This window comes from Sinohyriopsis cumingii, chromosome 19, assembly GCF_028554795.1.
Source record: "Sinohyriopsis cumingii isolate HCF-2022 chromosome 19, ASM2855479v2, whole genome shotgun sequence".
Classification (NCBI taxonomy): domain Eukaryota; kingdom Metazoa; phylum Mollusca; class Bivalvia; order Unionida; family Unionidae; genus Sinohyriopsis; species Sinohyriopsis cumingii.
In genome coordinates this window covers 58,354,743-58,420,903 of record NC_142979.1, presented here as the reverse complement: position 1 = coordinate 58,420,903, position 66,161 = coordinate 58,354,743, and the positions used below count along the sequence as shown (strand labels likewise).

The 66,161-nt window shown below is 35.4% G+C and overlaps 1 protein-coding gene across 1 annotated transcript; it reads right to left on the bottom strand.

Annotated features, from left to right (window-relative positions):
• Window positions 1–10,963: 10,963 nt before the first annotated feature.
• On the bottom strand, window positions 10,964–65,903 carry LOC149775769 (uncharacterized). Its single transcript, XM_089943417.1, has 13 exons — window positions 65,766–65,903; window positions 59,301–59,431; window positions 57,877–57,988; window positions 51,475–51,623; window positions 45,920–45,980; window positions 42,530–42,597; window positions 36,458–36,744; window positions 35,492–35,565; window positions 27,228–27,351; window positions 22,591–22,697; window positions 17,991–18,203; window positions 15,649–15,839; window positions 10,964–13,968 (listed from the first exon to the last, which is right to left on the bottom strand). The coding sequence occupies exons 1-13, from the start codon at window positions 65,838–65,840 to the stop codon at window positions 13,518–13,520; spliced, it is 2,043 nt and encodes a 680-aa protein (XP_089799543.1). The 5' UTR covers window positions 65,841–65,903; the 3' UTR covers window positions 10,964–13,517.
• Between the last annotated feature and the right edge of the window lie 258 nt (window positions 65,904–66,161).

The following is a 66,161-nucleotide window of genomic DNA, read 5'->3' as shown; positions in this document are numbered from 1 at the left end:
GCTAACAAAATATATATATATATATATATATATATATATATATATATATATATATATATATATATATATATATATATATATATATATATATATATACACAAATGGATTGATAACAATATAGGAAGATTTTAGATGCTTAGATATAGTTCCAAAAAGTTTAAATAACAAATTTTCTTTTTATATTTATGCTCAAACAAGTTGGCTAACTAAAGTGTATTTAGAGCTTGAAAGTGGCAGATTTTTTAGGTGTTGTCAGTATTTACTATTTAGGTTGTACATTCACACAGTACATCTAAGTAACATAATTCTTTCTTAATGCAAGATAACAAATGCAAGATAATAAACCATGCAGTAAAAAAATGAGATTCAATCCTGGATCGTTTGCTTGACAGGTTTACATATTTCCACTTGACTACGCTGATTGATACATTGGAAGTTGATTCTTTGCTTATGCTATAGTTGTCTATTGAAAACAAGATTATGGACTGTTAAAGTAAAAATATAAATTTCTTCCCATAGATTAATCACTAATTCACAGACTAGCTTTTAACTGTTTGCAAACCATATCATAATTATTATAAACAGAACTGTGAGACAGAAACCGGTTGTTAGCAAATGGCAACAATGCGAACAGTCACTATAAATCCTAGTACACTGCCGCAATAGGAAATAAAACAATATTAATTAATTTTGTTTATATGGTGTTTTGTCGTTTGATAAATTAGCTGCCAAACATATAATGGTATTGATGTTTATATAATATAATGTTGTTTAGATGAGTTTACGATATTCGAAATTTCCCTTAAATACAAATCAAAAGAAGTAAAAATAACTTACAGTATGGTATGAATTCCTATTTCCTAAAATAATCTATCATTTCCAATAGATCCGATGTAATCCAAAAATTCTTTTCAAAGACATTCCAAATAATAGCTATAATGTCAACAGTACAGAAGAAGTCATTGGTTTAAATCCAAATGTTTTTAAGTAAATCCAACATGCCCTTCAATGTTTCACAGTAAATCCAACAACAAAAATATATCTAAGTCTTTGAATAAATCTGTAATAATCCATTATATGGTATTGTCTACTAAAATAAATTCTCCAAGCACTGTAATTCCAATGAACGTTTGTAAATTTAAATAAACTAAATCATTATTCTCAATGTATCTCTTACAAGCCTGATATAATGTCAAGAAGAAGCAATTTTGCATTCTGCATGACATATAGAGAAATTTATATTAAGCTAACAAAACAATATCTAATACACCATTCTAGAATGTAATTCCAGGCTTTCAGTGAATCATCTAAATATTTCGAAACAATTCATTTACAGTCAACCAGAAACTAGGACAGTCTGCTGTACAAATGTTATCCTTTCAACACATGATGTTTACGTCATTGTTTCAGAATATTGACCTTAGAATTGTTATGAATTAAATAACACGCATTAGACATGTACTCATTCTAAGAGCACAACAAACATTCATGGGATCTTAAAATTAAAAATGCTATGAACTAAATGACTCTTACAAACAATTATTATAAAAACAATATACATGATATAGATATAAATAAGTGGGCACACATCAACCGTGCAAATTGTCTTTCCAAACACTGTACATGGCGACTGTGTGAATAGACACTTCCATCTTTTAAACTGTTTTGCACACAGATCACCCCTGCCCACATCCATTTCTCAGTCAAGCCTCTACTATGTTGCACGAGTGTTCACTTTAAAATCGTGTCTGACCTGAGAAGGCCAAGTGGCAGATAAAATGAATTTTTGAAAGAAATTATTCTTATTATTTGTAATCTCGCATTTTGTTGGAAAACTGCTGTTTTGCATGCTTTGGTCGAGCACACCCACCTATTCAGAGAATCTCTCTCTCTCTTACACACACACACACACACACACACATATATATGGCCAGTTGCTGTAGGGTAGGCAGTATTCAGAGCATCTTTTCTAGCCCCCCTCCGTCGTGTGAGGGTGGACAATGCTGTCCTCGCATGCAGAATTGAGCCTGTGACTGCCAGTGGTCATCTCCACCTATCGATTTGTTATGCCCCCATCACCACATGGCTTGAAGAACAAAGAAAGATTGCACAGAAAATCTGTGCGTGAAAGATTTATAAGTGAAAAAGTCACTACATGGGATCAGTCCCACTCTCTTGGCCTCAGAAGCCTAGGTCCAGTGGTACGGTTAAATATCACGGCTGGAAACATCCTTGGCTGCAATCGATGGCCATGATATTTTCTGTGCTTTATCATATCCTTCGCTCTCCACAAAACAATGCAGAGGCATCTTTCCGGACGTTGCATCTTCCTGGTAATCTCATCCGCCCAGTCCGCCAAAACTGTCTTTGCATGCTAGGGTAGACAGGTCCCTTACATGTCGAGGGTTTGAGACCCATCGGCTACTCTCACCCGGTTTAGCCTGCCTCTTGATGCCGGTGGGGTGGGTGGGTGGATGGCTGTCATTGTATGCATAGAGCTGCTTGGAGCCACAGGTGAGAACTGAACAGGTGGGGACCAAAACAGGTGAACTACTCTGAGGAACAACACCACATGTTCCCCTGTCAGTGGTGCGACCCCTCCATATATATATATATATATATATATATAAAATGTGGCCCCTACTGTACATAATAAAAGATGATGATGCAGTACAATAAGTACTAGGAATAAACAAAGTTGATAAACAAATTATGAATAAGAATCTACTGAAAAGAAAGGGGTACCTGGTGCAAGTAAGGTTTATTCTTAGAAGAGACAATTTGGTTTTATTTAGCAATTATATACTTAAAATGGGGACATGGTGCAGATATTTCTGTGCTTCAGGTCTGTGAATTTCATTTGATGCGGCGGCAAGCCACCACTTTCAATCAAAATTAAGTTGTTCAAATTTGAACACTGTTTCTACATGATCGAGACAAGAGGAGCACAGAACTTGAGTGGACTGATCAATAAGCAATAAGCAATTTGGCAGTGCCCTCCGTCCTTGCACAAATACCTTCACTCAAATATACCTGTAATGGCTTCCCTCTCATATATAGTCATACTTTCGATGTTAAACTTCCAAAGTATCCATTTTAGGTCCAGTGTCAGATTAAGCATTTGCTAACATGGTTTTGTAAATCGAAACATACATGTATTCTGCATAATAATAGAAAGAAACCTACCTTTTTAGTCTCCCTTATGATTTTTACTTAATATTATTTACAGGGATTTGGACCAAAAAATCTTACATCCACAAATATGAAGAAAAAAAAAAAAAAAAAAAAAACGGTCTGTGTCCATAACCTATTGAGGTCATGTGACTTACTCAAGGAATCTAAATACCCAGTTTGGTCAGGATGAGCCACTCTAGTGTTTGAGACCTACTGCTTACCAAGTATGTATATCACAAAATCAGTATATCCCCCACCCGTATGACGAGGCGACAATGCAGACGTAAACAGATAGGCTACTAGTCTGTGGTGACCAAAGCAAAAGCTAACATCAAGAGAGAGAGCTTGATGAGTGGAGGAATATGCACCGATAATTTCGCTTCCTGAAGATTTGCCATGGAAGATAATCTAATAGAGACCCAGAGACCCTGACTGAAGATTTGCCATGCAAAGATACTCTGATAGAGACCCTGACTAAAGATATGTCATGGAAAGATAATCTGATAGAGACCCTGACTGAAGATTTACCATGGAAAGATAATCTGATATAGACCCTGACTGAAGATTTGCTATGGAAAGACAATCTGATATCACACAAAATGTTGCAATTGCTAAACTTCAAATATAAATTCAATAGGGTTCAATCGGGGGTATGAAGGTAATGTAACTGTCATTCGTGTTAACCACTAAACTCACACACTCACTAGAGACTGGATGGTACTGGTGTTCAGACTTCTCTGCTAGAGACTGTGACTTGAGAGTTACCATGGAAAGATAATCTAATAGAGACCCTGACTGAAGATTTGCATGGAAGATAATCTGATAGAGACTCTGACTGAAGATTTGCCATGGAAAGATAATCTGATAGAGACCCTGACTGAAGATTTGCCATGGAAAGATAATCTAATAGTGACCCTGACTGAAGATTTGCCATGGAAAGATAATCCAATAGTGACCCTGACTGAAGATTTGCCATGTAAAGATAATCTGATAGAGACCCTGACTGAAGATTTGCCATGGAAAGATAATCTGATAGAGACCCTGACTGAAGATTTGCCATGGAAAGATAATCTGATAGAGACCCTGACTAAAGATTTGCCATGGAAAGATAATCTGATAGAGACCCTAACTAAGGTGGCGCTATACAGTTTCGCATTTTGCATAGGGTTAGGAATTTAAAGAAAAAGAATGTCCCCGGCTTTCCTCACTGGTTATACTGCCTATTTAAAAAAGACCTTGTATATCTTAGGTATAATGCAAAGAACCTTTAATTCCCTTTATTTTGGTGTATGATTGATGGGTGTACTATGGGTTATAGAGTATACAGCTTGGCCTTACTTCAAATGTGCACCTTTCAAAAAAGTGCTAGCTCTACTTGGTCATTTTCACTTCCTGAACTTCAGAGGTCAATTGTATAAAAAAGAGCCGATAACTTTTTCTTACATTTTATATATTTGGTAATTCATTCATTGCACTTTCAGAAGCTGGTATTGTCTAGTCTGGCAAAATTCATTTTCCCTATTTTAATAGCTGCTATGTATAGTGTACTTTAGACTAATTCAGACTGATTTTTTAACACAAGGGAGCAGTCATTTTAGTTAGCAGTGTGCTTAAATCATGTAAAATTTCCAAAAGTACAATATCCAAAAGAAATATCATCCACATTACATTAATGTAGCATAGAGGTATGCAAACGTTCTCTCCACTGTGCATGTTTTAAATGCGAACTACTTCACCTTACATACGTCACTCTCTCAAAAGTACATATTATCTGGTGAGCGCCACCTAAAGATTTGCCATGGAAAGATAATCTGATAGGGACCCTGACTGAAGATTTGCTATGGAAAGATAATCTAATAGAGACCCTGACTAAAGATTTGCCATGGAAAGATAATCTGATAGAGACCCTGACTCAAGATTTGCCATGGAAAGATAATGTGATAGAGACCCTGACTGAAGATTTGTCATGGAAAGATAATCTGGTAGAGACCCTGACTGAAGATTTGCCATGGAAAGATAATGTGATAGAGACCCTGACTGAAGATTTGCCATGGAAAGATAATCTGATAGAGACCCTGACTGAAGATTTGCCATGGAAAAATACTCTGATAGATACTCTGACTAAAGATTTGTCATGGAAAGATAATTTGATAGAGACCCTGACTGAAGATTTGCAATGGAAACATAATCTGATAGAGACCCTGAATGAAGATTTGCTATGGAAAGATAATCTAATAGAGACCCTGACTAAAGATTTGCCATGGAAAGATAATCTGATAGAGACCCTGACTCAAGATTTGCCATTGAAATATAATCTGATAGAGACCCTGACTGAAGACTTGTCATAGAAAGATAATCTGATAGATGGCCAAGACTGGATTCTGAAATGTATTCTTAGTAAATGTTTCTAACACTACTACTAATTCAAAACATTATACTGAAACAAAGTCACTGTTATTTGCATTTAATAAACATAATATTTATTTCTCAAGCAAGTATATACTTTAAATCTGAATACTCTCACACACTCAAGTCAAACTCGGTATTTTTATATCTCGTACTGTAAACTGCTTTATGTCATAATGTAAACTACTATATAACATTCAACAGAACTGGACTTCCACTATAGTGCCAACATAGTTTGAATAATATTAGAACCTTGTTTGTCAGATTTAGTTCTAAAGTTAAAACCCTAGCACATTGCATAATACTTCTCAAACAAGGTTCTAATGATTTTATTACACTGAAATAACCATGACAGAAGACTTTCAGTACAAAATCTCCAATAAGGAGAATGGTGATCAGTACTGTTGGTGACCGATACTTAAGCATATGTTACACATTAATTGTTAAAATACCTGATTACATCACAACAAACAAGGATAGCCACTGAAGGATTGGGGTGGGTGGTCTCAAACATTGGAAGAGAGTATTAAACTCTAATAGAGAAATAGACCAGTGGCATAACTGTCACACACTGCTATCATACTATCATCATCTTTGATTGAGAAGATTAACAAGATTTATTCCCAACTGACTTATAAAACTTACAATTTTATTTATTGTCAGTAGCCACTAATAGGCTTTCAACTGTTGTAGATACCAAATTAATACTGCGTATCTAATTTATTTTAAAACCTTATGTTATTTTCATATCATCCTTTAAGTGCTGTTCTTATCATTGCTAAAACAAATATCAGTAGAATTTAAACATAAAAAAATATATAACTGCTATATACTGTTTAACTTCTGATAAAAAAATATTTTTGTTAAGTTTTTGTGCAACAAGTACTAATTATGATAAATTGTACAAGCAATATATTTTTGGTTATAAAGAATAAACATTGCGAATCCACTGGGGTTTGCTCATTCTTACAATTGATTCATGGATAAAGAGGAGTAAGTTTTATCTCAACAAACAACACAAATTAGAGTCACAAAACAATTTCATATTCTGGAGAACAGAATTAGTGGCAATTTGTCAAAATTTGTATCTACTTCATGAACATGTATTATTTATGTTTCAGATGAATAAGTGCAAAAAATGTTGCCAATATTTAATGTACACCAAACTATGTTGAATGCAGTCAAAATCTTGTTCATTAAAACAAAGTTTATTCAATTAAATTGCCTTATTAATTCTACTCTTGCATAAACAAAAGATTTATTACGATCTGCAATATACATTTAAAGACAATCGTTGGTGAAAGCAAATTTTTAAGTAAATTATCATCTTCTGAGAATACTTACCCGATTATATAAACATTAGAGATATAAGCCCTTTAGTTCCTGAAATCCAACTAAGATGAAAATTTTGTCTTTTCTGTTTATTTCATATAAACAAAGGGCAATAACTCCTGCCCATTACTTCCCTTTGCCACAAGGTATCCCTAGTTATCGAGTGATATATCATGCATATATGGTTGGGATGGTTTGTAAGTAATGTGACTGGATAAGTATTCTCTGAAGAAGAAGAAAAATTTACTTAAATTTTCTTTCTCCATCAAATATGTTTCCTGATCAAATTAACATTGCGAGAATAGGTAATAGTAGAAGGAAGTACTGAGTGTCCTATCTATATCTATGGTATCCTTTTAAGAAAGAAAAGATGGATTCCCCATGCAATTGATAACCAGCTCTCATACTTAAAAAAAAACACAGTATATGGTCACACAATTCATGACTGCTCTGTTAAGTTACGATGATTATTGAAATTATCTTATCAAAATTCACAGGCAAATCCAGCAAAGCTAAAAGGCTATTTTGGTTTTATTGGGTATGTTGGTCATGTGGGTTGAAGCCATGGGGCACATCAGATTCAGGTTTATTCTCTGTGAAGCTAAATCCCTGAGATAAAAGGTTGAAACATTGCATTTGAATGTGAAGCGTGCAGAGATTGCTCAAATTTCATGAGCAGAAATTCCTATGAGGCAACTCTATCTTTTGAGATGTCAGAGTATGCCGGGCATATAACCTACTGAAGCATAGGTGATGTCCTGCTTTCTAGACTCACTGGGCTAAAGAGTCATTTGCACTTACCATAAAATGTTTCTGTGTACTCAAGTAGTGCTTGAGGGCACCAACAGGATCTTGCATGACTGCTGCTCTCGACTGGTTCTTAGCTGCTAAACCTGGCTCTGTCAGGAAGATCACTGGACCATCTGATCTGAATGGAAGATAGTTTGGGTAAACTGAAAAGTGGCTCACCCTGCATGCTGAAGCTAATGCTATCAGGGAAAAGGTTAGTATTATAAAAACTTTAGCGCAGTCTGGACTAATGGCTCAAACATTTCTGAATTAAGTCATGATAAGATCCAGGACAGATTCCAGTTTGGAAACAGGTTCAAGATTTTGGCCTATTCAAATCAAAATCGGCTAGTAGGTTGTCATGACCAATACGTCATGCAGCAGTAACCCACTTTTTCTCCTTTTAGGTGAGGATTAGGGCACTGAAGCAGACTATGCTCTTGACTCAACACCAGTCCATGAAAGAAGACCAGCCCTTTCCATCAGATTTCAGAGTGGAGGGCCTTCTTGCTCTCAAGATTCTCTCCACAATCAAAGGTCTAAATACTTTCACTTGCAAGACTGTCATGAAGAGATAGAGTTTAGCTGTAATATTCATGGGTAGTTCTGTAACTAGATACAGTACATAGTGTTGACCCAGTACTTGTCCCACTGGAGAGGAGTCATCAGAATTACCTTGTGATTCTGACCCTACCCACTTTTATCTGTATTATTTTCAGTACTAAGACCATGGGGTGTGTTCTAAGGCAAATGCCCATAACCCCTCTCAACTGATTGATAGGGCATCTACAGCTAAAGCTTTTGTGTCAGGAACCCTGTGAGACAAAGGAGGCTCATCTGTGGTGCCACCTTGTTGCAAATTGTGCCACCAATGCGCACAAATCTGATAAATTGTCCGACATAATCAGGAATGACTTCTCACAGAGTTGGTCTTTCTTGAACTGAAAGGCATTTATGTTAGCTTTCACATGGAGGTTGATCTGAACAGGCAAATTTTCCCCATCTTCATTTACTGTTGACCCTATTTGAAGTCTGGAAACAAGTGGGCTCCTCAACCACCATTTGTATTGGTGACTGTATATTTCTGTTTGGGGATTCTCCAGAAGAACTCCTGGTGTGGTTGCACCACTAACACGGAAATGATTGGACTTCTTTTGTGATACTGACCATTTGATTGAGTAAACTAGAAAAGGGCTCTTATTGAGCCAGCAGTCATTTGTAATGAGCTTATAAAGGCAGCCCAATGGGATCAAATTTGCTTGGTAATGAGTTGATGTTTAGACTGAATAGAAGGAATCTAAATTGGAAAACTTTGTAGCAAAATCAAACTTTCGTGACCCCAACTGAACAGGAACATGAAAGAAGGCTTCTGTGAGATCAAGACTGATGGATAGATCTCACGGTCTCTATACTGAACCTCAGGCGTAAGAGTTTATTCGTTAAGGTGACTATGATTGGCCACAACTTGCAGTTGGATCTTTTGGGTACGGAACAGCCAGCCTTAAATGAACCAAGAAATTGTGGTTTTTGAACAATCTCCACCACCAGTTTTTTGATGACCTACTGTATCTCTGAAGAATTTCATCATTCTGATGATACATTTGATAAAAGGGCCAAGAAGAAGAAGAAGAAGGGGTGGGATAAACAAAATCCAAAGCCCATCAGAAATGACTTGGAACACATTCATTTTACAGCAATAGGTTGATCAAATGTGATCAGAACTGTAGGACTTGGTCATCCCCCAGGTATACTGTGGGATTTTTCAGTCAGCAGTGGGAGACCTCCTGTCTTATCGGTGGAGAAACTTGATTTATTACCTCACCTGTACGGGTGCCTCCTAGATTAATTTGGCTGTCGTCAGCTGGCATATGGTTTTGATCTGAATGGAACAAGAGATGTAAAGATCCCTTTGTTTGGCTTCTGTCCATTGTGGTGGGGATAGCTGGTTTCAAACAAGAGGATAGGGTGGAGCAGGAAGTTGGATGGGTAGTTCTTGAGCTGCCTACACCTGAACTTCTTAAAATGTGCCTCCAAACAGCAATGGTGAGCCAAATGGAGTCATCCTTAAAGCCAGAGTGTGATGTTTCTTTTCTTTTTAAGTAATGTAGACTGCAAACATGCACCACAACATATCAATTTAAAATTGGCCAAGGCAATCATCACATGAGTCATTGAATGGTGAGCTGCTCTCCTACTGACCTGAGCAACTGAGGCTGTAGACTCTCAGACATATTTGTTGGTCGAGATGTTCTACTAGTCAAAAAAGTACCAGGGAGGCCAAATCAAACATCGAAGACATGGAAACAATGTTCTGAACCTGCCTTGATGTGGTGATACTTTTTTTAAATTTAAAGTTCACTTAATAAAAAAGTGGTGGCAGACATGTTAAGTACCACACAAGTTTTATCTACTGCCTGGAAAATGAGTATGATTGAAGAAAGATGAAGCCATAGGCCTGGTAGCACTGAAGGATCTTTCAGTAAATTCCACTGACAGATGGCTGGACAGACAGCTCAACTGGCTGGATAATCATGGATGGCTTCATTCAGCGATACCATAGTAAAGGATAGATCTGTTGGATCCATTAAACCCATGCTTCTGGACTTACAGGCCCAAAGGCCATGCTCAGACAAGCAAAGGGACTTGTGGCACCTGGGATGCCTAAAAATGAGGGTACACTCCCCCACTGTATCATAATTACTTGAAGGAATGTTTAAATTTGTACTGTCATAGCAGCATTAAAACACACGGCCTGCACAAAAATCGTGGTTGCTACTTATTTCATGGGTGATCATTAACTAATGCCAGTGCAGTTATATAGCAAATCGATCCATGTATGTAAATTTTGGTCATTAATGGCAAGTGGTCACTAATTGTTGGGGGTCATTCAAATCAGGTTTTACTGCATTTAACTTTTTGAAACTTATATATTTTCACATATTACAGAGTCCAAATAAACCAACACCATCAACAATTTATAGACTGGTGTTCAAATATATAAACTGGTGTTTAAATGTATAGACTGGTGCTTACTTTTAATTAATACCTATTCCCATTTCATTATGTAGAAAATAAAGGAAACACTAATCTGTCATCTAAAGTCCCCAACACACTTGAAATCTGCACATAGATTAAAAAAAGTATATAATGGTGGGTGAATTTATTTCACTCTACCAGAAATTGAGATCACATTTCACGCTTAATATCACAGAAAGCAATAAAGACCAAGGTCATAAATTGCTAATGATTTTCCAAGGTATCATTCGCTTTTCATTGACTTTATTATTGATTTCATCGATATCTTAAACAATATTTTAAAGAAAATTATCACAAATATTAAAAACATTATGCTTCATTATTCAATAAAATACGGTTGTCATAATTTTGTCATCCTCAATATCTTCCAGAGTTGATAAAGCAACGATATAATAAGATAACAACTGGTCATATTGATGATATAATAATCATTTATAGCCGTACAGGAAAAACTTTGATTTTGCAACAGGTCAAGAGTTTATAATATTCAAGCTGTATACATAATGCTTAACAGAATTACAAAATCTGGAAAATATAATCTAATAATCTGCAAATATTGTTTAAGTTTTGTGTTAGTTATTTTCAATAACATAGTGTATTTATAACCATTAGTCCTGGAAATGTAAAAGTAAGGTATACATTTTTGTCTTTTATCATGCAAATAAAAACAAAGCAGAAGATAGTAAGATTCATCAACTTACAGAGTGTACTAATCTTATGTTAAAGGAAACATTAGCCTATCAACCAGGTACAACATAAAACCTATGATTTGCAGTTCTAAACTTAGTTAAGCCTTTTATATATGTTTTGTTGGTATTAAATTAAATACTGGATGTTTTCTAAATCCAAATTAGTTTTAAACAACCTGTAATTAAAATCTTTAGATGATGTAGAGATGTTAGCTGTCTAAATCTGTCCGTACTGACCTTGTAGTTGTTCTTCAGATTTTGTCAATCATTTAAGTGACACAAAACGTTGATTTCTCCATATGTACCTAAAACCAACATAATCCAGTATAGATTTTACCTCTACTATACATTAATTGTCATAGGAAATATCACAAAAATGTCTTCATAAGAGAGAATACATATGATATGAAATTTGTCTTGATAGCCACTAACTAATCTAGCCCAATTGTTTATCATGCAAGTTTTACTGCTAATAATTAAGGGGAAACGATCAAATACCACATATAAAGAGGTAGATTTCTGACATTCAGTACACTTCTAAGGAAAGAATGAGTCTGTTCAACTATATTTGATCTTACAAATCCCCAATGTTAAAATTGGTACAACTGTCTGACAATAGTTTTTAATAGATGAAACTCTACAGGTAAATCTAAATTGTGTTTATGCTTTCTAATAAATACATACCTTTATTAACAAAAGATATTTGATTTTCAGGCCATTTTATATAACATAAGGTCTAAGTTGTTCATATATTGCTCTAAAACATCAATACAGGCATTTCTTATCTTAAATTTGTATGTGTGATCATTTCTTAAACCAAATACAATTTTGTTTTCCTAATACTAATTGTAAGTTTCAAATTGTTGCAATATCTACTAAATATATCAAATGTATACTGCATGTCATCAGAACATAACAGCAACATATTTAACATATATACAAAATCTTTCAACCTCTACACCCATTTAATAATAAAATTTATTTTAGGAACTGATATAGATTTCTCTCTCAGAATATTAGTTCAGTTTTGCAGACCAGAGGTATGGTGCCTAATATGATAACAAAGTAACAACTTTGGTGGGATAAAGAATGGGATAAGGCAACATATAATAAAAACTACTGACTATGATGCTTTATGTTCTCAAATACTGAAGCTGACATTTAGTATATAGAGAGCACAAATCAGCTTTTAAATCAAAAACCGCACTCAAGAAAAGATACACCAGAGGATCCCAGATGAATAAATAAACTCAAGCAAGGAGAAACCCTTGACAATTCTGGCACATTTTGAAATGGAGAAACATTATTCTCAACAAGAAGTAGAATACATCTGCCCCCCAAACTGGAATGAATACTTTTATATCTTTATTGAAGAAGCCTGTGTTTGAGCTGGATGACTCTGACAATTTTGTTTAGTGAAGAACTACCTCACTTACAGGTTAATGACTTAAAGACTCCTATTGCAAATGATAAAATTATGACACAATTATGAAAAGTTTACATAAAATAAAAAGCAAAACCCCTGGACCTGATATGATATTTACCCATTTTTATCAGAGCATGAATGTAATGATCTTACCATTCCTTAATGCTTTATTCAACAAAATCTTTGAATCTGGTTATTTTCCCAACAGTGGGATAAGAGTATTATCTGTCCTATTTGTAACTGCGGTGACAAGAGCGATCCAAACAATTACAGAGGTATGTCTCTTATTGATGCTCTATGCAAGATCTTTACTGATATATTGAATAGATTAAGTGCAAGCATGTTTTATGAAAAAATAATCCATATGTGACAATATCTTTATTATTCAGGCTTTAAAAAAAACTATACCAAAACAGCTAAGGTAACAGGTCTATGATTGGATACATCAGTTTTGCCTTTGTTTGAGGGGAGGTATAAACTGTCTCAATAACATCTTCAATCCAACCACCTGGTATGAAGACTGAAATATAAGAGTTACCATGAAGGATCTGTCACAGTGGTGTTTGGTAAAGACAGGTTGAGATTCGTCCAGCTAAAAAGAGTGACCTGTCTCAGTGGTGGTTGGTAAAAACATGATACATGTATTTTGTTATACAGTCAAGATGTTAAGATGTCCAGAAACTTGATGGTAACAAACCATCTGGTGGTGAAATATTTCCATGCTGCTTTAAACTTGACTCTAAAAATATTTCCAATCTAGATACTGGTCCACTCCCTCCTGAGGAAGCTATGTTCTTTAACTTTGGCAAAAACTCTTTCACTAACACATGCAGCAGCTTCTGAAATTGCTTTCTGTATTCTCTACACAAAGCATGTCCAGTGACCTGTAGAAGGTCGAAAATCATGGTTGCCGTGACATCTGGAATGGGGTCAGTGTTCAGGATCCTTGACAACCAAGTCCAAGCCTTTTCCAGTCCATGAGGGTGGGGATGTCTGGAGCCCCTGGGTGGTGATGAGACAATTATGGCAGCATACAGCCTCATTATGCCTGACATTCTTTTCAAATATTGGTCCTGTTTCTCTACTTCACCATTTTCATATTTGTAACCACATGCCCTGTTTAAATGAGACAATTAACAATAGTTCAGTATTAATAAATAAGAATGTGAAAAAAGAAAAGTTGGTTACAGCTCTCCCCCCATTATAACAAGCTTCATTATAATGCAATTCCAGATATAACATAGTGATGATATCAACCCCATAGCCAAATTATGAAAAATATTCTTTTTAATAAAGGTTTAGCATTCATCAGGTAAAACCTTACTTCAAAACTATTGTACTTGATTTGGACATCACCAGAACATGAATTTTGAGTCAGTGTTTGACATATCCACCATTGTATTCAGTCAGTGTCAGAGACTGTATTCCTAAATAGCCAACGGCACACCAGAACTTACTCAAGTCTCTATTTACTATTTGTAATCACTGAATGTCTGATCATGTATTCCTAACAGGCTGCAGCACGCCTGATATTACTCGTCTCTAATGAGCAACTATTGTATTCAGTCAATGTCAGATATTGTATTCCCAACAGGTCATAAAGCACTTAAAATTACCAATGTTATTCATTAATCACTTATGTATTCAATGTCGGATATTGTATTCCCAACAGGCCATCGCACAATTGAAAATGACAATGTCTTTTACTAACCACATTTGTTACTTGTCCATGTCATCTATTGTATTTGTAAAATTTCCTATAGCACAAAATTAACTCCAGCAGGTCAGTGACTTAATTTTACAACAAAGAAAGAACCACTTGTTGTAGGTCATTGTAGACTGACACTTGGACAGCAACAGATCACAACAAAGATGTACACAAGATATGATTTTGCTTTCTGTTTTCTGTTGTCATCCAATAAACAATGGCCCATAGTAACCTCAGCTGTGGTACTTGTCATGAAAAACTAGTGACTTATGTAATTCAAATCAACATACAGTACATTATCCAATTAGCAGAGAGTCAGTGACAGTCATTGAAAGATGCTTATTTATAGTAGAAATAAAGTCTAGCAAAACAATGATGTGTCACTTTGTTGTGAAATCCATTAGATTTATAATGAATTTAGTATTGCCTCTATTTACAAGTGAATTAAGACAGAACACTGTCCATTTCAATCATTTTGATAAACAATAAATTGAGACACCTTTCCAGGAAAAGAAAAATCTTTTCTTTGAAAGATAAGCTGGATGTCTTAAAATGATTTAAATCTTGAAATCACTTGATGGTCAGTACTGAATCAACACTGACTGAGACTTTTTTAAAATCAATTTAAATCACTTTAAACTTGATGGCAATGCAGTTTATAAATGAGGATTGACAAGTACTTTTTATTAAAGATGGGTGTTACATCATTGTTTTAATATTACTCAAATGATCTATCAGATGCATGACAACATGGTTTGAAAAAAAACCCACATAAAGATTAGCACTGTATATTTCCATTTGGAAACATTATTATTGGACAAAATAAATGCACAAAAACTTCCCCCATATCTAATTTACATTGACTAAGATTATTACTATTTGTTTGACTGGCATTTTATTTACCCATCCACCCCAAACACACAAGCATTCACATGATATACTATCTCTTTGCCTGTGGCACATCTCACATCTCACTAATATGGGCTTGATGAAAAACTTGTATCTAATGTTTAATTTATGATGCTAGATAAAATATTCTCTCAAACACTGAAGGAAAAAGAAAAAGTGGAAGGAGCTCTAAGACTTACTTGAAGTATTCCTGTGAACTCTGGCCCTCCTGCCTGGGAATATAGCAGGGCAATATGTATGGGCACATGTTGTAAAAATGTCCTAGTAATAGTTCACCGAGATCTGGGTGTTCACTCCACAGACCCACTGTTACCATGGCAATGGCAAAAGCTGTGTCATGCTTAGATGAAACCTGCTCTTCACCTTTTTTCTGAAATGTGATATTTACCCATATATAACACAATGGAATGCAAAAAGCCTAGACCCTGAGCTACTGCTGCATTATATGATGGCAGATCTTAATCTATGCTGTTTATGCTATGTGCAATACACAAGCAAAGGACTATAACTCTATAAAAAAGACATTAGCAAAGTGATTTATCAATATGCATGTTACAGCACTTGCCTTCTCATAGAATACAAAATACAAGTCAAGTATTTGTTATAAGAAATTGGGTTTATTGTGCACAAGGTTGGTAAATGGAAATAAATACATTTCTCCTGCTTTATTATACTCTGCAAATACAATCAAAATACATTTACTACAACTATAAATAATACCGTCATCAGTGCATTACTGTTCTGCATGTATACATTGATTCTGTTTACAGTACATTCAATACGAATGACTTACTACCCCACACATTTATAAATTATCCAGCTAGAGTGATAGTGGACCAAATAAACTTGCACACAAAATAATCAGTGTGTAGAAAAGAAGTAGAGAGCAGACAGACAGACAGACAATACTGAAAATAATGTTATAAATAGATGCAGTATGTCATTTTCCTTTGGCAATGAGAAGACAGTATAACATTCAGCGAGTTGCACTTGCATATTAAGCAGGCACAATCGTGGCCATGTTCAGCAATGGTGTGAAAAATGATCTGACTATTCCTTAAAGATGTGACAGTAAGCCAAACTTTGGACAGACATCTAAAGTCAAATGCCTGAGCTAAACATTGCTACCAAATTTATTAAACTACATGAAATGTAGCTTGAAATATCAGCAAGAATTCTTAAATAGGTTGCACGTGAAGGGAGAGAAGTGTCCTCTGGTTTATTATTATATATAGTACATGTACAACTGATAGTCAAACTGTAAGCAATGATACGAGCTCCTGTGACTAAAATCTGAATTTTACTAAGATGAGATACATAGGGGTTCTTTACCAAGAAATTTAGGAGTATTCATCAATGAATAGAGGGCTGGGAGGGAAGGTCCCACCTGTAACAATGTACCCCCCCCCCCCATTTATTGATGGATACTCTTCATTTTCTTGGTAACTAGCCCCTGTGGTGGCAACTGCTTTATGCAATCCAATATGGTGGCTTAAGATGGCATGGTAGCCTTGATTTCGAATGAATCAATCATATTTTAGAACTCTATATCCCTATATATGTATGATGCATTTACTTTCTGCCTGTTATAAAACAGAAAATTGCAAGGAAATTTGTAATTAAATATTTTAAAATGAGAATAAAACAACAGATTTTTAACAAGAAAGATGTACACCCATATTCAGGTATAAATTACAGGACAAATATGGGAAAAATGGGACACCTGGCAGCTATGTAACATTCAAGAAATTCCATGGCAATCCATACAATCTCTGGAACTAGTTGTACTTACAAGATTGCATCATACAGTGTCTTAAACTACAAGACAAAATGGCAATATCTCTAACAAGAAACTGTAAAAATAAAAGTGATTTGTTTACATGCACTTGATCATATTATGTATGAAGTTTCATGACAATCCATGAGAAATTGTATAGACAGTATATAAAGCTAGAAGGCAAAAATAGCAATAATCCCCCAAAATGGGAGGAGGAAAGTGATTTCTTCATATGTACATCTTCATAATATTTATCAAGTTTCATAGTACTTCATCAAAAACTACAGGGCAAATTGTGCTTGAGAGACTGTGTCATGCACTGCAAGACAAAAAGGGCAATAACTCTAACAAAAATCTCTTGAAGGAACTAATTTTCTACTGACTAAAAAGAATTTCAAGGAATCCAGATTAAGATTGCTTCTTCTTTTTAACTGTTGAGTGTTGAACCCTTATCTGATATTTCTGAGAGAAGAGATTTGTTTTTGAAAGCAACAACATACATCTTCACCCATGAATACCATTATATCATCCTGTGATCTTAATAAGGTTAAGTCTTGGGACCCACTCCATGCCTCTAAATATCCTACTGGGTCTTGTGTGGCTCAATAGTTTCAAGATATCTTGCTTGAAAGGTATGTGTGACTGACAACACGAAACAAATATGTCTCTTTCCTGTCCAAGAGAGAGGAGGGAGAGCAAACTGATATGAAAACATTTTTATTCTGGACTACTATAGATACAGACCACAATCATTTTGGCGATGAGGCTTTGACAGAAAAGCTGTGCATCTGGATGGTCCCTTATTGAAATTCTCTTATTGCCCACGTCCACTAGCTGTCCTGATAATAAGGATGACAGCCGCTGCAACTTGTCACGCAGATGTGCACCGCTGACCGGGGATATCGCATTGATTGGAATATTGACAGCTTTTTGGAAATCAAATTTCAGCTTTTTTGACTGAAATGAACAAAACTTTTTCTTTTGAAAAACTGAACAAAGCAATTACTATCTAGATATAAGTAAAAGCCAAAAAATGTTACTTTTACAGTAACAAAATTTAAACGTTGGATAAATGGCAATAAATGATATTAAAACTACAGACAATTAGGAAATATTAGTGACATCAATATCATAATGATATCATGTCAGCATTCTTCAAAGACAATTTCTGAAGGCATGGTAGTAGATATATGATTTAAAAAGAATAGCACTTTGTATGCCTTCCCTGTGTTTAATAGTACTCTACAAAGACACTACTAGGGCCTGGCTGGAGATTATATACCAATGGATCACAATGACCAGGATCTAAGGTCAACTGCACTAACTAGCTGCCCAGAAACCATTATTTTCTTAACAGATTTACCAAGTCTGACTTCTGACCATTTTACATCAGAAACTGGAAGTTTCTTTATTACCCTAAGAGCATGCCATCCTTAAGTCGTGTATTCACTCATGAACAAAAGTTATCCCGCAAAATTAATTCTTCTTTAAGCCAATGACCTCACCATTTTGCCTTTGACTCCCAAATAAACAGGTCTTTTCACTATATTAAGTTTAAGTCTGCCAAAAAACTCTGATCAAGGTACACGGTCAAGTAAGTTCAAGCCCTTTAAAAACATTTGGTCAAGCTGCCATGTTTAGAAGTAATGTTATTATGCAGGAACCACATTTCTTCTGTGAGAGAAATTGACCTTATTAATGATAATATTAATCATGATGTGGACTTAATACAGCACCAAATCTTCAGAAGCTCCAAGCTCTTTACAGTATTAGATAAAACATAAAAACGTATACAATGACAAACACCAAGAAATTACAAAACATAATGAAGGTGTTGGGTTTGCTTGGATGTCATGCATTTGTTGGGTTCTATTTATCATCTGGAAGTTTTACTTAGTAGCAAACAGAGATGGAGGGTTAGGGGCTGTTACGTTGAGATGGCATGTTACACAGAGGTGATCTGATGCAAGTTTGTGGGATACCAATGAAGACAGTTGAATATTATCGTTATGTCTATGAAGAATCCAGTCTAAAATGTGACCATGCTTATCAGTGGGTTGGCTAACTGACTCGTGTTGAAAATATGAATAGAACCTATGAGTTTTCATGTGTATGGATTTCCAGTCAAAGTGAAAATTACAATTTCCAAGAAAACTCAGTTGCCACCTATTAAATTTCCATACTCCTGTAGCATAGGAAATTACTCCAAAAAGAGAGATTCAGTCAGGTTCTATTTTTTTTCAATAAGAGGAGGGTGGTAGAAGCAGAACAAATGGATTGCCCTTTGTTCCATTGTGAGTGAGGTTTGGACCAGTTCAAATGATGTAAGTTTGAAATTGAAAGTTGTAGTGTGATTAAAATGGTGAATTAAGATGACAGCAATTCTACCTCTGTGGGAGTGGCATGGGAACAACTTGGAGTAACCTGAGGGTGTTTGATCCACACAATAGGCATTGTTATTACCCAATATGTAAGTCATCCACACCCAATATGTAAGTGATCCACACCAATATGCAGGTCATCCACACCAATATGCAAGTCATCCACACCCAATATGTAAGTTGTCCACACCCAATATGTAAGTCATCCACACCCAATATGTAAGTCATCCACACCCCATTTGTAAGTTATCCACATCCAATATGCAAGTCATCCACACCCAATATGTTGTTGTTGTTGTGGGATTTAACGCCAATTTTTCAGCACACGATAGGCTATACATGGCGGCCAGTATTAATGGTGGAGGAAGAACCCAGGAAAACCCCGGAAAGAACCACCGACCCACGAGAAGCTACTGGCAAGCTTTCTCACATGCCCACATTGGCTGAATCTTAGACTCAAACCGCCGCAGACAGAGGTGAGATGGCAGTGATCCGTAACGAACAGCGCTTTAGACCACTCGGCCACTCGTGGCCCCTACACCCAATATGTAAGTGATCCATACCCAATATGTAAGTTATCCACACCCAATATGTAGTCATTCAAAAACCTTGATGAAGGTACATGGTGAAGAACAGAAATTTTGGGCAAAACAAATTTTTTCTCCTTTCACCCAGTGACCCTGACCTTCAACCATCTGAACCCAAATTCTACTGTTTAGTCAGTGACCCTGACCTTTAAACTTTTGATCCCAAATTCAATAGATTTCTTTTTAACTCCAGTGCCAGCCAATAACAAAGTTTCATCTAAGTATGTGATGTAGAACCAATAACTCAAGTTGTTGTATGGAAACAATGTTGGTAACAGACTGACAAACGAACACATACATGGATATCACAACATAATATGATCTGTCTACAGGTAGACATATAAAACAGGATTTAAAAGAGTCCCTAATTTACATAATTTTAAACAACGATATCATAAATTCTACAGAATACTCTACAGCATGCTGGACTCGTGACCAAATGGGTGTTGAGTGAATTCCTTTCACTGAGATCAGGTTAGCTAACACCAAATAGGGAAATATACATTATCTACCAAACCAAAACAGAATACTTCTAGGGAAATATACATTATCTATCAAAACAGAATAGAATATGTCCAGGTAAATATGCATTATTTACAAAACAAAAATACTTCTAGGAAAATATGCATCATCTACCAAATCAAAATGGAATACTTCAAAGAAAATATGAGTGTGTGTGGTTTGGAATTTTAACGTAGCTTTAACAATTTTTCAGTCATATTGCTACAGTGTCTGCAGAGTGGCAGTTTACAGTGATGTCTAGCACTGGGGCATCATGCCGCAGACATGTAGCATATGTCCCACCCAGTCACATTATCCTGGCACCAGGCCGACCAGTCCAAACACTAACCTCATAATGATGAGTGCCAAGCAAGGCAGCTGTTAGTACCATTTTTGTAAGTCTTTGGTATGACTTGGCCAGGGACTGAACCCACAATCTCCTGCATCCAAGGCGAACATTCTAGCAACTAAGTCACCGGAGCTGTCTGATAATCTGCAGTTGGATAATCTACTAATACATGGTAAAAATCTTATGGGGATGTAGTGCTGAATTGGATACATCAAAACTTTTGGATCCTGTGAATTCAGTTTCATAATTTAATACCCACTTTCAGAAACGTAATGGGGGGCCCCGAGTGGCCGAGTGGTCTAAAGCGCTCTTCGTTACGGATCACTGCCATCTCACCTCTGTCTGCGGCGGTTCGAGTCTAAGATTCAGCCAATGTGGGCATGTGAGAAAGCTTGCCAGTAGCTTCTCGTGGGTCGGTGGTTCTTTCCGGGGTTTTCCGGGTTCTTCCTCCGCCATTAATACTGGCCGCCATGTATAGCCTATCGTGCTGAAAAATGGCGTTAAACCCCACAACAACAACAGAAACATAATAGTCACATAGTGGACTACAAATATAAGGACCAAACTAATAATGCAATCTATGAAGACCTTAGGATTACATTCTCATTGGGACAAACAAAAAATGTAATCTATGAAGACGTTAGGACTCCATTTTCATTCAGACAAACATATAATGTAATCTGTGAAGACATCAAGACTACAATCTCATCCGGAAAAACAAATAATGTAATCTATGAAGACGTTAGGACTCCATTCTCATTCGGACAAACATATAATGTAATCTATGAAGATGTTAGGACTCCATTCTCATTCGGACAAATAATGTAGTCTATGAAGACGTTAGGACTACATTCTCATTTGGACAAACAAATAATGTAATCTATGAAGATGTTAGGACTCCATTCTCATTCGGACAAACAAATAATGTAATCTATGAAGACATCAGGACTACATTCTCATTCGGACAAACAAATAATGTAATCTATGAAGACGTTAGGACTCCATTCTCTACAAGAACTACACCTCACTGGTTCAATGTGCTTCCTACAGTCACCTAAAGTCTGTTGACAAAAGATTGCATCGGAATAGTATTCATTAAATCCTGACGCCTTGCATATCCTGTTTAGAATTTCTGTTTGACATGTGGCATTTCTGCAAAACAATAAGCCTCATTGGGCATTCATTCTGACTTCTTGCTTGAACATTCTCTGGTGAATATTCATGTCAGCTGAGTGATTTCTGATTGATCAATATTAAATTGCTTTCATGTCACAAGTGCTTCAACAATCTTAACATAATGGTGTTCAAGTTGCAATTTTATCTGCCCAGAAAGTCAGAATCTGACAGAAGTAATTTTAATTTAAAAAATCTGAGGTTAAAATCTGAAATCATTCTGTCATAATTGGAATGGTTGGCATATTTGTTGATACTCTCAACAAAAAAAATTAATTGACAAAAAGTGCGGATGAGACAATAAAGTATTTCCTTAAATAAACCAGGAATGTAAATATTCCTCACAATCTTACCTGTGGTGTAGCTGAAAGCGATTGTATCTTCTGCTCCACTGATTTCAATTTCTCTTGCAGTCTAGTATACTCCAGGAAAGCCTTTACGTCAACACATGGGAGCTCAACTGAAAAAGATGCAATGAAATTAAAAAACTTGCAAAGATATGGGCACAAAATCTTTACCTGAGCTTTTGTTTGTTTAAATATTAGACAAGGAGGGAAAATTCCAAGGTCTATCATCCCAGAACAAGTTTAAAATCTTGTTTGACAAATAGTATATTGTGCTACTGGTCTAGAATTTTATATACAAAATTAAGGACAAATCCAGACTTTTATAACTTTTCTTTAAAACTCTTATTCCAGGCAAGTGGTCTTTCCTGAAATACTTTGCGAAAAGGTAGGGAGAAAAAAGTAGGGGATTAATGAGATATTTCATAAATAAAAATGGTACGAAATGTACATAAATTACTGAAAAAATACAACCTCTACTTGACTTACTGCATAAACGTGAATGAAAGCATCTTCTTACTTGCATCATTTCTCTTTAATCCAGTTACCTATATTTTCTTAAAATCCCAGCCTCACATCACAAAGACCATGACTGAATTTTCTTGCTACAGCCATTAATGCAATGTGTAATCCATTTCCCACAAAGAATTTGAAAAATACACTGGAATAATTGGGCCCATTTGCAAAAAGTAGAGAAATATAGTGAATCTGACATAAAAGTTGGAAAAACTAGGGCCATATGGGAAACAATTTTATGATTTTTCCCAATTATTTTGTTAAAGCTTACTAGTAAATAAGGACTTTGTACCTGAACTGAATTGATCGTTACAAAGATCCTGAGTATAAGAGTGATGATGTTTGATTTTTTAAGTTTTATTTTATTTACGACTTCATTGCCATCATGTGCTGTAATTTTCGTTATTTTTCAGGACAAAGACCTGTCAGAACCAGAAAGCACATTTTTTATAGAAAACTATGTTTCATCAAAAATACTTAACCAATCACATTAACCCTTTACCTCATGCAAGCATCTTTGGATGCACCTACTCCATTCGCATGGAAGCACCTTTTGAAGCCTGCTGTAAACATCAGCCATTTTGAGCTAGTTTTCGTAGCACCACCTTCAGGGAAAACCCCCCTATTAGATACTACATTCATTTCTGCGAATGACAATTACGTCAGATCACGTGGTCGCTATTCATGCACTGGTCGATATCTGCTATTTAAAGTAACTGGGTCGTAACCTCCACACTCCAAAATAGCAGCCACGGATTGCATTCAGTACGTACGAAGTTTTCACGATTATAATAACAACCACGAAAGATTCAATAAATTAGGTAAAGTCTCAGATATTGATGTAGGCAGCAATTATTTTTTTTTATAAATTATCAGATTCAGATGACTTAGTGATGAAGACACACACGAAAACCTTGTAAATTTCGAGTATCGGAAATGGCAGCTATGGTTGGTCACACGGCCTCACTGACATGAGTTCTCTCTCGATTTTGAAGCACATAAAAAAATTCTTCTGTTAAAAATAATTACACAGCTATAAAAATTGGACTTTATTCTTAAATTTGTCCAAATATAATATATGTGTACCAAAAATGTAAAATGGTTAAAACTGCTGTTAAACGTAACATACACTACATTGCTTAACAGTTCACAGGCAGGATTTCATTCAGTACTTACGAAGTTTTCACGATTAGAATCACAACCACGAAAGATTCAATAACTTTGGTAAAGGCTCTGATATTTATGTAGGCAGCAATTAGTTTTTACTGATTATCAAATTCAGATGACTTAGTGAAGTAGACACAGACGAAAAACATGTAAATTTCGAGTATGGGAAATGGTAGCTACGGTTGGTCACGCGGCCTCACTGACATGACGGTGAACGAGTTCTCTCTCGATTTTAAAGCACATAAAATATTCTTCTGTGAAAAATAATTACACAGCTATAACAATCGGACTTTCCTCTTAAATTTTTCCACATATAATAGATGTGTACCAAAAACGTAAAATGGTTAAAACTGCTGTTAAACGTAACACCACTACATTGCTTAACAATTCACATGCAGGCCTATGCATATGCGGTCAGCTAGGTAACAGTTGTTCTATTTATAGTGTGCTGCACTTTGTCACTATGCTCTATGAGGTAAAGGGTTAACATTAGGGATATATGCCTGCAACCATCACATTAACATTAGGGATATATGCCTGCAACCTATCACAGGGATATATGCAACCTCCCAAACCTAGCCCTTCTAAAAGACAAAAATTCATTTTTTCTGTATCATACAAAGGGTAAAAGGTCTTACCCATTTCATCCCCTTGCCACCACTAGGTGCTGCCAGTTTTAAAAGAAAGCAAATTACCAACGATATTGCTTGCATAGCAGGGTGGATGGTAGGGTCTTTTTAAGTAACGAGATTTTGTATGTATACTCAGAGAAACATAATTTACTACAAATATTACCTTTCTCCTTGAATACATCCCTCAACCACATTAACTTAGAAGAACAGGCAACAGGATGGACTACTGAACATCCTACTTTACCTTATGTATCCTTCTAGGGAATAAAGATTTCCTGTGTAAACAATAACTCACTCTCCACTTAAAGCAACACAGCCTATGGTCATATGAATTGTGACCACTCTATCAATTTAAGATAATTACAGAAATCTTCTTACTGGCAAAATTCACTGGTGAATCAACAATGCTAAGAGGCTGTGTTGGTTTAACTGGGTCTGGTGGTTGTATGGACAACAGAGAAATTCTCTGTCACAATGCCATTGTCTCTACATTATTCATGGGTAAGCAGTGAATATGGAACAAGCTGACTCTGCCACATGATTTTGTTGTACTGGTGCAGTGGGCTGAGTTGTTGAGAGTATGGTTGGCATGGTTACTGGCTGTGTGGAAGGTGGTCTGGTTTGTGCTAGTACTAGCCAATGCCATGAGCATGGGCTGCCAGAAAGATCTATCACAAAAATCCCTGTAATAATATTTTTGTGTGCTTATGTCTGGCGTGATGGATGGATCTGTCAGCAAGATCCATGTAACTGTATGTAGCCATAGGCATTTTAGAATGGACTGATCATTAAGATCTCTGTAACTGTACATCATCAAGATCTCCACAAATGTTGACAGATGAAGCTGAAGACCTGGTGAGACAGATCTATCACTAAGATGTAAGAAAGATGATGCCATATGCCTGGCAAGATAGAAGGATCTATCAGCAAGATCCCTTGATTTGGATCACTGGACTGGCTTGATGACTGACCCATCTATGGATGGCTCTAGACAGGGATACAGTAATTTAGGATGGATCAAATGGATCACCTCACCTCATTAATCCAGACTCACACGTCTGAAGGCCATGTTTGGATACGTGGGGGGAACTTACACCATCTGTGCTACGTAAAAATGTGGGTTTACTCCCAATGATTTGATAATTACTTGTAGAATATAAAATTTGCATCCACATCACACTCTTTCTTTGCCTTGATTGACTTTTGCAAAACTCCATATACTCTCAGACCATATGCAACACATGCTGCAGGGTACTGACAAAATACATTTTGTATCCATGATGTTCATTTGTGTCTTCCTTGGTCTTGAACTTGTTACATTTTAATTCACACTGCTAACAGGTTTCACCGAAATGACAAAATAAACAAATCACAACAAAAATGTATAAAATTACAATGCAGCATGTTAACTAGATGCTAAAACACCTCCTGTAATAACTGGGTGAGCAAACATTGGATTGGATTGTTGGGAGTTATTTTATATGATGTTGTATGGAGATAAAGCTTAAAAACTGGCAATACCTGGTGGTGGCAAGGGGAAATAATGGGCAAAAGTTATTGCTCTTTATTTATGATATAGACAGAAAAGACAAGTCTTCATCTTTAAGTATGGCTGAATTTGGCAGGTAGCTGGCTTATAATATAATTGGGGACTGTTTTCACAGGAGAAATACAAACATGGTGCATGCCCCACCACAGTGCCTTAAAACTGACCTGAATACAAAACCCTCTCCATTCACACGCTTCCAAAGTGAGACCAGTCCTCATAAACAGCAACATAAAATAAATATTACTAATGACAGAACTTTATGCAGAAAAAGAACTTATGTAGCAAGGTAACTACAGAAACACACATTAGACTATCCCTTACTTTCAATTTTGTTGATAGGCATAATTTACAAATATACAACTCTTTAAATACATAAATTTAGAATCTGATGAATGTCACTTTTTTCAGTGTATTTCAACAAAAATCTTGTCATGTAAAAAGCTGTAACTTGGTGCCAATATTCAAAATGTACCATTCTACTGCTAAGTATGGAATTTCTTTCTTTTCCTGGCACATATTTTTAAGTCTCAAGTAAAAATAGATGCAACAACTTTAAATAAAGTGAAGAAAGCTCATCCAGTGTCAGGTTTAAATTTTTTTTCTTCAGATTAAAATGAAAAAAAAAAGCTTATGCAGTGTGAGGACTAATTTCTTCATCTTTAGATGAATGGGAATAAAATGAAAGAAAAGCAAATTTTTAAAACATGAAAATAATTTCACAACCTGTTAACTATGTGCAGCCTACTAATGAAGTTATAAAACTTTGATAACAAATGACTAACCTTTTCCTGTGACAGTTGCTGCTGCTGCAGTAGATACCACAACCCCATGTGAGGCCCCACTCTGCAACGATGGTGATGCTACTGCTATGGGAGTTGAAGATGCCAAAGGGGGTCCAGCTGGGAGCTGTGTTAAAAAAATTTCAATCTTATCCAAGGATTATGTATCTTTCACCAGAATGTAAGACTCGCATATACCAAGTTCTTTTGTGAATGTGTGGAAATTCATGTTTCATGATGACATTATAACACTTGTAGTGACCTATGGTCACTCAAAATGTCATTTTTAATATCAGTATAAATGGGTAGATACTACAAGACCTCTATCTGGCCTAAATATTCACAAATGTTCCAAGATGTTATTGACCTGATAAATATCATGGCAAAAAATATATCAACATCTGAAAAACTTAAAATTGCAACTGATTTTTAAAAAATTTGATATGACACCATATGCACATGCCCATGACGTCACATTTGACTATAAAATGACCATTTTGTGCTAAAATTTCAGTTTCAACTATTTAAAAAAAATTAAGGTAGTCCACATGTAGCAACCATATTAATATTTTTACCAAAAGTAAAGGTATGTGTGAACAATCTTCTACTAGAATATCATTTTAGTTGCTGGATGTGGACCATGTGAAAAAGATCAAATTTGAGTGTATCAGCATTCATTGGTACCTTGCATCTCTACAATGGTCAAGTATTAACTACATCTAATTTGATGTTTCTGCTACAATGAACATATGCAATAATTCTGATATATAACAAAATGACCTTATGTTCACTGTACCATGACTACAATACATACGGTATAGTGCAACCATGAAATACAAATTTAATTTGTGTTCGTCGAAAAACCGCAAATTTTGCCATATTTTCTGCATCTTAAAAGACCTCACAAACTACCAGCACAACTGAAAGCATGTTTTCTTTCTTGACAGGAAACATTATTTTAACAAAATCTACATATTTTCAAAATTCAAATGTATTCTCATTTCCGCTTTGAAACAAAAAAAGAAATTAGACAAACCATGTTATTTGCTCACCCCTTATGTCCCTCCCCATAACTTATCTTTTACATTCTTCCTTCAGTGAGTTAAGTTTCTTCCTCTTGCACCATTTTTTCTTTCTGTCTTATTTCTAGTATCATCTATACAAAGATTTTAATCAGATTACAAATAATGGGGTCTTTCTCAACTTTGGCCGGTGTTCAGTTGCTGGATTTTGAATGTAATATAGCCATCATCTTTAATCTTGTAACTTAAAAGAAGAAACATGTTATCATTTCCACTTGAAACTCAATGCCATATGACCTAGCTTATTTGAAGTACAAGGGTTTGGGAATACAAACTTACAAGAGGTAAAATAGTATGGTGAAAATCTGTATATTTCTAATGTATCATTCTTAATTTTGAAGTCATTTAATGTAAAATTCCAATACTACATGGACATAAATGCAATAATATGGCACGATGTTCTACAAAAATGAAATCTAGAACTGTCTCCTGATTATATTAATGACTGAATATACAGGAACTTAAAGGGATAAATACCATGTATTTAAAAAAAGGAGATAATGTTGAGTTCTCATTGGGAATGACACAGTAATGATGTCTGTAGTAACATCATGGGCAGGAGAAGCATTGCACATTGGTACAAATACATTTGTATAAATCTGTCTTACTGTAATTTTTTGTTTTTTCATATCCATTCCTGAAACCCATTTGATACATAATAAGAAACTAGTGCCAGTTCACTGATCATATTGACAATAAATATATCAAAACTGACATCCTTGGTTGGCAAAGTATATGCTGAACAAGTGCTCACAAACTGTATAGTTTAAAGCTATTGTACTTTCTCTCTCTTGCTTATAAAACATAAAAATAGCTCACTTGTATGATAAATCATTATTTTAACGAATATTTGTGTCTGAATTAATAATATAAACTAATCTTTTCTCCCATATGATGCACAAACAAAACAGCCTTTGTCGCTGAGATTTTGGAAAGTTTTAGTTCATGTTTATATACAGTATCAATGTTTTGACCTTTTTATTTTCATGTATAAAGTATGTTCACTCCATTTTGGTGTGAAAAATGATCAACAAGCACCAAGACTGCCTTTTCTGGGGTGATTCCAGCAAGAATACAACAGAAAGTCAGCACTAAACATATTCGTGCACAAATTATTTTAAATGAAAACAAAAAAAGGTGTCAGAGGTAATCAACCAAACCTAGTGGAAATATATGCATACTTTATATATTGTTTCAAAACAAAAAGAAAGTTTTACGAGTCTTATCACTGTTATGCACACTGCATTCAAACGCATAATTTAGCATATATTTTTTTTGGCAAAACATGTGATAGAAGCTTTTTAAGCTATGTATTTATAATCCACAAATATTGGTTTCATAACAGAGAATAAAACCAAAGATAATTTAATTCAAAGTTTCCTTTATTCAAACTGGCCATGGATAAAAATTATATACATATTTAAGGAAGAGAGAGGGACATTTTTTTATATATTTCATCTGGATCTGAGCATGGACTGAAAATGACTCTTACAGTACCTACCCCTTTCCCCCCAAAAGTGGTATAAAAGACAGAATGATGACTCATGGATGCTAATGTTGTTTATGAGGAGTTAAGAATACTAATGTTTATGAGGACTTAAGAATGTTAATGTTGTGTGTGAGGATTTGAGAATGCTAATGTTGTATGCGAGTATTTAAGGATACTAATATTGTGCATGCGCATTTAAAAATACCAATGTTGTGTGTGTGGTTTTAAAAATGCCAATGTTGTGTGTGAGGATTTAAGGATGCTTATGTTGTGTGTGAAGATTTTAGAATGCTAATGTTGTGTGTGAGGATTTAAGAATGCTAATGTTGTGTGAGAGGATTTAAGGATGCTAATGTTGTGTATGAAGATTTAAGGATGCTAATGTTGTGTGTGAGGATTTAGGACGCTTATGTTGTGTGTGAGGGTTTAAGAATGCTAATGTTGTGTGTGAGGATTTAAGAATGTGAATGCTGTGTGCGAGGATTTAAGGACGCTTATCTTGTGTGTGAGGATTTAAGAATGCTAATGTTGTGTGTGAGAATTTAGGACGATTATGTTGTGTGTGAGGATTTAAGAATGCTAATGTTGTGTATGAGGATTTAAGGACACTTATGTTGCGTGTGAAGATTTTAGAATGCTAATGATGTGTGTGAGGATTTAAGAATGCTAATGATGTGTGTGAGGATTTAAGGATGCTTATGTTGTGTGTGAGGATTTAAGAATGCTAATGTTGTGTGAGTATTTAAGGATGCTTATGTTGTGTGTGAGGATTTAAGAATGCTAATGTTGTGCGAGTATTTAAGGATGCTTATGTTGTGTGTGAGGATTTAAGAATGCTAATGTTGTGTGTGAGGATTTAGGACACTTATGTTGTGTGTGAGGATTTAAGAATGCTAATGTTGTGTGTGAGGATTTAAGGATGCTTCTGTTGTGTGTGAAGATTTTAGAATGCTAATGTTGTATGTGAGGATTTTAGAATGCTTATGTTGTGTGAGGATTTAAGGATGCAATTGTTGTGCATGAGGATTTTAGGATACTTATGTTGTGTGTGAGGATTTAAGAATGCTAATGTTGTGTGTGAGGATTTAGGATGCTTATGTTGTGTGTGAGGATTTAAGAATGCTAATGTTGTGTGTGAGGATTTAAGGACACTTATGTTGTGTGTGAAGATTTTAGAATGCTAATGTTGTATGTGAAGATTTAAGAACGCTTATGTTGTGTGTGAGGATTTAAGAATGCTAATGTTATGTGTGAGGATTTAAGGACGCTTATGTTGTGTGTGAGTATTTAAGGATGCTTATGTTGTATGTGAGGATTTAAGAACACTTAGGTTGTGTGTGAAGATTTAAGAATGCTAATGTTGTGTGTAAGGATTTAGGACAATTATGTTGTGTGTGAGGATTTAAGGATGCTATTGTTGTGTATGAGAATTTAAGGACACTTAAGTTGTGTGTGAGGATTTAAGAATGTGAATGTTGTGTCTGAAGACTTAAGGATGAAAATGTTGTGTGTGAAGACTTAAGAATGCTAATGTTGTGCACGAGGATTTAAGAATGCTAATGTTGTGCATGAGGATTTAAGAATGCTACTGTTGTGTGTGAGGATTTAAGAATGCTAATGTTGTGTGCGAAGACTTGAGAATGCTAATGTTGTGTATGAGGATTTAAGAATGCTAATGTTGTGTGTGAGGATTAAAGAATGCTAATGTTATGTGTGAAGACTTGAGAATGCTAATGTTGTGTGTGAGGATTTAAGAATGCTAATGTTATGTGTGAGGATTTAAGAATGCTAATGATGTGTGAGGATTTAAGGATGCTAATGTTGTGTGTGAAGACTAAAGAATACTATTACTGCGTGCTAACGTGTGTGAGGAGTTAAGAATGTTAATGTTGTGTATGAGGATTTAAGAATACTAATGTTGTGCTTGTGGATGAGAATTTAAGAATGCTAATGTTGTGTATGAGGATTTAAGAATACTATTGTTGTGTGTGAGGATGAGGATTTAATAATACTAATGTTGTGTGTGAGGAGTTAAGAATGCTAATGTTGTGTATGAGGATTTAAGGATGCTAATGTTGTGTGCGAGGATTTAAGAATGAGAATGTTGGGTGTGAGGATTTAAGGATGCTTATGTTGGGTGTGAGGATTTAAGGATGCTAATGTTGTGTATCAGGATTTAGGACGCTTATGTTGTGTGTGAGGATTTAAGAATGCTAATGTTGTGTATGAGGATTTAAGAATGTGAATGCTGTGTGTGAAGATTTAAGGACGCTTATGTTGTGTGTGAGGATTTAAGAATGCTAATGTTGTGTGTGAGGATTTAGGACGATTATGTTGTGTGTGAGGATTTAAGAATGCTAATGTTGTGTGTGAGGATTTAAGGATGCTTATGTTGCGTGTGAAGATTTTAGAATGCTAATGTTGTATGTGAGGATTTAAGAACACCTATGTTGTGTGTGAGGATTTAAGAATGCTAATGTTGTGTGTGAGGATTTAAGGATGCTTATGTTGTGTGTGAGGATTTAAGAATGCTAATGTTGTGTGAGTATTTAAGGATGCTTATGTTGAGTGTGAGGATTTTAAGGATGCTAATGTTGTGTGTGAGGATTTAAGGATGCTTATGTTGTGTATGAGGATTTAAGAATGCTAATGTTGTGTGTGAGGATTTAAGGATGCTTATGTTGTGTGTGAAGATTTTAGAATGCTAATGTTGTGAGGATTTAAGGACGCTTACGTTGTGTGAGGATTTAAGGATGCTATTGTTGTGTATGAAGATTTAAGGACATTTATGTTGTGTGTGAGGATTTAAGAATGCTAATGATGTGTGTGAGGATTTAAGGATGCTTATGTTGTGTGTGAGTATTTAAGGATGCTTATGTTGTATGTGAGGATTTAAGAATGCTTAGGTTGTGTGTGAGGATTTAAGAATGCTAATGTTGTGTGTAAGGATTTAGGATGATTATGTTGTGTGTGAGGATTTAAGGATGCTATTGTTGTGTATGAGGATTTAAGGACACTTAAGTTGTGTGTGAGGATTTAAGTATGCTAATGTTGTGTGAGGATTTAAGGACGCTTATGTTGTGTCTGAAGACTTAAGGATGCGAATGTTGTGCATGAGGATTTAAGGACGCATATGTTGTGTGTGAAGACTTAAGAATGCTAATGTTGTGCATGAGGATTTAAGAATGCTAATGTTGTGATTGAGGATTTAAGAATGCTACTGTTGTGTGCGAGGATTTAAGAATGCTAATGTTATGTGTGAAGACTTGAGAATGCTAATGTTGTTTGTGAGGATTTAAGAATGCTAATGTTGTGTGTGAGGATTTAAGAATGCTAATGATGTGTGAGGATTTAAGGATGCTAATGTTTGTGTGAAGACTTAAGAATACTATTACTGCGTGCGAGGATTTAAGATTTTTTTGCTAATGTGTGTGAGGAGTTAAGACTGTTAATGTTGTGTATGAGGATTTAAGAATACTAATGTTGTGTTTGTGGATGAGAATTTAAGAATGCTAATGTTGTGTATGAGGATTTAAGAATACTATTGTTGTGTGTGAGGATGAGGATTTAATGATACTAATGTTGTGGGTGAAGACTTAAGAATGCTAATGTTGTGTATGAGGATAGGGATTTAATGATGCTATTGTTGTGTGTGAGGAATTAAGGATGCTAATGTGGTGTATAAGAACTTAAAAGATTTTAATGTGTATGAGGACTTAATGCTAAAGTGTAGGAGGACTTAAGAATACTAATGTTGTGTATGAGGACTTAAGGGTGTTAATGTGAGGATTTACATATGCTAATGTTGTGTGTGAGGACTTAATAATGCTAATGTGTATTAGGACTTAAGAATGCTAATGTGTATGTCACATTTGCTCAGCCCAGTTCATAAGTCATGCATAAACTAAGGTAACAGTACAAGCCATGTCTGAACATTGCCTCAGGAAAGAGTTAATCTCTTATGCAAGGTTCCTGTGACCAGAGAGAAGATCTGGCATCTTGAATCAGCACAGGTGTCAGATAGCGCAACTTCCCACCTGGGTGTTACAGCTTTGTCCCAAGATCAGAGAAACTGCGAGGGACCGGGGTATGTTCTAAATCCGTCCCCACATGGACAGACAGTGAGAAGGGCATTGTCCGCTAAGTTTGACTGGATGGACTCAAAGAGACATCAAATTGGAATTGAGATGGCGGGTGTGGTAACAATTTCAATCTCAATTATAACTTCTAACTAGCAAGTGAAAATTTAGTCTCGCCTAGTAAGATTGATGAGCAATATAGGGTTACTCCGAGAGAGCCACTTGTAATTTGGCAGTAAAACTTAGAGAGGGGATTCTAAGGAAAGACAAAGATTTGTAAAGGTCAGTAAGTTATTTGCTCGATTTTTGCAGAATATTATAGCACTGTAATTGTAATTATGTGTAGTATGTATACTTAATTAATAGGATCATTTTAGTATGTAGAATTACCTTAGTAGTGTTTAATTTACATGCTTATTTGAGAAATGAGTTTGAGTATTATGTACAGAATTATTTAAATTGTTAGCTTGTGGTCAGAATTAATTTTGTAATTCACTATTGGGTTACTTAGTAGTGAACTAGTGTATTTATTCATGTGATATGTTAGAATTTACACATGCTTGAATTGTGAATTTGGAAAATGGTTAAAGTGTGTAAGATTAGTTAATATGAATGTATGGATATATCATAGCATGGACATTTGAATATTTGTGTACTTTGTATGAGTTGTAATGTAAAGAAATGTGTCTGATTGTTGTGATATTGTTTAGTATAATGGGATTAGGAATATGTACTGATGTGATGCAATTTATTGATGTATGTATGTGAAGTAATTGTTACCATGCTTTGATTACAACGTTGTTTTACCATACAAGAACCTATCAGTATTCTGATATGAATGAATGCGTGACCAAAGAAATTTAATAGCCGTTATCTGATGATAGGCTGGGTGTAGTGTGAGATGAGAGGGCTAAGGAAAATATTGTACCTTTCTTGTATTTTCACAATAAGTTTTTTGGGGGACAAAACTTCCAGTTTAGTTAAGTCCCGAGTCTCTAAGAGGGGAGACAGAAGTAAGACTAGCAGAGCAGCCAGAGTCAACAAGTCTAGTCAGTATAAGAGTCGAGAAGGAGGAGGAAAAGGAGTCAAGGAGGAGAAAGTGGAAAAGGAGGAGTATAGAGAAGTCGAGGAGGAGAAAGATTTTGGAGAAAGTTAGGAGGAAGAGAAGGAATTGGAGGAATAGGAGAGAAGAATACACAGATGAGTAGAATACAAGGTCAGGTTGAAAGCTATCTCACACAACTAATCAAATGATGCATTAGGCTATCACAGGGTCGAGCAGAAGGAGAGTACTTGGGAAATTTTTATCGTTTCATTATTGAATTGTCATTAAATTGTTATTCATTGAATTTCCACTTTTTTTGTATATTCAATCATTTAACTGTTGGCATTACTGACTGGGGGCTCAGATAAATATAGAAATATGCCTACCAAATCTAATTTGTATATGTCATGTGTTATTTTTGTACAACTATGCAATCAGCTAAGTGCAAATGACAAATATGGACAGACAGACTGGATCAAATGAAGATTGACTTCTTCATTAATCGTGGGGTCATAACAATACTGACTGCAAGGGGTAAAGACATTTAATATTTGTACTTTATGTACAATGACCTTCTCTTTTGCCGCTGCTTCTGCAGCTGCTGCTGCTGCTTCTACTTCAGCTTGTCCTGCCCTATTTGCTGCTTCTGCAAAAAATCAAATTAATAACATTATAGTGATAATACACTAAGTGAGAATTTCAAGCATTTCCCAGAATATTTGGACAGATTTGGAACCTGAAGGAGAAGCTTGAGGAATCAAGATCAATCTCAAAATGTTTCAGCACTGGCTGAGTTTTGTAATTACTCACATATTCAATAATCAGTAAACTTTGAAATACAGCCATTCAAACAAAGATTAGTCTTGAAATGCTGATGCAAACCATCCACAAAGTCTGGTCATAGTTTGTGGATAATGACTGGAGTTATTCTGCAAAAGCCATTTTTCTTCTTGGAGTCCCTCTGACCGGGACATCTGATTATTTAACACAAGTAAAACATCCACAGTGTTCAGTCAAAACAAGCTGCACAAAACCCAAGCAGTTTTGCAGAAACAGGCCATCCTTCTTTCAGTTTGAGTGACCTTGACCTTTGACTGTTTCACTTCAAAATGAATATGTGTTGTCCCTGAAGCTAACCTGTAAACACGAAAATAGTCTTACATGTGTTTTCCCTCCATCATCAAGATCCAATCCTATGAGTTTTGTGATCTATATGCAAAGCCTGGTTACACTACAAAGTACATACAGACAATAAGGCTATTTAATACAGAACTAATTTAAGTTAAAAAAAATCAAGCAGGCCAGTGGCTGGAGAGACAATAGAGATAGTCGCATCTATCTGAACATTTCTTGCACATCGCAGAAAGTGTTTTTGGAATACAAATGCCAGACTACATTGCCTGAAAAGTGAAATAAATCTAAGAGCTAATAAGATGTCATGGATGTACGAATATGTGGAAAAACACAGTAACAATATATGTTCCTACCATAATTATGGTGCAGCATAAAGTATAATTTTGACTGAAATATATATTTACCACATCCTTCTTTCCAAAATTCATATGCATTTTGTGCCCTCTCTATTATCTCTCTTATTTTCTGGTGATTTTCTGGAGTCACTGCCTTTGTTTGCTTGCAATGCTGCACAGTCTTCTCACAACTTTCTGTGAGTGTATGGATGAGATTGATGGACTTTTTGGTAGCTTCTGACAGGTGCTGCTGGAATCTGAAACTAGATGTCACTGTCTGAACTTTGGCATCTAATGCTGTCAAATCACTGAGAGCATTTTGAATCGACTGTAAGTGTTGTTGTAGTTCTTCCTCCCTGAAACAGTTAAACATGTTTACAAAAGGTGAAGAGGTGCCCCCAGCTGCAGAATGACCAAGTACTACAGTCAGGTAATGCACTAGAAGATCAGGATCTGTTGACACATTATGCAAAGGTACATCAAGCACCATATTACAAAAACTTTATCAGCAAGAAAACTCAAGCTCAAAGTGTCAAAACTTTGATTGTCTATATATTTAATGAGAATATTGATACAGACCTGGAACTTTCAGCATGTATAAATGGTAAACAGTCATGATTGGAGCTAATGTAAAAATATCCCTTAGCCAGTTTAAATAGCAGCAATTAAAAGGCAGAGAAGTCTAGTATAAAACCAATATTTCACATATTACTTAACTGGCTGATAATAGCTAGTGATATGTGTTTGAAGGCTGCAGTGGATGAGCCGATTGTGCTAATTTGCATACATAGGATCAGGAAGTGGAACAACCCATTATAGGTAAATCAAAGAGATGCTAGACGTGTGTACAAGAACAAAAGTTATTACATATTATTGCCTTGAATGAGAATGTTTAAGCCGCTACGTATTATATTTGACAAGTTTGTGAACAGTGGCAAAATTTCTTTGAAGACAGATTTTACTGCATGTATAGAATGAAAAACATCATCATTTCAATTATCGGAATAGTGTTCAACTGTAATTCATTTTTTAAGCCGATTTAAGTAGCAATTAGCTATCACCAAAGCCCAACAAAAATAAATTTCAGAAATCATGGTTAACAGAGTTTTACTTTGTGAAGCACACCAGCGTAGTGATGAACACTAATGACACTTGCATTACCATAAAACCCCTTCAAACTCTAGCTATTGAAACACTGTGTGACAACATTAAAAATGGAATCGTCCCTGGGCCTGTGTCTAAAGTTATTTTTCTTTGAGCACTGCTTATTGGCTGATGGTAAAAACTCATTCTCAGACTTGAGATTAAAATTGTATAATCTTCAGGCCTGGCCACCTGTTCTCAAGGCTTTTAAACTGTATAATCTTCAGGCCTGGCCACCTGTTCTCAAGGCTTTTAAATTGTATGATCTTCAGGCCTGGCCACCTGTTCTCAAGGCTTTTAAATTGTATAATCTTCAGGCCTGGCCACCTGTTCTCATGGCTTTTAAACTGTATAATCTTCAGGCCTGGCCACCTGTTCTCATGGCTTTTAAACTGTATAATCTTCAGGCCTGGCCACCTGTTCTCAAGGCTTTTAAATTGTATAATCTTCAGGCCTGGCCACCTGTTCTCATGGCTTTTAAACTGTATAATCTCCAGGCCTGGCCACCTGTTCTCAAGGCTTTTAAATAATATAATCTTCAGGCCTGGCCACCTGTTCTCAAGGCTTTTAAATTGTATAATCTTCAGGCCTGGCCACCTGTTCTCAAGGCTTTTAAGCATAAAACGTATGTTCAAATTCAGAATCTGAACATTATGACAGTCTGAAGTTTCGATTAAAAAAATATAAGAATCACAGAATGCTCAAAATGTTCTTAAATTTCTTTACTCTGCATGAAAGCTTAACTTCACTCAAAGCATTTTAATCAAAGTTTGGGGTTTAGAGCGCAAGTTCAAGTTTAGAATTCAAAAAGTTTTGAAAATACTCAGTCTGATTCTGATGTTTTCAGTTGTGTGAATAACAGTTATCCATGGGTAAATATGGTATTTCATAGACTGGTCTCTTGATAACAATACATGTGTTAGCCTAAATATGTGTAAATGTTCTGCTCATCCAGCACAATTTAGGCATCTTCAGTGTTGATATGCAAAATATGCATCTGCAATGCAACCACTAAGAAGCCACAAAGGGAATGGAAAATTTTGGGCTACATAAGGGTTGTCTGCTAAAGAAAAGAAAAAGAGAAAAAAAAAAAAAATATATATATATATATATATATATATATATATATATATATATATATATATATATATATATATATATATATATATATATGTATATGTATGATGGAATTAACAAAATAGAAATCAAGAAACTGGCTGGGTGTCAGATTATTTTTGAGAGGGGGGCAGGGATTGAACATTACAAGCAGTTGCCTTATCTGATGCAACCATTTATTTTTGCATTTTTTTTATTTGTCTTCCAAACTTTGAAAAACATCAGTTTGTACAAATAATGATACTTGGATTTTTTTAGGCAATATCTGATTTACTGGAAGATAACTATAATATAAAAATCAGAGTGATGTTATAGATCAATAAAAAATATGTATAATTAGCATTTTGAAAAATAAACAATTTAGTGTGCATATTGTACAAAAACGGTCATACAAATTGAATACTCAGTGTTTCTGATAGTTTTCACTGTGTTCAGGACAATTATTCTGTACATAATTTAGGACAACACAGAAAATGTTAGGACACATTAGCAAATGACCATGGCATGGCATGACTCCTACTAAAAATTGATTTTTGTTTATGCATTTAATACAGAATGTTTAACTGAATTAAATGCATTTTTTGATTGTATTATGTCCAGATAAATTCAAAATTCTTTATTCAGAAAATCAACAAAATCCAAAAGCAATTTCATTTTAGTGGTCAAATGATAAAAAGCAGAACTGTATTCTCAGAAGAACACATTAATTTTCTGCTTTCATGCCACAATAATCTACATGTGTAACTGTAATATGTATTTGTTTCATTATAAATTTTCTTTTCACCAGTTCTTCAAATATTAAACTCATGACAAAGACAATAATGAATCTGACTGATACTGATAAAGTTTTCCAAAAGCTGAAATGATATTCCTTTATGGATTTATCTCAGAAAAGCTAACTGCATCTGCCACTGACCATTGAGTAAAATTTTTAGGTTGACTCTTTCTCAATGAAACCCCCCCCAGAAAATAACATTTTTTACAAGTTTAAATGGAAAGTTAATACCATTTAAAACCGCAATAGAACAAAAATTAAATGAAGCATAATATTTATGATTTTACTTTATGCTGATGAAAAATGGTCTCAGAATAATTTTTTTGCAGTTTAAATGCTGCATTTTAACAGTTTATGGTTGACAACATAACTGTCTAACTGTAATAGACACATGTAACAATATTATACAAAAATTAACTAAACCCATACAGAATAATAAGACAAACACAAGTTCATGTTGTAATTCATCAATTACAAATACTGAAATTATTTTTAAACTGAAAAAATAAACTATGAGATCAAAATCTGACACCCCTAGCATTTACAACCTTTTGTACCAATTATTTCAGCATAAAAACATGACTGATATATTTCAAAACATGGATAAATGCTAATAGTAGTTAAAAATATCCCAGTTAACTGAGACTGTGATCTTGAACTTCATAGCAGATAGCACTACAACCAGAACACTTTTTTACATTATGATTCAGGGTTATACAACATTCACCAAAGAACGATTATATTAACCTGTGTGTAACTGTCTTCATAAGTTTTATTCATTGTTTTAAACTCTCAAACACTGTTCTGGCCCTTTAATTTGGGCAATGACACTGTACAATGTACTCACTGATGGGCAATGGTAAACTGCTATACCGTGCTTTAAGAGATCATTGCTAAAATGCTATATCTTGCTTTAAGAGATCACTGCTAAAATGCTATACCTTGCTTTTAGAGATCATTACTAAAATGCTATATCTTGCTTTAATAGATCATTGCTAAAATGCCATACCTTGGTTTTAAGAGATCATTGCCCAAATCCTACACCTTGGTTTTAAGAGATCATTGCTAAAATGTTATACCTTGGATTTAAGAGATCATTGCTAAAATGCTATACCTTGGTTTTAAGAGACCATTGCTAAAATGTAATACCTTGGTTTTAAGAGATCATTGCTAAAATGTTATACCTTCCTTTTAGAGATTGTTGCTAAAATGCTAAACCTTGCTTTAAGAGATCATTGCTAAAATGCTTTATCGTGCTTTAATAGATCATTGCTAAAATGCAATACCTTGCTTTAAGAGATCATTGCTAAAATGCTATACCTTGCTTTAAGAGATCATTGCCCAAATCCTATACCTTGGTTTTAAGGGATCATTGCTAAAATGTTATACCTTGGATTTAAGAGATCATTGTTAAAATGCTATACCTTGCTTTATGAGATCATTGTTAAAATGCTATACCTTGCTTTAAGAGAACATTGCCCAAATCCTATACCTAGGTTTTAAGGGATCATTGCTACAATGTTATACCTTGGATTTAAGAGATCATTGCTAAAATGCTATACCTTGGTTTTAAGAGACCATTGCTAAATTGTAATACCTTGGTTTTAAGAGATCATTGCTAAAATGTTATACCTTCCTTTTAGAGATTGTTGCTAAAATGCTAAACCTTGCTTTAAGAGATCATTACTAAAATGCTTTATCGTGCTTTAAGAGATCATTGCTAAAATGCTATACCTTACTTTAAGAGATCATTGCTAAATGCCATATCTTGCTTTAATAGATCTTTGCTAAAATGATATACCTTCGTTTTAAGAGATTGTTGCTATAATGCTATACCTTGCTTTAAGAGATCATTGCTAAAATGCTATACCTTGTTTTTAGAGATCATTGCTAAAATGCTCTTCCTTGGTTTTAAGAGATGATTGCTAAAATGATATACCTTGCTTTTAGAGATGATTGCTAAATGCTATACCTTGCTTCAAGAGCTCATTGCTAAAATGCTACACCTTGCATTAAGAGATCATTGCTAAAATGCTATACCTTGCTTTAAGAGATTATTGCTAAAATGCTATATCTTGCTTTAAGAGATCACTGCTAAAATGCTATACCTTGCTTTTAGAGATCATTGCTAAAATGCTCTACCTTGGTTTTAAGAGATTGCTAAAATGTTATACCTTGGTTTTAAGAGATCACTGCTAAAATGCTATACCTTGCTTTTAGAAATGATTGCTAAAATGCTCTACCTTGCTTCAAGGGCTCATTACTAAAAAGAGATTAGTGCTAAAATGCTATAGCTTGCTTTTAAGCGAACATTGCTAAAATGCTATACCTTGCTTTAAGAAATCATTGCTATAATGCTATACCTTGCTTTTCTGAGATCACTGCTATGATGCTATACCCTGCCTAAAGAGATCATTGCTATAATGCTGGACCTTGCTTTTAGAGATTATTGCTAAAAAGCTATACCCTGCTTTTACGAGACCATTGGTCAGCAGGTAAGGATTCTGTGATTCAAAAGAAAGTTCTTCACCCCAGTTTAAGTTGGATTTAAAAATTTGATAGTATGTGAAACCTAAATATTTCACATGGCTATTTTGTTAAATATCTCACAAGACCATTTTGAGAAAAACTAATGGTTGGAAAATAAAGACTGACTGCAAGACATTGCTATACAGGTGATAATCAGAGAATGAGAACACTTTTTTGTCTGATGAATTCTGAATAAGTGTTGTGATGTCATTTGGATTTTTAACGAAGCTTTAAAAAAATTCAGTCACATCGCTAAGATGTCTGCAATATGGCAGTTTATAGTGATGTCTAGCACTGGGGCATCATGCAGCAGACATGTAGCATGATGTCAAACCCAGTCACATGATCCTTACACAAGGCCGACCAGCCCTAACACTAACCTCTTAATGCTGAATGACCAGCGAGGCAGCTGTTAGTACCATTTTTCTAAGTCTTTGGTATGACTCGGCCGGGGATCAAACCCACGACCTTCCACATCCAAGGTGGACATTCTAACCACTAGGCCACCAGAGCAATTTTGAAGAAGAAGATGACAAAAAAGAACAAAACAAATAAAGCAAATTACAAAACCTCATTACCTTCGTTTAGCTTCAGCCTTCAGTCGCTGTTTTGTCTTTTCTGCCTCCTGTACCTGTGACTCTTGGTGCTAAATAAGTAAAAAGAGAATTAGATTTGTGCTTATAAAACATGTATGCCCCACTGCATACTCAATTGATCAAAAAAAGTTAAAACTCCAACATGAGCAGAAGGGTAAAATTTGTTCTTTTTTTTTTTTTGCTAAACGGAGCCATTATTTTTGTATGGAAACCACTCTTTATTCCAAATGCCCATCTTATCCTACTTTTTGCAAAGGCTCATCTGTCTGTTTGCAGTTCATACCGGTTTGCCTTAGATCTGAGACCAAAAAGTCTAAAATCTAGACATAAAATCAGATTCCGACCACGGACGAATTTTGGGTAAAAAAAGAGTTGGGTCCAAAAATGAGGGCTTTTATCTGTATTTTGTTGTGCTACATCTGTCTACCTTACTACAATACCACCAACTTTAGTGTATCATGCAAGAACATGACACTACAGAGCTCGGCAGTAGGCTACTACCTCCTGCCCCGTTAAGTCGTCGCTAGGAGTTAATGTGTTAACAAGGATTTATTATTTTTTTTACAAATCGTCAAGGAATTGCTAAATTTGTAATTTATGTGCAATGTCAATGCACAAGTGATTAAATACACAAGGAATATTCAGATTTTGTGACGTCATCAAAATGGACTGTTTAACACATTAACCCTGGAGCTTTTTGTCATTTTCGCCTAAAAATCGAGTAGGAAACACATTGTGAAAGCTATTTCTGAATAGACTTGAAAACACCAAACCCCCAGTCATCTTTCAATAACATACAGCCTAGTTGTGTTAGAAACATCGTTTTTCATTGGCTATTCGACTCGCGCATGAGAAGGGTAAAAGTTGTTTTTTGTTGTTGTTTTTTTGCTAAACGGAGCCATTATTTTTGTATGGAGATCACTCTTTATTCCAAATGCCATCTTATCCTACTTTTTGCAAAAGCTCATCTGTCTGTTTGCAGTTGATACCAGTTTGCCTTAGATCTGAGACCAAAAAGTCTAAAATACAGACACAAAATCAGATTCCGACCACGGGCGAATTCTGGGTAAAAAAAAGTCAGGTCCAAAAATTAGTTTTTTTAATCTGTATTTTGTAGTGCAACTAGATATTCCAGATTATTTGGTATCATTGTAGAGCTACATCTGTCTACCTTTCTATAATACCACCCACTTTAGTGTATCATGCATGACCATGACGCTACAGAGCTCGGCAGTAGGCTACTACCTCCTGTCCCGTTAAGTCGTCACTAGGGGTTAATGTGTTAACAAATATCAGCTGCTTCATTAATGATTACTGGGAAATTATTACCAGCTCGTCTTTTGCCAATCAGAATTTCTAGTCTATCAACATCAGCAAGGACACTGCTGGGACATGGAGTAATTAGACCACTTCCTTGACTAACAAGACCACTTCCAGTTGCTCCTTTCTTACTTGCTGAACAGAATTCCCACCTTTGTCTAATTTCTTCAAATTGCAAATCTTCCTCTTCCTCAATATGAGGTGGTCTGAATGGCAATGTTTTGGGGGATAATATATCTCTGGGTAAGGATGTTCTTCTTGCTTCTTCAACTTGTTTCTCAAAGTCTGCAAATTTATCCTTAATATCACCAGTGATTCTAGATATACCATGGTATTTTTGAAATACAAAAGGGATCCATTTTTTTCTGAAATATCGGTGCTGATTGGATCAATTAATTTATCACGATCTGAATATCCTGCTGCAGCAACCTTTACAGCATCTTCTTGACGGTGTCTAAGAACTTCTTTGGTAAGTTAATTGGTGGTTTTGGTTTTGGCTTAACAAGATCCCTTATCTCACCAATCTCCGCATGAACTTTGTCAACACTCTCAAGTACTTGTTGTATTTCTTCTTGTAATTGTGGTTGAGAAGCAGCTATTTCAGCTGGAAGTTCTTGTAGAATCTTTTTTGTATTTCTAGTTCTTGCTGCTATTTTTCCAGTTGCTTTAGCTGTTTGCTCCAAGGTAGGAAGAAGAATTTTGGTAGCCCCTGTAACAGGTTTAAATAATTGTTCTGCACCTTCTGCAAATTACACCTCAGACTCTTGAAGAGCTTGTAGTTGTTGTTTGACATCATCACAAACAGGAATATATTTCTTAATTGATTTTCTAGTTGTTCTTGAGCTAATCTAGCTTTGCGAGATTCCATTATTGATATAATAATGATTTAATTACTCACACACTACAGCAGCTGGGAGGGTGTGACCAACAATGAGTGTCCAGTGGATAAACAAACACACAAATTTGAAAACATGAACGACAAAGAGAAAGTAACAAAATGAGCTAACCCAATTAGAGAAACTCTTGGTTTTGGTTAAAGGCTTCTGTCTGAAGTCAATATGCTTGCATTTTTCATTTTCGTAGAAAGCTTTATTTTTCATAAATGTACATTCCAGCAAATGGTCTGTTCACCCTCCCACCTGCTGTTCCTTCTTAGAAATCAACAGTAAGCTGGCTACATAGCCTTTGGCTGATTCATATCAAACAGAAAAGAAAGTAAAAATTGTACAAGGTCATTTATGTGAGGACCTCAGTGAATCAGAGATACTGCACCAATTTCAGGCTGAAATGCACTGTTCAAGGAGTGGCCAAAATTCAGTGCAATTATAAAAGGGCCATAAATCCCAACTCGGAGAAAGTGAAATATGCAAGATAATGATCCTCCTTTACATGGGACTCTACCCCAATATGTCTACAGTTGCAAAAGAGGTTCTCTGTTCGATAATTGTCAGTATAGAGTATTAAAGTAGTTTTAGCTATCAGAACTGCATGGAGTTTTATATCTTCCCTGAAGAGGGAGAAACTGGACATTTTATTCAACATCAATATGTGTGAACCTTCAGTAAGAGACTTTGATCCTGTTCAAGCCTAACAGACTCTGGTTGATCAAAAAGAGAAGAAAAGAAAGGTTGATGCAGGACCACAAGCCCAGAAAAATGGTGAAGCTTACTTGCATGTAAAGTGACTGACTAGATGTAGACATGCATATATGTGAAAACCACAACAACAGTTCTAATAAAGTTATAGTTACTGTTTCCAGTCCCATAATTTTAGAGCTGGATCCAGTTTATGTGATGCCAAATCAATTGAGACCTGTCAGAAAAAAAACAATCCTGGAAACGTGATACAGAGAGGAGTAAGTTAAATTGGTTGTTTTAGTGTATACTTTAAAATCGTTTTTTTTTAAAAATACCCAATTTGTTGGGTGCAAAAATCACATTCATTCAATTTTAATTTTATGAGTGAAATACCCAATTAAAAGTTATCTGGGGCACTGTTTTCTTATAGATTTGGCATAGAAATGCATTCAAAATAACTATGATAATATCTTACCTGCTTTCTTTTAAGGTGGTGTTCCTTTAATTCTCGATGATGTCTGTCAATTTCTTGAGCCCTGTTAAAAACAACAACAATTTAATGAAAGGTAAAACATCAGATTGCCATCAAATATGAAACAGAACTTGAGGTAAAATGGAAAGTAATAAACAAAAATTAACAAGCCCCAAAATAATATAGCCACAATATAGTTTCAAGATCTGTAGAATAGTAGTCTACCAGGAAAATAACTACTGTAAATAGTCATGCTAAAATTTGGTAGTTCAGATAAGGTACTTTATTATAAAACTGTAAGAATAATGTTACCTTTATTAAAATTCATCATATCAATAATTATTCTCTGATGTAAAATATTTTATAGCTTTGATCTTAAATAAAACAGCAGGATAAATCCTGGCACAATGCAATAGTCCCCTGGACCACATAAATTCAATGGTAGCCCAGGCCCAGTCTTCTGGAAGTCTCTAGGCTACATGAATTCAATAGTAGCCCAGACTTAGTCTTCTGCAAGTCCAGAGGCTACATGAATTCAACAGTAGCCCCACCCCAGTCTTCTGGAAGTCCCAAGGCTACATGAATTCAACAGTAGCCCAGAACCAGTCATCTGGAAGTCCCTCAGCTATATAAATTTAATGATAGCCCCGACTCGGTCTTCTTTAAGTCCCTAGGTTGCATGAATTCAATAGTAGCCCAAACCCAATCTACTGCAAGTCCCTGGACTACATGAATTCAAGGGCAACCTAGTTTCAGTCTTCTAGAAATGCCTGCACTACAGGAAGTCTAGAACCAGTCTTCTGGAAGATCAAGCAAGCCAGATATATTCTGCTACTTTGTGGCAATGATCTGTCTACATATGGTCATAAGATCTGATGGTATTTCAATCATCACATAAAACACTGCCTGATACAGTCAGCTAGACAGACAGAATGAGGATATACATGGACAGAATGAATAGGAACTTGGTGATACTAAAGAATGTAGAGTGAACCTTCACTGATATAGACAGATATGAAGACAAGATGAGTATGTACATACACCCACCCACATACATGCATACTATCTGAAAATAATTAGTGGATGAGAAGATGGGTACTGTGTGCATACATTAGTTTATATAGTTCAAGACATGGGACATATGATAAAACTAAAAGGATAACCGACTTATCTAAATTATTCTAAGTTGTTGTCGTGCAAGTTTGCAAACAGGTAAACAAAATATGATTATGTACAACTAGAAATGTGTCTAGATTATACAACTGACACATTGCACACCATAATTTAATGCAACCGAAGGACAATAATCTAAAGTCAAAGACTGGGTCCATAACTCTTCTAAATTTTGTCAGAAAACGGTGAGAATCAAATCTGATCTTCTCATACCAAATTTGATTTCATTCCTTTAGAAAGCAAATTTTTAAAGTACATTATGTTTCCCCGAGAATACTTACCCATTCACATTATGTTAGCAAATGGCCTGCTACCTTGTAAATCCAGCCCAACTAAAAGATGAAAAACGTCTTATCCTTTCTATTTTTAGAAAAATGCAGTAGCTCTTGCCCATTATCTCCCCTTGATACCACAAGGTGTCACCAGTTTTTAGCTGAGAGAGACATTAACGTGGATGCTCACATGGCGGGGTGGTTGGGAGGGGAGGGTTTTCAAGTAACATGATTGGATAAGTATCCTTGGAGAAACATAGTTTACTTTAAAAATTTTCTTTGTCCTTCTAATATGTTCCCCAATCAAATTACATTAGGATTATGTGAGCATCCAGCTTCTACCTCGGGTATCCTTCTGGAGATGAGTGGATGCATTCTTAATATGAAAGATAACCCATTCTCGTAATGACCCAAGAAACACAGCCTGAGATCCCTTGATCTTGGACTCATATATATGGCTGAGAAGATGAAGTTGAGATCTTCTCACCTACCAAAATTTTCACTGATGAAACTAATGAACTATGGTGATTGATCTAGTTGTGTCTGGTAGCCGTCCGTGCTGCTGTCACTGGCCTACCAGATCCAACATTTGTCTCTGTGACGCTAAATCTCTAAGGTAAAAACATAAGAAGGTTGACTCTGTATCATGATGGCCAACAGCGTACGAAAGCAAGGCTCAGAAAAATGTCTCTAATCTCATAAGCTGTAATCCCCATGAGGTGACTCTGATCTTGAGAGATCTCAGGGTATGCCAAGCATATAATTCACTTCAGCCATGAAGCAAGGACTTGAGGTGAGGGGTGATGTCTTGTTTTCTGGCCTTGACCAGGAGGAAGAGAATTTGTGCAAGCCATGACTTGTCTCTGTACATATCAAGTAGTGCTTGTGGACATGGACAGGATCTTACATGGCTGCTGCTATCGACTTATCTTTGGAGGAGAGAGGACAAATGATGACTCATTGGTTGCCTATGGATGGCAACTGATTCTTGGCAATGAAGCCTGGTTGTGTAAGAGAACTACCAAGCCATCCAATCTGAACTGAAGATAGTTTGGGTCAATTGAAAGAGCATGTAGCTCACTGACCCTGCATGTGGAGGCTTAAGCTATCAGGAAACTTGCATTAAGCCAAGTAAGAACAAAGGACAAATCCATTTTGGAAATAATGTTTTTGGATTTTGATCGTTGGAGATGATAATAGCTAACAGATCTGAGAGATCCTTATAATACCCAATGTCACATCTGCCGTGATGATGGAATGTGTCCGAGATCATAGATCAACAGCCTTTGATAGTGATGGGAGCCAACTGTTTTGCCTCAAAGAGCCAGAGGAAAAAGTAGGCCAACTGAAGGAATGAGGCACATAAAGGAACGATGTGATGGGCTTGGCACCAGTCCTTAAACACACGCCACTTTCTCTCATACGCCTTCAGAGGGAAGGGCATTCTTGCTCATGAGATTCTTTCCACAAATGAAGGTTTAAATTGTTGGACTCACAAGGCTGACCTGATAAGTTGTTGTTGTTCTGGGGTTTAACGCATTTTTCAGCACATGATAGGCTATGCATGGCGGCCAGTATTAAATGGTGGAGGAAGAACCCGGGAAAACCCCGGGAAGAACCAACGACCCACGAGAAGCTACTGGCAAGCTTTCTCACAAACCCACATTGGCCGAATCCTAGACTCAAACCCACACAGACAGAGGTGAGATGGCAGTGATCCGTGATGGCAGTGATCCGTAATGGAGAGCGCTTTAGACCACTCAGGGCCCCCGCTGACCTGATAAGAGCCAAGCATGTAGTAGAAGATGGTAAGGGCAGGGATAGTACACCCTCAACTGTGGTTGCATGAGGAGATTCAGACTGGTGAGGATCTTCATTTGTAGATCTATTGCAAGATCGCAAGATCAAGTAGATCGGTGACCTAGGACTTGTCCCATCTGAGAGTGGCAATCAGAATCATCTTGCAATTCTGACCTTATAACTTCTGAATTATTTTTGGTATGAGGACTGTGGGAGGGTAGGCAAAGGCCCAAAACCCCTCCCAACTGATTGAATGGCTTCTGGGTCTGGAACAGGAGAGATGAAGGTGTGCAACTTATGGTTTCACCTTGTCGCAAAAAGATCAATCATTGGTCATTCCCAAGGCCGTAGACCCAGTCAAAGATTGCTGGGTTGAGAGACCATTCCGTGTGAAGGGCCTGGTCTCTCTTGGATATGGTGTCAGCCAGGACATTGAGAATGCCAGGTATGTATCTAGCTTGCGCACTGATATGGAGATTGTCACACCAGTGTAGATATTGCCACACAAGGACACACAGGTCAGGTGATTTGGTACCCCCCTGTTTGAGGAGGTAAGTCACCACTATCCAATGACATGAACCATTTTGCTTGAGAGTCAATCTTCCCAGAAGTGAAAGGCCTTGATGACAGCCTTCATTTCTAGGATGTTGACGTGCAGAGGCTGCTCGTCTGGCTCCCACATGCTGCCTATGGTGGTAAAGTCCAGCAACAGGTAGGTGCCCCAACTGGACATACTGGCATTGGTGCAAACTGTTATTTCTGCTTGAGGCTTCTTCATCAGGATCCCTCAGGACAGCCAACCTAGGGTGTCCCATGGAAGCAAGAAGGATTGAATCTCTTGCATGATCTGGATCAGTTGATTGAGGGGATCTGAAAAGGGGTGCCATTGACTCAGCAGTGACATCTGTAAGGGGTGCATCAAAAAGCACCCAAGCATGATATGGTTTGCTGCCTCAGTAAATGAACAGAAATCCAAGCTTCGTCAGAAACAGATTTGACCAGTGCTACTAAGTTGCTGACGTGGACACGAGGAAGCTACACAAGATTCCAGTTGGTAAAAACACTCCATACCCAGATGGACAACATTCTGTGATGGATGAAGATCGGACTTTCCCCAGTTCACTAGAAAACCTAGATGAGCCAGAAGAGAAGATTGTTCCTACCTTGAAGCATGCCTGGGTTGCCAATTCTAACCAAAAGCCATTTATTAGTCTCCATAATCTTTGCCAATTGGAGATGCATCCGTAAAGATGGCATCTCCCTCTCCTCCCCAACATCCACCAATGAAAGTTTCCTGTCTGTAACAAAAAAGTTCATGCTTACAATCGCTACCAACTAAAGTTCCAATATTTTGAAATGATATCTGGCCATCGAGTTAAATGAAGTGGGAACTTCTTGCAAAAATGTTAAACTATTTTAATTTGTTCACAAATTTTCATTTCCCTATAAATAGCCTCATTCCCTTGGTAGCCTCGGCATCATGATAGTTGTCTCTGGCTGACCAAAATCTAGGCCAATTTAAGTACATGTATCATATAAACAACTATACAACCATGTGCTACCAGAATAATAAATATCAGAGGGCCCGGAACTGTTTCGGGAAATGTGTTTGTTGACAATGGGATATAGATCAAACGAGGCATACCGTTTTTTTTATACATACATTTTAGCTGTGTTTTCTAACAGGATTTGACTGATAAATGAATTTTCTAACATATGATCAAATACTCGAATTCGTGGTTTTTTCATATGCATGTATATTATTTAACACATTGTAGAGTGTCCTACACAAATGTAAGTTGTCAATATACAAGTGTATTTCAGACTAGTTGTCTTCATTGAATCAAAATTTGCCTTTTTTCTCTGTAAATCATAGTCACTGGCAACAGGTCATCTCTTAAAAATTTCACTTCACTTCAATTTTTTTCAGCCCTCCCCTTACTTATCTAAACATCTGCTTATGTCAACAAAAGTTTTGAAAATTGGCAACAAAATATTGAGGTTGGTGATTTTTTTGCAACAACTTTTTTAAGCTAGCACCATCCATGTATTCGCAAGGTAGCAGGCTAATATTCCTAATGTAATGTGATTGGAGAATGTATTCAAAGGAGAAATTACTAAGCAGAACTTAAATTCACACAGATGTTATGTGATGTGACATGACAGATATTGGCAGAACTATATGTCTCCTTCTTAGACATCACTGGGGTACTGTCAGCCATGTGAAATCTACTATGAAATCTACAATGATTCTTCCACATGCCCTTTGACCTCAGCATCAATCCATGAATGAACTGAGTAACTTGGACTTACTTTGAAATATTTTGCTGCTCTATGCGAAGTATTTGCTGAGCTATATTCAACTGGGTCTGGCGTTCCATGGACTTCAGTCTTTTCTCTGCATTTTCTAATAAATGCCTATCATGCTCCACAAACTCTTGTTGCTTTGCCAGGCAGGACTCCTAAATGTGATTTAAAAAACACCCAGCAAATTAATACTTATTCCAAAGATCATAACAGTGACAAAGCTAAAAGACAGAGACCTGGCTAAAAAATCATAACAGTGGTATAACTAAAAGACAGAGACCTGGCTAAAAAATCGTAACAGTGGCATAGCTAAAAGACAGAGACCTGGCTAAAAAATCGTAACAGTGGCATAGCTAAAAGACAGAGACCTGGCTAAAAAATCGTAACAGTGGCATAGCTAAAAGACAGAGACCTGGCTAAAAAATCGTAACAGTGGTATAACTAAAAGACAGAGACCTGGCTAAAAAATCGTAACAGTGGCATAGCTAAAAGACAGAGACCTGGCTAAAAAATCGTAACAGTGGCATAGCTAAAAGACAGAGACCTGGCTAAAAAATCGTAACAGTGGCATAGCTAAAAGACAGAGACCTGGCTAAAAAATCATAACAGTGGCATAGCTAAAAGACAGAGACCTGGCTAAAAAATCATAACAGTGGCATAGCTAAAAGACAGAGACCTGGCTAAAAATCATAACAGTGGTATAACTAAAAGACAGAGACCTGGCTCAAAAATCATAACAGTGGTATAACTAAAAGACAGAGACCTGGCTAAAAATCATAACAGTGGTATAACTAAAAGACATAGACCTGGCTAAAAATCATAACAGTGGCATAGCTAAAAGACAGAGACCTGGCTAAAAATCATAACAGTGGTATAACTAAAAGACAGAGACCTGGCTAAAAATCATAACAGTGGTATAACTAAAAGACAGAGACCTGGCTCAAAAATCATAACAGTGGTATAACTAAAAGACAGAGACCTGGCTAAAAATCATAACAGTGGTATACCTAAAAGACATAGACCTGGCTAAAAATCATAACAGTGGCATAGCTAAAAGACAGAGACCTGGCTAAAAATCATAACAGTGGCATAGCTAAAAGACAGAGACCTGGCTAAAAATCATAACAGTGGTATAACTAAAAGACAGAGACCTGGCTAAAAATCATAACAGTGGTATAACTAAAAGACAGAGACCTGGCTAAAAATCATAACAGTGGCATAGCTAAAAGACAGAGACCTGGCTAAAAATCATAACAGTGGCATAGCTAAAAGACAGAGACCTGGCTAAAAATCATAACAGTGGTATAACTAAAAGACATAGACCTGGCTCAAAAATCATAACAGTGGTATAACTAAAAGACAGAGACCTGGCTAAAAATCATAACAGTGGCATAGCTGAAAGACAGAGACCTGGCTAAAAATCATAACAGTGGTATAACTAAAAGACATAGACCTGGCTCAAAAATCATAACAGTGGCATAGCTAAAAGACAGAGACCTGGCTAAAAATCATAACAGTGGTATAACTAAAAGACATAGACCTGGCTCAAAAATCATAAAAGCCATAGCGCTAAAACTTTGTGATCTGGTCCAGAAATCATAAATCTTTGACCTTAACTTTCCACTCTCAGCTAATCACAATTTACTTTTCCCTGAAGTTGCTGGCCATAAAGGTCAGAGTTTTATGATCTAAATACATGGCCATTAAACCTTTTTGTGATACATAAAAAAATCTTAGCATGTCATCAAACTCCAGGCCATTGAAACATTCAAGATTACAGGCACACCAACACATTCAATATCGGAATTATTTTTGGAATACCAGTGGAATTCAGTTGGAACTTCATACACTTGGACTTGTAATAGAATGGTTAGGACTATGTGGGATTTAATTGACAATACTGTTAAGTTTGTTTAAATTTTCATTTTTATTCAAGGGAAATAAATTATTTGTTGAATTTTACAAAACTTGTTGCTTTTCATTCTTTTCTGATACTTAGTTTAAGACCATGGATTTGTAACACTTTTAATTAGAATATTTATATGTAAAGATTTTCTGGCCACAAAGTTTAAAGTTGCATAATCTCAAGTCCTGATCATTAAAAAATATTTATATGGTGTGGTGCACTTCTAGAAGTATGGTGATTCTATCCAATCAATTCCTGGCAACGTCGGACATAAGAAGATTAACCTATAACAACTAGATCACTTCCATGTTTTATTGCCTATCCATTTCATCATAATAAATATTCTGGCATCTGAAATGAATGTATAATGGACACATTCATATTGCACATGAATGCTGGAAGTTTGTGTTTTCAGTGACATCTATATGTGGATATTCTTAGATTATTAAACTTAACTTCTATAGATACCTATCTGCTTTGAAATTTATTCAAACTGTTTGAGTAAAATATACTGAAAATATTAAAGATGTTTATGTAACAAATACAAAGCCACAGTATTGTTCTGATGAGAGTCAACGAAATGAACTTATATCACACCTTAATGACCTTCATGTATCCTTACCCTGTATCAACTTTTTCATTCTGCTGAGGCAGGGTTGAGGAAATATATGCAAACAAGAGGCCCAAGTAAGCACAATGTTGTTCACTGGGTAACTGATATAAATCAGCTTTTAAATGCAAATTCATACATGTACTGAAACTGGCATGGAAAGAAAAGACTTATTTACTACATTGTCTAATAATGTTGATATCATGTATCTTTATTTTGTTTTGACTATATACTGTGAAACATTTATTTTGCAAACTGTACCAACAGCCGTTGATTTTTTTTGTTTTGACTATATACTGTGAAACATTTATTTTGCAAAGTGTACCAACAGCCATTGACTTTTTTGTTTTGACTATATACTGTGAAACATTTATTTTGCAAAGTGTACCAACAGCCATTGACTTTTTTGTTTTGACTAATACTGTGAAACATTTTTTTGTGAAGTGAACAAAAAGCCACTGATTTTTTTTGTTTTGTCTATATACTGGGAAACATTTATTTTGCGAAGTGTACCAACAGATATTGATGTTTTTGTTTTGACTATATACTACGGAACATTTATTTTGCAAAGTGTACCAACTGCCATTGATTTTTTTTGTTTCTACTATATACTGTGAAACATTTATTTTGTCAAATGTACCAACAGCCATTGATCTGTTTGGTTTCCACAAACCATATATTTAAAGATGCAACAGTTAATTTTAAATGAAAATTATAGAATCCCTGTTCAAACCCACAAATTTATGTGCTCTCAAAAATGTAATTTCCCTTCAAGCCACAAAAATGTACATCCATGAAGAAAAACATAGTACAGTACAGTACAGAAGACTATACATCACTTGTTTGAACTGGCTATGATAAGATACAAAAGGTTTAAAACTATTAAACAGCAAATTATTTGAAAATGCTTATTATCAAATTGCAAAACAAATGTACATGAATGAACAGGCATCCACCATGCATCTGACAGGTACAGTATCAAAAGTCTGGAAGATGTGATGCTGTATAGATAAGAATTTATAACTCATCTGAAACATTTTGAAGTTAAAGTATAAAATCTTACGAGCAAAGAATTGGGTAAATATCCAACTAGCAGTGAATTTGCTTTACCAACAAATTACAAGGACTGTCAGAGCCTTATTTAAGAAAACTGATGAAAATGTAAAAATTTTAAAGACAGATTGTTGTACAGTGAGAAAATCAGAACTAGATAACTTGTAGAAATGAAAATGTTATTAAAAACTACTGGTATTACTTTGAGGCAGTGGATTTAAATGTGCTGATGTTCATTTGAAAATTTCTGACAGCAATATTCCTTATATAAACTGACTTTACAAAAGAAATGCTCAATTCAGTTTAATGATGCTTCAGAACTCAATCATTTACTGAACAAGTTCCTCATTTCTCCTCTTTTTTTAATAACTGGCAAAATGAAAGATTTACAGACAGTTTTTCTTTTCATTCCACACACCTCTGTATATGAGGACCGATATTTACTGCCTATACTGACATATAAGTAGAGTCCAACAGTAGATAACAGACACAGGTCTGCTGTTTTATAATGTTGTTTGTTCTACTGATAAGGCCAAACACACCACACAATTCGTATAAAGAAAGAAGCAGTGATAAGACATTTTTTCATGAATACAATATGCCCTGCCAAAATATTAAATACATGTCACATTTTGGTACAAAAACTCTGTAATACTTCAAGAACTGTATGAAATCATAGTAACATTTTAGGAGCCATGCCACTATTATTTTATATCTTAATTCATGTTATAAAGACATGTTCCATAGCAGGGTTTCACTATTTATTATGAATGTTTCCTGCCCACGGTTCATACAACCATGGAAAGTTGTTTTTCAAGCAGTTTTCAGGGAGTACTATTTCTTACTAAAACTGAATTTTCTGCATAATTTACATTGTTTATCTATATATAAATGGGTGCAAAAGTATATTAAAAAAACAAACAAGAAACCCCACCTAACTAATTATTGTGCCAATACAGCAAATGAACGCTACTCTTTAAAGTCATTACATGTGTCACACGCATGCCTCAACATCTTCCCATTTTATATACACTGCTGTCTGGCATTTCTGTGCACCTAAGGTTTTTGTTTTCAATATTCAAGCAAAATACATACCGAATTGGACCAATTGGCAAAAATAAAATACAGCAATACTTACCATTTGAAAAGATGCAATTGTCACCAGAATATTCTGTCCAAAATAATATTAATTTTGGACACAGGGGATACCACTCCCCTGTTTTCCTGACTCACGATATGTCGGCCTATTCTGCGCATAGCTTTGAAAAGATGTAATGCTTATCCATCTTACTATAGAAATGAAATATATTACTTTGGACTGTTTCTGTCAGCAGTTCAGTCGAGTAATTAGGTCATGTTTATAGCTAGTTTTACAAAATTCAATGCAAAAATGCCAATAAATGGCAAGAGATATTAAGCAGACTAAACCGATCTTGTAAAAAAAAGTTAGTAAAGTTCAACATTTTATGAAAAATAAGCTATTACGTGGAAGAGAAACAACAATGAATAGGATGTAATGTGTTTACAACATCTTGTTGATGGGGGAAAATTACTACAGAATTTAGAAACAGACTATGCCGGGGAATTTGTTGAGAATTTATGTTCTAGCAGCAAGTAGACACGTTGGGTAGCACACGACTTTGTACATGTGGGACAACTTGCAAAATTGGAAATACAGTTTTGTTTTAAGGTACACATTTCCATCTTTTATATAATGTATTTATTTGTATGATTCTAAAAGATGCATAGTAAATCAATTTTTCTGGGTTACAGGTTCAAGAAGGTCATGGAGTGGGTCTTCACGCTGCCATTTAGAAATCACATTTTTATGTGCATTTTGAGTCTAAATGTGGGATATTTTTGTACACTTTATGAATATCACTTTTCTTAATTAATGTATGATTCTTCTTTCTGGACACAAAATGGATTTTTGACCCAAAATAGCACATGATCAAATGTTTACAGAAATGATGTATCATTGCGCAGAATTACCTGACGTGCAGAACAGGCCGACATGGCGGTATTTATTTCTTCATTATGTTTGAAAACTACATAAACAACAAAAAACAAATTTTAATTTAAAAGCTGATATATTTATTCAGTTTCAATTATTTTGTGACTCAGATAAATTTAAGGAATTCTGGGAAAAGTTCATTGAGTTTTTCAACAAATTTAAGACCTTCCTAAGCATGAAACCAACTTTTTCAAAATTCATTAAGTTTTTCAAGGCAAGCCCTGAAATACAAGGCTATTTCAAGGTTGTATAAAAGTATGCTACCACTGGAAACAAAGCCTGTATGTGTCGTATTATTTTTCTTTCCTGTTATATTATAATGACAAGGGCCTTGGGAAAGATTAGTGTATACTGTGTCAGTAACTAAAGTATTTATTACTGTCAAGTAATAATAATAATAATAATAATGATATCACGTGCTGCTAAATATTAACATTTAATGCTGATAATTAAAATCTGCCAAAATCTCATCATCAACAACCAGTAATCCAAACTAGATTGAAATGTATTAATGTAGTTGTTGCATAGAAATGAAAACAGGATGGACAAACAAACAGAAGGATGGAAAAATGGAATGGCCCTATCTAATATCCCCCGTTTTCAACAAAAAGAGTGTGAAAATAATCATTTCTTCCCTTTCCATTATTAGGGAGTTAACAAACTGTATATCAAACAATTAAAAGTGCATACAATTTTTACAAATGAAAAGAAGGTATTATCATTCATGATAATCACCAATTCATTTCCAAAAACAGTGTTTCTTTATGACATATACACAATGTTAACCAAAAGGATACAAATTTTCGTTACGACATTCATACACACCCTAGCAATAATGTCCAAATTTTTCTCATAGTTGCAAACAGCCAGTCTGGACTTGCAATATTCTGGAGTACCTACGGAAACAGTTACTGCCTCTTTTTTTGCACCAACTTTGCTGAAAATACATAAAATTTCCAGTTTATGCTCAATTCTTAATAATAACAAGGATTATTTGTGAAGGTACAACAAAATTCTCCAACTTTTATCACATGAATCAATATTTTCAAAGCAGTGTTTAAAAAATGTGAAAGTAGGTTACCGATATTCAGATGTATGCATGACAATTATGCAGGATGCCACTGATTTTTAAGCAATTTCAAAGAAGCCATATGTACATTCACTAGGTCACAGCAACTTGATTTTGATGTATGAGAAAGATTTTTACAAAGTGTAGAGTTACTTTCAGGTAATAGGTGAAAAGATATTTGAATTAGAGCCCTGACACAATTTTAAGGCAATTTGTATGAAATCCTGGAGAGTAGGTCAGATCAACAAAGTTTTGGTATGCAAACTGTGTTCATCACAAGTTGCAACTCTTGTTGTTAATAATGATATCTACAGCATGTGATCACTGAATATTATTCCACCTCCTTTGTCCCAAACTATACTTTATCAAAAATCATTTCTGCCTTCCACAATTTAATTGTGGAACATGTTACCAATTGTAATAATTAGTAATCCATCCATTCAAAATTTAAAAACGTACCTGAATCAGGACAAACAGAAAATTCTTTCATGTTAATTTCTTGGTCACTGGGTGGAGCAAGTTCAGCATATATGATAGACAGCCGAATACAGTAGCTTAAATAATGATTTATTCCTAAATTATTTATAACATTAGGTACTGCACACGCAGAAAAGTACAAACAGATGAACACTTTCTGTTAGAATACAAAAAAAAATACAACTCTGAGACATTGTGTTCTCTTTATATTATCCAACCAACTTATAACTAAGACATTACTATCCATCCAGCAATCCAATGTATTGTCAAAATTTATATGCAAATATTTATGGCAGCGCAAACCTTTACAAAATTATCAAAATGATTTTAAAACAAACACAAAGGTCACAACCACAAGTATTCCATCTTTTTTAACCATTAAACAATCCTTAAAACAATGATATATACATTTACTAGAACTGATCAAGTATATTTTTATAATTGTATTTATCTACTTTGAGTTGGTAGGCAATAATTGATTTTAAAATTTATATGTGGTAGGGGAGAGTTTTCAACAAGCTTCCAGCTTTCTGCTGAATCCCCATAGAGATTATATTGTTATAAATCATACATAAAAATGTTTTCTTGAACAAACTGTTGCAACCAAAGTGCAGTTTGATATGAACATCTTTATTCATATATGCTGTAAAATATGAGTTGCAAAAGAGTATCAGGTTCAAATAGCTGCATGTTTTATTTTTACCTGGATCTATTATCATTAATTTCTTTCTTTTCTTCATCTTTCTTTTCCTCATTTTCTTCCTCATCAACAATGGGTCTTTCAGCAAATGTGGCTGGTTTTCGTATACCTGGTGGTGATTCTTCCAGTAAATGCTATGAAGAAGAAAAAAAGAAATAAAACAAGAAGCACAAGTGGGCCTTATCTTCTTCACCTTTTTCATACAAAGATCTATATGGCAAGTGTAGTCATTAGGGATGAATTGGTACACTTTTTCACATATTATTTTGGTCTTTTCATCTTTAGAAGGTCTCTCAGTGGTAGGTAGTGCCCTTTTATGTGATTTACTGGATGTATTTTCAGTATTCATATTGCTCACAAATACTTAGCACCTATTTATTTATTCTCATCCATGACGAGACAACAAAAATACTTTCAGACTACCTGTTAAGATGTCATTGATTTGTATTCAACATTTTAGGTGTAATAAAGTTACTTCATCTGATTTTTTTTCATTCTTATTTATTCAGTTTATCTTAACTCTAATATGGAAACAGTTTTATAGCACATAATCTGTCACGGAATAAGGCAAGAAATTAATTTGGTATGCCTTAAGAATAATGTGGTTAATTGACTCGACAGATGCATATAGCAATACCTAGGGTGGTTCTTTCTTGTTTTTGCGTGACTGAATACATACATCTCATCATAGGCTGCTTGCGGCAAGATACAGTGTGACCCCGCTGTAGCATGCTCCGTTATAACACAAATTTGGATATAACATGGTCATGGAATGGCTCCCAAAATTTTATATACATGTATTTTTCTCGCACATGAAAAAAAAGCATTTTTCTTAAAAGTACGAACAAAAATGTAAACAGTTTATTATCATTCTGGGGAAGAGATCGCACATGAATAATACAAGACGATTGTGGTGTGGCTCCTGAAATTTTATATGTATTTTTCTCATACACAAAAAGTAGTTTTTCCTTTTTAAAAGTATGAAAAATAATGTATAAAACGTTTATTCTGGGATCATGTAGGGCTTCACCAATGTCGCTAACTGCGATTTTATTTTCCTTATTGGCAGCAAAATATACCATCTGGAGATTTTTTTAATTGGTGACATTGTTGGCTGTTTAAACTTGAATATACTAATGGTTTGGAGTGGAGAAATTCACAGGCCCTATGAAAGGAAGCCGCAAACTTTATATAAAATGCACTGTGATTTATCTATTGTTACATATACAATTTCTTGGTCCATACTGACAAACGATCTATAGTGCATTGTTATATCATAATCCCCTTATCTTGGCATCTAGCATGAGTACTGTATGTTGTGAGATATCTGCTTTTTTGTTGTTGACATTTCTGGTAGCAGAGATCAACCAAATGAGACATTATCTCGTAATCTATCTTTCGTCGGATTTTTGGCCGCTCGCTAGTAATTAATATATTTACATAGACTGACATTTGTATGTTGATGGTTAATAAAATTCCTCTTCTCTTCATTCAAAATTAAATCCTTCAGAATACATGTACTCACATTTTCTGTACTAATCTTTGTCATCAGACCAGAACACCTGTGTCTCTATCGTCCATTGACCCTTCGTTAAATTTCTGACACATGCGCGGAAGGCAGCACCACTCCACTACCACAAATGTAAATAATTTTTTAATAAAATTTACTTGTTAGTCTATTCAATAGGCAGGGAGGAACAGTAACAACAATCAACCAAACGATGGCCAATATTTTTTTAAAAATGTACCCAGATAAAATAGTTTGCTGAAATTTCAAAGGAAACAGATTACCTTTGAAGCACTGACTGTTATGAAAACGTACTAAGCAAATGGAAAAACAAATCAGTCTCAATCATGCAAGAAAATTATTTGATGTTGCCGTCTTCATAAGAAACAGGCGTTTGTTTGGTTCTCCAAAGCTGTTTTTTAGTGGTGACTTCAGTAACACATGCACCTTTCATCAAAGAAAGCTGACTACAATTTTCAATAAAAACAAAGAACTTTTTCTTCAAAGGAAGTCATTACCAAACTTAAATAAAAGCTATGGAATCTGATGAATTTTTTTCATTTTCCAACGTGACTGGAACATCTTTACTGTGCCGTGAAAGTTCCTTTATGCACAGGAAAAGTTTATGCTTACAAACGCTACCAATGGCAGCTTAAAATGCAAACTAACTTTTACCAACTTGGGATGCACTAAAAAGTAAATGTGCTTCATCATTCGTTACATGATTGTGCTATGTTTATCCACTGAATTCAGACCTATATGACCTGTTACAAAATTACTGAATATTTTAAATCTCTGTGTGTGTGCATATTTTCGATGGAACTAATTGGTACATATACATGAATCCTGTTTATATATAAATGTCTAATGTATAGCATGAATAGAGTATCAACACCGTGTACTCACCCGCGAACCTCATCATATACATTGAATCCACAATACAAGTGATTCCATCGAAAATATGTACACACACAGCTTTAAAATATTCAATAATTTTGTCACAGGTCATATTGGTCTGATTTCAGTGGAAAAATATAGCACAATCACGTAACGAATGACAAAGCACATTTACTTTTCAGTATGTTCCAAGTCAGTAAACAGACAATCTAATAAACTGGTACATCCCAGACTTAGCAATGTCCGCCATTATTTTCTGTTAGGCCTATTGATTCACTTACAGTTTCAAACTAATTTTATGACAAAATAGTTTACAAGAGGCAGGTAATATATAGCCAGATCACAGATTCTGATCTTAAAATACAAACTGCTATTTATATACTATTGTTAATGCTTCGAAACACAAGTTTGTATGTTTTTATCATCAAAGGATAGCATGCGGAAACTGGGCAGTGATAGTTGCTACCTTACTCGGGAAAGGGTTAATGGTCAATCAGCTATCAAAACTCATGCTTGTGAATGGCAAGAGTTTGTTTGTCTAGCTACTGATATCTTCATGAATACATTTTGCTACAACACTAGAACTAACCAGGCTAAGGTGAGGGGGCATCTCAAAAAGTATGGTAAGTAAATGTACCTCTTTTAAATCATAGGTCGGCTAGAAAAACCAGGATGGTGAGGCTATGATCTGTAGTGTGGCAGTGAAGCGATTTCAACCAACAGTGTATCTGTTTCATCATAGGAATTTCTGAATAGGGATGTATAATTCTGGAGAAGGATGAGGAATTATGACATAATTTCTCAACTCCTGAATTAGGGCCATGTATATTGTGTAATGTTTACATGGACACATGCTTGTGAACCATATATAATTTTCACCATATGACATAGTGTGTGAACCATACTTAATTTACTTTGTGGCATATGGTTGTGTGAACCATACTTATTTTTCATTGTATCATATGGTTGTGTGAACCAATCTTATTTTCCGTTATCATATTTTCTTCCGATTCATATGGTTGTGTGAACCATACTTCTCTTTGTACAGTAAAACCTGTCATGAGCAACCTCTGCTATGAGCGACCACCTGTCATTTCCGACCACAATCGTAATGCACGGATCGATTTTACTATATAAACGCTCTGTTATGAACGACCACCTGCTGAACGCGAACAGCGACCGCGATTTCTTGGCAAAATATGCATTTTGACACTGCTATGAACGACCGCATCGCCAAAAAATCAAAACAGATTGACACCACTGACCTTAACTTAATCCTTTGTAAACACTAGAGCTCGGGATAAATGTAGTATGCACATTAAATAACACTATAGTTGAACAACCATATATCGGGATAAACACCTCTAACCATCATTTAATCCTTTGTAACAAAGACTGCATAAACAGCAAAGATTGCTCTAATAAAGTATTTAAAAATAATTTGTCTTGCTACAGTACCAGTTTTGTGAAATTTACAACTCCAGCGTACGGTGTCTTTAGTAAACTGCAGTAAACCAGACTAAAGTACATGTCACTAACCGCCATTGTAGTGCCGAAGTCATGTGAATAGCCAGTAAGAGTAACATCAAAGGGAGTAATGATGGATATACGCAGTCAATTTAGAGGTTTGTATTTTTTCTTTATCTGTATGAAAACTCACAAAACGCCGGTAGTCCTTATGTCCAAGTGAGAAATCGTTTGAAAGGGCTTCACTGTTGGTTTGAGTACGTCGTTTTCTTTCCAGTTAATCCATAATGCCTGGAGGGTGAATGAGCTCATTGTCTTTAATACTAGTAAGTGAGAATCATTTCCGGATTTTTTTAAAATTATTTTTTATTTCTTTTGTTAGTGTTTCACCAAGCCACAATCTATTTACGTGGGTGCAGATGGTCGGAACATTTGTTTATCGAGCTATAACGCTGTTGATTTAATGATTTAAACTTCGTCTCAGAATAAATGTACAGTATTGTTTCCTGATGAGTTAATTATGTCTTTTAGTTTCATTCATTGGTACATAATATATATTTATTCCACAATTCCCCAAAACCTGAACAAAACCGATAGTCTTTATAACGTCAACACTAATAACAACGGCAGAATCTCCGATGAAAAAATGAAAAATTTTAACACTGGAAGAAAGGATTAATGTCATTGAAAGAAATGAAAAAGGCAAGACCACTCGCAAAATAGCAGTCAGCTTAAGCGTCGGTAAAACGCAAGTTCAAAATGTAATCAAAGACAAGAAGTCCATCAGAAACGAATGGCAGAAAGGTGCACAAGCACAGAGGAAATATGCCACGGCACGACGGACAGTTTACGGAGATCTGAATGAGCGAGTATGGGAGTGGTTTTGTGTTGCAAGGAGTAAAAACATACCAGTAAGTGGAAAGTTGATTCAGGAAAAGGCAATAATTGAGATACATGTTCAGACCAAATAGCTGAGTAAAACATGTGAACAAAGAAGTATAATGGATTTCTTTTAAAAAAACAAGTGAATAAGTGTATAAAATAAGATATATACATCATATCTAACTGTTCATTTTTTGTAGATATTAATGTGATGTTGAAATATAAATTTTATTCTCATTGTCTGATAGATGTATATCTTTATTATATAAAGATATTTTGAGAGGAATGCATGCATTATTTAACAAGATTCATGAATAAAGGATATGATACATGTACAGTGAGTATGGGTATTATTTATTTTTCAACAATGCTAACTATTGACCCTGAAAACCAGTCCATTTTCACACACCTCTTATGAGAGACCACCTGTCTTGAGAGACCGCTTTTGGTTGACAGAAGGGGCGGTCTCTCATAACAGGTTTTACTGTATAATATGGTTGTGTGAACCATACTTATTTTATTTGGTATAATACAATTCTGTGAATCGTTCAAAAATACCTATGTCTGGATAATTTTCAGCTGTTGGGTTGAAACAGGTGATATTTGATATGTTGATGAACTGTGTTTCTATTTAAAGCAGGGGTCTCAAGCATGTGACCTGCCAAGCCTCATCCTGTGGCTACTCAAAATAATTGGCGTCACAAGGTGTCATGAGAGATGACAAAGGTGGTGTGGTCCTTGGACCATCATTAATGGTCTCGTGCAACCCTCAGGGTGGTTTGAGTTTTAGACCCCTGACTTAGTTTTAAAACATAGAAAATAGCTTTTGCTGACTCAATTTATTAGTTGTTGTTGTTGTTGTTGTTGTGGGGTTTAACGCCATTTTTCAGCACGATAGGCTATACATGGCGGCCAGTATTAATGGTGGAGGAAGAACCCGGAAAACCCCGGAAAGAACCACCGACCCACGAGAAGCTACTGGCAGGCTTTCTCACATGCCCACATTGGCTGAATCTTAGACTCGAACCGCCGCAGACAGAGGTGAGATGGCAGTGATCCGTAACGAAGAGCGCTTTAGACCACTCGGCCACTCGGGGCCCCCAATTTATTAGTCACATGTGCTGAAGTAGCTGATATTACTATAATTATGATGGACGATCTCTGTTTAACAATATTGACTGATAGAAACTTTGGGAAAGTGTTGACTATTTTTATTATTTATTACAAGCTGCCAAGCATTGTCACCAATTTAAACAGTTTGGGTGTTTCGTAACACTGGTTAATAAGCAGCTATAAATTGCTGACACCAAGTGGAGGCGGCGAATTCCAACTTTTCGATAGGCAATGGTCTCGGACTGACATTCCACTCCAAAAGAAATGTCCTATTATCAAAACTAATGTGGGAATAGTCAGACGATACTCGGATTACATAAACTAGGCAACTTTCATTAGACGTAAATTATTGTCTAATTTATTATTCGTTTATTGGTTAGTTCTGCGAGAATGCGGTATGCCAGTATAATTATACCAGACACAATATTTATATTGACGTTATTAATTTCAAAAGGTATCTACTAAAAAGAATATTTGTATGATTCAATGTCGTTCCATTTCGTAAAGAAAATCCTTGTTGCGCTTTGAAGACCGACATTAACAGACAGGCGTGAATTTCTCTTTGACATATTGTTACAGATTGACTTTTCTGCTTGTTGTACCTTTAGCCTAGCTGGATCTCTTTCATAGGGAAGTTTCCCTTTCTTGGTGTTTCTTATATCTTCCACAATGCCCATTGCAACAGCCGTCTTTGAGTTCAATCACTAGCCGAAGAGATTTGGTGAGATCCGAATTATATGTTCACCTAAATCTGTGATAAAATCACCAATACGGACTGGAACGGAAGTAATCCCCCAAACGGAATTAAAATATACGTAAGATGTTTGTACTCAATAATAACTTTTCTATCACGCTCTATGATCATAGCTCTAAGCAATAAAACATGTGCAGTAAAATTGAAACCAAACATTAAAAATGGAGAATCTTATACATAATGAGCCGAATACACACTTTCGCTAGAAAACCAATAAATTAAAACAGTTGATTGTAAATAATGC

What these genes read in the sequence shown, in the direction of transcription:
- LOC149775769 (XM_089943417.1), bottom strand. Translation starts at nt 65,840, where the DNA reads ATGGGCATTGTGGAAGATATAAGAAACACCAAGAAAGGGAAACTTCCC. An exon ending in ATTAATGATAATAGATCCAG is followed by an intron (nt 57,989 to 59,300) that starts GTAAAAATAAAA and finishes ATGTATTTTCAG; the next exon opens with CAAAGTTGGTGCAAAAAAAG. An exon ending in ATTTGGACATTATTGCTAGG is followed by an intron (nt 51,624 to 57,876) that starts GTGTGTATGAAT and finishes AATCACATTTAG; the next exon opens with GAGTCCTGCCTGGCAAAGCA.